The following is a 72,089-nucleotide window of genomic DNA, read 5'->3' as shown; positions in this document are numbered from 1 at the left end:
AAAATGCTATACCATCTGTGTTCCCAGTAGATGCTAAAAGGTTCTTTGGAGATAGTGACTTTATTGTGCCATTGACTCCACCTCTAGAAAAAGAAGAGCATGGATGTGAGCCCACCTCCCCCAGAACCCCCTTAGAGAACCATTTCAGGAGCCGAATGCACGTATTGTTTCTCCTCCCCTCCCACCCACCCTTCACCGTCCTGCCCCATCCCATCCTACTGCTATGCCTGAAGAAGTACCTGGCAGCGAACAAAAGGTACGCTTTACAAATGACACTGTGGATCTGCCATTGTCCCTGAGCTCATCAACCCCTGAGTGTATTCCTCTTCCATCATCACCCCCAACATCTAGTGAAGTTGAAGATCAACAAAGAGAATTGTTAAAGGAAGAATTAATAAGACACGGAGAAGATATGAAACGGACTTTGGCCCATTTGGAGGAACTGATGGAAAAGCCAAAAGCAACAGTTAATCAACTGTTGGAACAAATTAATAAATTAACTAAACCAGAGAATAAAATTTCACCCCCATAGGTGCTCAGAGACTCCTGGCCAGATGACTATGATTCGGCTAAGAAATGGAGAGGTCTCATATATGACGCAGTAATTGAAGGAGAATTTATTCCACAAGCCTTTCCAATAATAACAGCACATAAAAAACGACAATGGACACCTTTGGATTGGAAGTTGGTAAGGGAAGGCCAGAAAGCTGTGATACAATATGGCTTGACCAACACATATCTTCAAACATTATTAGATCATGTTTTCGCCAGTGGATTAATGACTCCATTTGACTGCCGGAAGCTAGCAGAAACTTTCCTGAAGCCCACTCAGGTATTACTATGGGAGTCTGAATGGGAAAAAAGAGTCAATGTGACAGTAGTAGAAAATATGGATTTACAGCAGGGAGATCCACGGCGAGTCGTCACAGAGGATATGATGTTAGGAAAAGGGCCGTTCGCAGACCCTCAGGTACAAGTCCAACTCCATGAAGCTATTTTGCAGCAAACACAGACACTGGCTCGTCAAGCATTTAAGATCATCCCTGACATGGGAGTGCCAGTTCCCTCATACACAACCAATATACAAAAACCCAATGAGCCTTTTATGACCTTTTTAGACTGTCTAAGAGCAACTCTGGATCATATACCAAACATGTCAGCTGAAGTAAAAGCTGAAATAGGGTTACACTTAGCAGTTGCTAACCGTGACTGCAAAAAGATCCTGCAGACTCTCCTGTGAATGGCAACTTTGGTCAACATGATAGAAGCCCGCTCTCGGGTAGGATCATCAGCACATTTAGCTGAATCTATGGCAACAGCATTGAAACCATTAGTTCAACCTCACAAAGGAAATCAGAGGCCAAAATGCTTTAACTGTGGAAAAATAGGACACGTGAAAAATCAATGTCGGTCCAGACTATTGGTATGGACAGACAGCTCCACCAGACCATCTGGGTCCAACGGCAGATTTAATGGTAATTGTTACACATGTGACAAGTTTGGACATAGAGCCACTGAGTGCCATTCTCAAGTGGCCAGACATACAACGCCTAAGGGAAATGGGTTAACGAGCACAAAAAGGGCGAGTGTGATAACACAAAAGCGCCTTTCAACACCAGTGGCTGCCTGGATGGCCTCAGATCAGCCACTGCAGGAAGCGCAGCAGTGGATGTGGAAACAGCATTAGATGTAACCATCCACAACACAGAGGTAATGGTTATCTCATCCAATGCTATTGGACCCCTTGACTATGGTTTAAGTACTCTGCTTTTAGGACGGTCATCGGCCTCTCAACAGGGTATTTTTGTGCTCCCCGGTGTTAATGATGCAGATTATGAAGGAAACATTGGAATAATGGTTAAATTTTGGCAGCCACCAGTTTATATACCTAAAGGAACTAAAATATCTCAATTAGTTCCTTTCAGGGCTAAAGTTCCATTTGCACGCAGTCGTAAGCGTCGAGATGATGGGTTTGGATCCACTGGAGTACCTGAGGTAAGACTGGCAATGCCACTTTCACAGGGAAAGCCCACTCAGATGGTTGTATTCCAACATCCAAATGGTGAACACATGGTAGGGTACAATACGTTACTGGATATGGGAGCAGATGTTACCATTGTTCCATTATCCTATTGGCCAAAAAGCTGGCCTTTAGAGAATTTAGACACCCCTGTTGTTGGAGTAGGAGGAACACAGATGAAAAAATTAGCAGAGACCTGATTTCGGTATGCATACAGGATGAAGAGAATAGATGTGTGCAAATTAGATCCTATGTAATGAACACTTCAGTTTGGCTTTTAGGTAGAGACGCCTTAAGCCAAATAGGCTTTCGTTTGTCAAATGAAAATTTTTAATGGCGGCCATTGATGGGCGACCAATCCTGAAGTTAACCTGGCTGACAGATAAACCAGTTTGGATTGATCAATGGCTGCTAAGCAAAGAAAAGCTTGCCCAGTTTCATGAATTATTAAATGAACAATTAGAAAAAGGTCATATTAAGCCATCCACTAGTCCATGGAATACACCAATTTTTACTATCCCTAAAAAAATCAGGGAAATGGAGGCTGTTACACGATCTAAGAGCTGTTAATGCAGTGATGCAGGACATGGGTGCTTTACAGTCAGGATTATCCTCTCCTGCAATGCTTCCAAAAGAATGGCCCCTGTTGGTGATTGACCTGAAGGACTGTTTTTTCACAATTCCCCTACATGAGGGTGACAGTGAGAAGTTTGCTTTTACAGTACCATCTATTAACAAACAAGAGCCAGCAAAAAGATATCAATGGACTGTTTTACCTCAGGGAATGAAGAACTCACCGACTATTTGTCTAACTTATGTTGCCTGGACGCTAGCACCTCTGCACAAAAAATACCTTCATGTTTTGTTTTACCATTATATGGATGATATCTTGATTGCAAGAAAAGACCTGGACCAGCATCGCATTCTACAATAAATGAAGTGACAGTTGAGCATCTCCGGGTTAGTGATCGCACCAGAGAAGGTACAAATGTACGCCTCTTAGAAATATTTAGGTAATATTATCACCGGTGTGCGCATTTATCCTCAGAAGGTGGCAATTAAAACAGAAATTGCTAATTTAACAGACATTCAAAAGCTAATAGGTGATATCCAATGGGTACGATCCATATGTGGTATCACGAATGAGAATCTTGCGCCACTAATGCCTTTGTTAAAGGGCTCAGTAGAGGCTGATAGTGCGCGAAAACTGTCCCAGCAGCAAATCCAAGCAATAGAAAAAATAGGAAACAAGATAGTCAATAACTACAGTCACCGATATGATCCTGACTTGTCTATTAACATTGCTGTGATAAGTCAAAACCAGCATGTAATGGCAGTCTTGATGCAATGGAATTTGGTAGCGGAAGACCCATTGAGGATCCTGGAGTGGATATTTTTGCCATATAATTTGCAAAAAACAATTACCATGAGGCTAGAGGCAATTGCGAAAATAATAGTTAAGGCCAGGAAACGTCTGCTGGAAATAGCGGGGATTGAGGCAGATGTCATTTTTCGTTCCTCTCACAGATGAGTTCTTGAACTAGGCACTGCAACAGTCTGGTGAATTACAGTGGGCCTTATTGTCATATCCAGGGACTATAAATAATCATTATCCGGCCCATAAATTGTTTTCTGTTAAATTTCAAATGGAAGAGCGGCCGTTGAGATCAGCAGTACCCGTTAAAGGCCTGACTGTTTTTACCGACGCAAGTAAGATTCAAGCCAAAGCAGGAGTGGTTTGGTGGAAGAATGGAAAACGACAAAACCTAACTGTTCACTCCCCAGGCAGTTCAGTTCAACTGCTGGAGCTGATGGCTGTAGTTAAAACTTTCAAGAAATGGCCAGATGTCCCATTAAACATCATCTCTGATTCCCTCTATGAGGTCGATGCCGTCACTCGATTAGAGTGAGTGTTGTTGAAAGAAATCTCTAATTAGAATCTGTATAAATTATTTCTGCGGCTCTGGCATCAGATAAATGAATGTCAATCTGCTTATTATACTGGACATATTCAAAGCCATTCAGACTTAAAAGATGGCCTATCAGTTGGCAACGAAATTGTTGACAAGATAGTGGCAGCTCCTTTATTGATACCTACAGGGCCAATAATTGACAAATTTTCACAAGCTCGAAGATCGTTCGATTTTTTTCACAAAAGTGCAAAAATGCTGGCAAAGCAGTTTGACCTGACCATATTGGATGCTCGGGGTATTGTTTCCACATGCTCTGCATGCCAGAATCAAATCAGCCTAGGAGTAGGAGTCAATCCCAGGGGTCTGGCACCATATGGCAATCGGATATCACTGTCTGTGTTCCCTTTGGATGATTTAAACGAATACATGTCAGCATTGATACTTATTTGGCCATGGTTTGGGCCACAGCCTTAACTAGTGACAGTTCACGAGATGTCATAAGGCATTGGAGGAGTTGCTTTGCAGTCCTTGCTGTTCCACGAGAGATAAAAACTGATAATGGCTCGGGATATATAGCCAGTAAAACACGTAAGTTTCTGAACTTATGGGATGTTAAACATACTACTGGAATCCCAGGAAATTCTACTGGTCAAGCCCTTATTGAACGTACACATCAAACCTTAAAAGGAGTGCTAGAAAAACAAAAAACGGGGGAAGAGGAGGTGAGCCCTCAAGATAGACTAATGAAAGCCCTTTATACATTGAATCATCTCAGAATTGTGGCAAACTGGAATGAACCACTGGCATTAAGAGACTTTGCCCAAATGAGTCAGGATTTGGATTTTACTGACAAACCTAAAATTTGGTATAAGAATCCCACTACTGGAGAGTGGCAAGGACCTGCAGATGTGGGGAAGAGGCGATGCTTGTGTCATTACAGATCAAGGTCCCCCGTGGATTCTGGCAAAATGGATCAAGCCACATCAACAGAAAGGACTTAATGACTGTAAGACCAATGGAAAAAACAATCTTGAGGAAAGAACCAAGTGATCCACCCTCAATCCATCACCCTATTAAAATGTAAACCCTCTCAATTGTGGCACCACGTATGCTGCTGTAAATTCCTCTAGCAATCTGTATTGCATTAAAAGAATTGAAGAACTTAACAAGATGGCCAATGGAAACTTGAAAGCAAAAATGGTGTGTTTTCTATGGATGAAGAGATACTTCCGTCTTACAGATAATGCTCACAGATCAGCATGCTAAAGAAGCTGAACAAAAGTCCAAAACTACATTCAGGAAACAGAAATATCAGTGGAGTTACAGAGAACTCATCCCTTCTTGCCACTATGCGTCCCTCCTAGCAATACATATCAGATTATGTTTATTTTGAGTTTATGGATTTCTGTATTATATTGTTCAGCGATGTAGCTGTTATTGACCTTTTGTTGTAAACTCATGGCCATGGGTAAAAATATTTATGTTTTCTTCATGTACCTTTAATTTTGAAACGTGTTGCTAAAGGCTGGCTGGTCCAAAAAAGAAAAAGGGGGGAATTGTAGGAACAGATGTGGCTTGGACCAGCCAGCTTGAATAAAGATGGTAGGGACAAGTTAATGCAGCTGGCAAGCTACTTCCAGTTATCAGAAACAGGTGCTGCAAGTTAATTAATTGGGCCCTGGGTGATCACATGGGCCAAAGCAGCATATAAGGAAGTAGCTAGCAAAGGAAGGGTGGTTTTGAGTCAACTGTGTTGTTTGTACAATGTTGTCTGTGTATGTCTCTGCATGTGCATTAACTAGATTCTCTACATCTTTGAATGAATATTGCTTGCACCACTACATCTTCCCTCACTTTCACCAATAGCTGTGGGTGAGCACAATCTTGGTAGGGACCACGGCCAGAACAGCTGACTAAGGAGATATTCCATACCATATGACATCAGCTCAGTAATATAAACTGGGGGAGAGGAGCAGGAAGAGGAGGCAAGATGCATTTCTGGCCTTCCAAAAGCAACTGCTCTGCGTACTGAAGCCCTGCTTCTCGGGAGGTGCCCGGACGTCGCTGCTGATGGGAAGTAGAGAGTAACAGCTTTATCTGCTTTTGCTTCGCTTCCCACGCCTGCAGCTTTGCTGTTACTTTATTAAACTGCTTTTATCTCAACCCACGAGACTCCCATGTTATTTTCTCCCCTTCCCTGGCTTGCTGAGGAGGTGGGGGATAGAGCGGTGTGGTGGGCACGTGATATCCAGCCAGGGTCAAACTACCACACCCTGAAGGACTGTTCTCCCAGTGGATGACCCACACTGGGGCAGTGTGTGAGGAACTGCCTCCATGGGAGGCCCAATGCCAGAGCAGTTCGTGAGGAGTTGCAGCCCATGGGAAGAACTCACGCTAGAGAAGTTTGTGAGGGACTGTATCCTGTGGGAGGGACCCCATAGTGTAGCAGTGAGAAGTGGGAGGAGGCCTCCCCCTGAGAAGAAGCAGCAGCAAAATCCATCTGTAATGAATTGACCATAACCCCTGTCACCTGTGCTGCTGGGGGGAGGGGGGGAAGGAAAGGGAGTCCTGGGAAGAGGAGGGGAAGTGTTTTAAGACAATTTTATTTCTCATCTCCCTGCTCTTATTTTTTCCTTAATAAATCAAACCTTTTTCTCTCTGAGTCTGTTTTGTCAGTGATGCTAAATACCAAGTGATCACTCTCAACTCACCAGCCGTTTGTTATATTTCTCTCTCTCTCTTCTGTCAAGTTTAGGAGGGGGAGTAGTTTTATGATTTGGTGGACATCGGGCTAAACCACCAGTCATTTTGGTGCCCAACATGGGGCTCAAACTCACGACTGAGATTGAGAGTCTCATGCTCTACCGACTGAACTAGCCAACACTGTGAGCTACGTGGGAAGTTTCTGGCAACTCTGTTTAAAGAAGCCACCTCTGTAGCCCGCCTGCTACCAAAAAAACTGGCCCAGGCAAAACCACTACAAGTAGTTTGTGAGGAGCTGCAGTCCTTGGGAAGGATTCACACCAGAGAGGTTCGTTAAGGACTGTACATTGGAGCAGGGGAAGAATGTGAGTAGTCCTCCTCTGAGGAGAAAGGATCGACATCTGTGGTGGACTGACCACAAGCCCCATTCCATGCTCCCCTACACCACTGAGGGGAAGTAGAGATATCAGGAGCAGGTAGCTGAGCCCAGGAAGAGGGGAGGAGTGGGGGAAAGGGGATCTTAAGGGGCTAGCTCTATTTTTCTCATCATCCTGCTCTGTTTTTGCTTTCTGTCTGTTCTGTTTCTGGTTGGTAGTGGATTAAATTGATCTTGTTTTCTTCCCTAATGTAGTGGTTTTGCCTGGGCCAAGTTTTTGGTAGTGGGGGTTGTGGTAGTTTGAGCCTGGCTGGATGCCAGGTGCCCACCACACCGCTTTACCCCCCACCTCCTCAGCAAGCCAGGGAAGGGGAGAAAATAAGATGGGAATCTCGTGGGTTGAGATAAAAGCAGTTTAATAAATAAGCAGCAAAGCCGCGCGCGCGGGAAGCAAAGCAGAAGCAGATAAGCTGTTACTCTCTACTTCCCATCAGCAGCGATGTCCGGCCACCTCCCGAGAAGCAGGGCTTCAGTACGCGTAGCGGTTGCTTTGGGAAGGCCAGAAATGAATCTCGCCTCCCCTTCCTGCTCCTTTCCCCCAGTTTATATTACTGAGCTGACGTCATATGGTATGGAATATCTCCTTGGTCAGCCTGGGTCAGCTGTCCTGGCCATAGTCCCTCCCAAGATCATGCCCACTCACAGCTATTGGTGAAGGTGGGGAAAGGAATGCTGGAGGGACAGCCCCGATGTTGTGCAAGCGGTAGTCATAATATTGATATCAACAGTAAGCACAGCACTGCAGGAGCTGCTGTGGAAAATCACTACCGTCCCAGACCCACTACAGTCTCCACCCCTTATTCCATACCATTTATGTCATGCTCAGACAAACCATCTTAACAATCCATATACATTCTTATATACTCTCATTAACCAGTACCCCCACTCTTCAACAGACAAACATCATTCTTGTATTCCCTCTTGCATCTTGCATCAAACAAACAAACAACATTCTTATATCTTTCATCCTCTGTAGATGTTCACTGGAGCAGACCATAACTTCTGTCTCATCCATCAAGATGAATATCCAGGTCAGGGGAAACAGTATGTTCAGTGTTGGGCACCAGCACCGGCTTGGTTTGTCCACTTGTCCGGTTTTTCTTGCAAAGTTCATCTACAACAGATAACTCACATAACAGGTTATTTTTCCCCCAAGGTTAAGTCTCCTTGAGGTACACATCGAGTTTCCCCATCCTTTCTCATCACCCACCAAGTACAGCCAGGCCCTTGAGCAAAGACAATCCCACGAATGGGTTTGCCTTTTCCCATGGGAGGTGCAACCCATACTGCCTTCCCCAGCCATTTCCCTGGGTGCACTACAGGGACCTTATCTCCTCCCACAGTATGTAGTGGTTTTGTTTGGGCAGGACCAGGGCAGTTAGTTGAACCTCTGCTATTGACCAGCCAAGTGGCTTCTGCTAAATTTTTATCCCACTGCTTCCATGCCCCATTGCCCAGTGCTCTCAACATGTTCTTTAGTAACCCATTATATCTCTCAATCTTTCCAGAGGCTTGAGGGTGATAGGGGATGTGGTATATCCACTCAATGCCATGTTTCTTTGCCCAGGAGTTTATGAGATTATTTCGAAAATGAGTTCCATTATCTGATTCAATTCTTTCTGGAGTGCCGTGTCGCCACAAAACTTGCCTTTCAAGACCCAAGACAGTATTTCGGGCAGTGGCGTGGTTTACAGAGTATGTTTCCAACCAACCAGTAGTTGCTTCCACCATGGTGAGTATATACCGCTTGCCTTGATGTGTTCGTGGTAGTGGTCCAACATAGTCAATTTGCCAGGCCTCACCATACTGAAAACCCAGCCATCGGCCTCTGTTCCAGGGAGACTTGATTCGTGTGGCTCGCTTGATTGCGGCACATGTTTCACATTCATGGGTGACCTGTGTGATGGCTTCCATGGTCAAGTCCACCCCTCGATCACGAGCCCATCTATATGTTGCATCTCTTCCCAGATGTCCTGATGTTTCATGGGCCCATCGAGCTATAAATAGCTCACCTTTACGCTCCCAGTCTAGATCTACCTGAGCTAGTTCAATTTTAGCAGCTTTATCTACCTGTTGGTTATTCCATTGTTCTTCATTGGCACGGCTTTTTGGCACATGAGCATCTACATGACGTACCTTCAGAGTCATATTTTCCACCCGAGCAGCAATGTCTTGACATAATGCAGCAGCCCAGATGGGTTTACCCTTGCACTGCCAGTTGGTCTTCTTCCATTGCTGTAGCCATCCCCATAGAGCATTAGCCACCATCCAGGAGTCAGTGTAAAGATAGAGTACTGGCCACTTCTCTCGTTCTGCAATCTTTAGAGCTAGTTGGATAGCTTTCACTTCAGCAAACTGACTTGACTCACCTTCTCCTTCAGTGGCCTCAACAACTCGTCGTGTGGGACTCCACACAGCAGCTTTCCACTTACGATGATTTCCTACCACGCAGCAGGATCCGTCAGTAAACAAAGCATAATGCCTCTCATCTTCTGATAGTTCATTATATGGTGGTGCCTCTTGGGCACGAGCTACTTCCTCAGGCAATGCTCCAAAATCTCTGCCTTCTGGCCAGTCCATGATTTCTTCCAGGATTCCTGGGCGATTAGATTTCCCCAGCCGAGATCGTTGTGTAATCAACGCCATCCACTTACTCCATGTAGCGCTGGTTGCATGATGTATAGAAGGGGTTTTCCCTTTGAACATCCAGTGTAACACAGGCAGACGTGGTGCCAAGAGGAGATGAGCTTCTGTGCCAATGACTTCTGAAGCAGCTCGAAGTCCCTCATATGCTGCTAGTATTTCTTTTTCAGTTGGGGTATAGTGGGCTTCCGATCCTCGATATCCTCGGCTCCAAAACCCTAATGGTCGACCTCGGGTTTCTCCAGATGTTTTCTGCCAGAGGCTCCAGGTGAGACCATGCTCTCCAGCAGCAGTGTAGAGGATATTCTGCACATCTGGTCCTTGCAATTGCAGACCTGAAGTCTCCTCATTGGCTTCGAAGGAAGTAGTTGCAGTTCTTCTATGTCTTGGAGATTGTTGATTGTCCTCTTTTGGTTTGGCAGCCACTCTGCTGACAGCTCTCCTGGGCGGTCCTTTTCTAACAGCTGTCTTCCCCCTTAGTTCACGTACACGCGCTTCTAGCTTAAAAGTGGGTTCACCATCCCACTTCCTCATATCCTCTCCTTGGCCACGCAAAAAGAGCCAGAGTTCATTTTGCGGTGTACTCCTGCGTCTGGGACTTCCCTTTCCCCTGGTCGGGACAGTGGATGACTGAGTTCTTGAGGCAGATCTAACAATCAGGCCATCATCCCACACTGATGAGGAGGTGCAGAGGCTCTCTTCATAGTTCTGTAACCAAGAAGATACCCTCTCCACTGTTGGTATGTCCATGTCTGGATGATACACCATTGCCAGGATATTAGAATATGTAGCTGGGGCACTCTGAATCACTTTTCTCAACATGGCCCGTGTACACTGGACATCATCTGGATCTGTGGAGGCCTCGACATTATCCAGATCACCATAGATGACTTCCAACACAGCTAATTCCCTTAGATATTGGATCCCTTCATCAGCTCTAGTCCACTTTCCTCGGGCATTTACAAGGTCTTCCTTGAATGGGTATCTTGCCCGTACACTTGAGAGGAGTCGTTTCCAGAGACTACAAACTGAGGTTTTCTTTCCAATGCCTTTATCAATTCCCCGGTCCCTAGCAAGAGATCCTAGCTGTTGGGCTTCTCTGCCTTCCAATTGTTGACTGTCAGCCCCGTTATCCCAGCATCGGAGCAGCCAGGCACCAATTCGCTCACCTGGCTGGCGACTGTAATCTTTTCGCATATCTCTAAGTTCTGTTGAGGTGAGGGACCGAGTAGTTTCCATTTCCTTTTCGATTTCTTTCACTTCTCCTGATCTCCTTACTGAAGGACCAGTTTCTTCTTCTAGCCTTTCCTCTTCCTCCTCTTCTGCCCTTACTAATCGATGATATGGACTTGACCTCCTTATCCACTGCTTCTTTTTCACTACTGGGCCAACCACTGTTGTTGTTGTTTGGTTCCCTGACTCAACCATGGTAGTCTCAGGTACAGTTTGAATTTCCACCTCGGCCATAGTTCTCTGAGAGGACTGGACTGCGACTGACTCAACTATGTTGGTCTCAGGTACCGTTTGAGTTTCCATTTCAATCACAGTTCTCTGAGAGGACTGGAATGCAGCTCGGTAGGCAGAGGCTAGGCCCCAGTATAGTGCCTGAACCTGATGGGCCTCATTAGGGTAGGTAAGACACCCTTCTATCAGGTAGCGTGTCAGTAAAGCAGGGTTTTTTATCTGTTCAGATGTAAAATCCCAGGTTACAGGAGGTAATAACCGTCCTAGGAATTTGTCCAAATTCATCCACATACCCTGCCACCCAGGGACTGGCCGCTTCAGGGGGCATTTTAACATGTTTCCATCACAAATTTGTACTCTCTGATACCCAGATGAGTCCAGATTCCACAAGATATATAATATACCAACCATGTTAATTAGTAATATTAAAACTCTCGTATAAGGGTGACTAAGGACCTGGGAAGTCTGTGTAACAGAATTGTCTAGATCAGTCCGAGCTGAGGAGAAAGAGGTGCTTTGCCCCATGGCCTCCACAAGATAGCTCCCACAGCACACTAAATTCATCAGTAACAGAATGAGACTTGCTATTATTATTTGGGCCATCATGTTCCCAGGCCCTTTCATCCTCTTCACAAAATTATATAGCCAGCTTAGCAAAGCTATTAAGGTTAAAGCACAGCCGAGAGTCAATGTTAGGAGCATCGTGTTCCCAAACATTAGAAAGTGTAAGATAAGCTGCATAGCAGCAAGGCTCCGTGACCAGCACAGGAACTTTGCTCTCATTGGTTTACTGTAATTGCAATGCAGTTAATGTAAATCTGCTATTATCTCGCCCCACGTTGGGCGCCAAAAGGGCTGTGGTAGTTTGAGCCTGGCTGGATGCCAGGTGCCCACCACACCGCTTTACCCCCCACCTCCTCAGCAAGCCAGGGAAGGGGAGAAAATAAGATGGGAATCTCGTGGGTTGAGATAAAAGCAGTTTAATAAATAAGCAGCAAAGCCGCGCGCACGGGAAGCAAAGCAGAAGCAGATAAGCTGTTACTCTCTACTTCCCATCAGCAGCGATGTTCGGCCACCTCCCGAGAAGCAGGGCTTCAGTACGCGTAGCGGTTGCTTTGGGAAGGCCAGAAATGAATCTCGCCTCCCCTTCCTGCTCCTTTCCCCCAGTTTATATTACTGAGCTGACGTCATATGGTATGGAATATCTCCTTGGTCAGCCTGGGTCAGCTGTCCTGGCCATAGTCCCTCCCAAGATCATGCCCACTCACAGCTATTGGTGAAGGTGGGGGAAGGAATGCTGGAGGGACAGCCCCGATGTTGTGCAAGCGGTAGTCATAATATTGATATCAACAGTAAGCACAGCACTGCAGGAGCTGCTGTGGAAAATCACTACCGTCCCAGACCCACTACAGGGGTCTACAGGGGTGGCTTCTTTAAAGAGAGCTGTCAGAAGCTTCTCCTGTAGCTGATAGGGCTAATACCAAACAATTCTAAGCAGGACCCTGCACCTGACCCAGGCCTAGCCAATTAGTGATGGAGGTAACACCTCTGTGAATAATGTATTTGAGAAGGGGATGAAGTTGCTGAGCAGTTGCAAAACTGCGGCAGTAACGGAGTGAGAATGTGAAAACATCTCTGCAGACACCAAGGTCAGTGGAGAAAGAGGGGGAGGAGGGTGCTCAGGCCCTGGAAGAAAGACTCCCCTGTGACCTGTGATGAAGACCATGATGAGGCAGGCTGTTCCCCATGCAGTCCATGGAGGACCATGAGGGAGCAGAGATCCTCTCGCAGCCTGTGGAGGACCCCACTCTGGAGAGGGTGGATGCCCAAAGGAGGCTGTGACTCCACGGGCAGCCTCTATTAGAACAAGTTCCGGGCAGGACCTCGCAGCCTGTGTGGAGAGAGGAGCCACGCCAGAGAGTAGGTTTTCTGTCAGGACTTGTGAACCTGTAAGGGTCTCACGCTGGAGCAGTCTGTTCCTGAAGAACTGTTCTCCCAGTGGATGACTCACGTTGGGGCAGTGTGTGAGGAGCTGCCCCCATGAGAGGCCCCATGCAAGAGCAGTTTGTAAAGAACTGTAGCCCATGGGAAGGACCCATGCTGGAGAAGTTTGTGAGGGACTGTCTCCCGTGGGAGGGACCTCACACTGTAGCAGTGGGAAGTGTGAGGAGGCCTCCTCCTGAGAAGAAGCAGTGGCAAAATCCATCTGTAATGAACTGATCATAACCCCCATCCCCAATCCTCTGCATTGCTGTGGGGGGAAGGAAGGAGAGTCCTGGGAAGAGGGAAGGATGGGGGGAGATGTTTTAAGACTTGGGTTTATTTCTCATCTCCCGGCTCCTAATGGGTTATTTAATATAGCCAACCTTTTGCTCCCCAAGTTGAGTTTGTTTTGCCTGTGATGCTAATTGCTGAGCAATCTCCCTGTCTTTATCTTGACTCACAAACCTCTTGTTATATTTCTCTCTCCCCTGTCCAATTTAGGAAGGGAAGTGATAGAATGACTTGGTGGGCATCTGACACCCAGCCAGGGCTAAACCACCTGTCCTGGTTTAGGCCCATCAGGGAACAAAGACCACTATTAACCAAAGAGGCTGAGAATTGCTCAAGGGCAGGGAGAGCTTAATTGCCGCTTAAGGTTCAGGACAAAACAGACCAGGCTACTCGGCTTGGGGAAGAAAACAGAAAAATAATTTAATGCAACATCAACTAAAACATACCCCCAAAAACCCAAAACATAACCAAAATGAAACAGCACAGAGTAATACATCAATGAAGAGTCCAACCAGCCTTTTTAAGAACACCTTCTTGCCACACCTCCCCTCTTCCCAGGCTCAGAGCCCTGATCCTGGTGTTTTTACCCTGTCCCCCCTGAACGGTTTGGGGGGGCGGGCAGTGGGGGTTTCAGTCTGTTCCCGATAGCTTCTGCTGTTTGTTCCTCCTCAGGACGGGTGAACTCCACACCAGTCCTCCCTGCAAGTCCGTGGGGTAACTCACATACACAACAGACCTGCACGGGCTGCTCCGACGTGCACTTATTCCAAAGGCTGCAGCTCCTCTTTGCCTCTCGTGTGGGACTGCTCTGCGACGTGCAGGCTCTCCAACACGGCCTGGGCCATGGCCGTCTCCCCACACAGTCCCTTGCCCGTCCGGGCTCACTCACATGGAGTTGCTGGTAACTCTCGGTCCTGCCATGGATCTCCATAGGTTGCATGGGCACAGCTTGCATTCTCGCCACGGCTTGCAGAGGAGTCTCTGGTCTATTGCTTCTCCTTCCTTCCTCCTTCTCTGGCTGAAGGGTCCGCATGGTCACCTCCATCTTGTATCACTCATACACCTCCCGCCAGAGGTGGGTGTGAACCCAGGAGCTGGGGGAGAGTCCACAAACTCTTTACCGGGTCTTCACTGCAACCCCCTCCCCCTGTTACTAAGCCAAAAGCTGCTCCTTGCTAAACCAGACCACCACCACACCCAAGTTAAGTAGTCAAGTCTGTTTTGCCTGGAACCATAATTGGCAAGTGAGCCCTCCCTGTCCTTTTCTTGAGCCACGAGGCCCTTGGTTATCTTTTCTGCTCCCATCTCACTGGGGCCTCTACCATCCTCCCGGAGGTGGATGTGCATGTGAGGCGAGCAAGTGGCTGTGTGATGCTTCATTGCTGACTGGGCTTAAATCATGGCAGTTGGAAGAGACCTTTAAAGATCATCTAGTCCAACATCTTTCACTAGACCAAGTAGATCAAAGCCCCATCCAACCTGTCCTTGAACACCTCCAATGATGGGGCATGCACAGCTTCTCTGGGCAACTTGTTCCAGTGTCTCACCACCCTCATCATAAATAATTTCTTCATTATATCCAATGTAAACCTACCCTCTTTCATCTTAAATCCATTGCTCCTTGTCCTGTCATTACAGGCCCTGGTAAAAAGTCTCTCTCCATTGTTCTTATAAGCCCCCTTTTATATATTGAAAGGCCACAATAAGGTCTCCTCAGAGCCTTCTCTTCTCTAGGCTAAATAACCCCAACTATCTCAGCCTGTCTTTATAGGAAAGATGTTCCAGCCCTCGGATCATTTTTGTGGCCCTTCTCTGGACCCTCTCTAACAGGTCTATGTCTTTCTTGAACTGGGATCCCCAGTGGGGTCTCCCAAGAGTGGAGGGGGAGAATCACCTCCCTCGACTCACCGGCCAAGCTTTTTTCTTTTAATGCAGTCCAGGATTCACACTGTGGTGCAAGAGGACTATAATTTTTTAGGTATTGATAAATTCTGGGATCTTGGTTAGCTAATATGCTGATGACACAAAACTGAGAGGAGTAGCTGATATGCCAGAGGGTTATGCTGCCATTCAGAGGGATATTGACAGACTGGAGAAATGAGCTGGTGGACACCAGACTGAACATGAGCCAGCAATGTGCCCTTGCAGCAAAGAATGGTATCCTGGGCTGCATTAGGAGGAGTGTTGCCAGCAGGTCGAGGTGATTCTTCCCCTCTACTCAGCACTGGTGAGGCCATACCTGGAGTCCCTGTGTCCAATTCTGGGCTCTTCCATACAAGCAAGACATGGACATACTGGAGGGAGTCTAACAAAGGGCCACAAAGATAATGAAAGGACTGGAGCATCTCACATATGAAGAAAGGCTGAGAGAGTTGGGACTGTTTAGCCTGGAGAAGGCTCAGGGGAGATCTCATCAATGTAGATAAATACCTGAAGGAGGGAGAGTGCAAAGAAGATGGTGACAGGCTCTTGTCAGTGGCACAAATTGAAACAGGAGGTTCTTGTCTGATCATAAGGAAAGACTTTTTTACTGTGAAGGTGACTGAGCACTGGAACAGGTTGCCCAGGGAGATATTAGAGTCTCCTTCCTTGGATATGTTCAAAAGCCATCTCTACATGTCCACAGGCAACTGGCCTAGGTGTCCCGGCTTGAGCAGGGGTGTTGGACCAGATGAACTCCACAGGTCCCTTCCGACCTCAACCAGTCTGTGATTTTGTGATGACTTCATCCCAGCCAGACCCAGTACAATTCTTATTAAAGACTGATCTTTCATTAATGGTTGGAAGTTCATCTAAGCCAGTATGTCATGTATGGAATCCTCCCCTTGAGAGGAAGAAGCAGCAGAGACAATGTGTGATGAACTGACTGTAACCCCCATTCCCCTATGTCACTGAGGGAGAGGAGGTGGAGATCTGGGAAGAAGGAAGGGGTGGGAGGAAGGTTTTTTAAAATTTAGTTTTTATGTCTCATTGCCATACTCCATTCTGATTGGTAATAAATTAAACTCATTTTCTCCAAGTTGAGTCTGTTTTGCCTGTGATGGTAATTACTGAGTGATCTCCCTGTCCATATGTCAACCCACGAGACTTTTGTTATATTTTTTTCTGTCATCTGGAGCATCTCCCCCCTCTCCTTTGACCTTGATGTCTGCAGGGTGATTTCTTTCACATTTTTTCTCATTCTTCCCTCTCACAGATGCTGCACAGCTTTTTTTTTTTTTTTTTTTTTTTTTTAACCCTTTCTTAAATGCCATTACAGAGGCACCACCAACTTCAGCATTGGGCTCAGCTTTGGCCAGCAGCAGGTCCATCTTGTAGTCATCTGAAACTGGTTTTGTCCAACATGTTCTCTTCCCACAGAAGCCACTCCTACATCCAATATCAAAACTTTGCCCTGTAAACCCAATAGATCCCTATTTCTCTGCATCTCTTGTCCCCCAAAGCTTTCTTTAGTCTGGCTTCACACCGTGGTTGTTGCATGTATGTATCAGGTAATCATACCTTAGTGGAGTGTGGGTTAATTTACTGAGAAATGTAGAATGGAACATGATCCATTGTTTCTTGTGACATGCCTGCCCAAGGTCACTGCCCAGTTCCAGAAACTTTAAAAAATCAAGTATACATTAACTGCCTAATTACAAAGTTTAATTATTAGCACTGATTAAATAGCAGACATTGACATTGGCTCATCTAGCTGATAACACTAATTACAACAAGTTCTCATTTCCTTGTGAACCAAAAAGTGAGAAATGTGTCATGATTTTTTTAATAGGTCTATACCTAATTTTAATTTGACTACAGACATTTCAGTCATCAATTTACAATGACAACTAATTCTGGATTGGCTTTTTGGTGTAACACACACATCCACAGTTTAACGTTTTATTTATTTTTTTGGGAAAACTTGATGGTAAAAAAAAAAATTAAAAATGCACAGTCCCACAGGCCATAACTTTAACTACATCCAATACCTTGCATAACTCAAAGGGAGCACATGTGTAGTATTGCCACTGCATAGGGTTACAGCACACATAACAAACATGACATTTAACATTACAGTTGGAGCATCTTTCTTATGAGGAAAGGCTGCGGGATCTGGAGCTGTTCAGCCTAGAGAAGAGGAGACTGAGAGGGGACCTCATTAATACTTACAAGTATTTAAAAAGTGTATGTCAAGAGGATAGGGTGACACTTTTTTCTGTAGTGCCCAGTGATAGGACTAGGGGTAATGGACAAATGCTGGAACACAAAAAGTTCCACTTAAACACAAGGAAAAATTTCTTTACTGTAAGGGTGACGAAGAACTGAAACAGGCTTCCCGGGGAGGTTGTGGAATCTCCTTCTCTGGAGGATTTCAAAACCTACCTGGACCCATTCCTGAGTGACCTGAGTGGACCTGCTTCAGCAGAGGGGGTGGACTAGATGATCTTTATAGGTACCCTTCCAACCAAATATAATGAGAGGTTTGTGAGTCGAGATAAGGACAGGGAGATCACTCAGCAATTACCATCATAGGCAAAACAGACTCAACTTGGGGAGAAAATGTTTGATTTATTAATGAACAATCAGAACAGAGCAGAGAAATGAGAAATAAACCCAAATCTTAAAAACACCTCCCCCCACTCCTCCTTCTTCTCAGAACTCTTCTTCATTCTCCCCCAGTGATGCAGGGTATGGGGGTTATGGTCAGTTCATTATAGATGGACTTTGCCACTGCTTCTTCTCAGGGGGAGGCCTCCTCACACTTCCCACTGCTACACTGTGGGGTCCTTCCCACAGGAGATAGTCCTCCACAAGCCTCTCCAACATGAGTCACTAATTGGCTTGGCCTTGGTCAGATGAGGGTCCATCTCAGAATTGATTTGCAATAGTCCTATCAGCTAGAGGGGAAACTTCTAGCAGCTCTTTGTTTAAAGAAGTGACCCCTGTAGCCCCCCACTACCAAAAGCTGGTCCAGGCAAAACCACCACAGTAAGATTCTACAAATCAGATCTAAATAGAATCATCCCCATATACAGTTGTACATGGATAATTATTTTTAACGTTGCCATGCAAATTTAGCCACTATGAAAATTAGAGAAGTGATCTCCCCTTGTGGTACCTTTGCTTTTAATGAATTCTTCGTAACTTTACAAGCAAAGAGCTTTTCTAATATATCCACTGATCAAATGCAGACTTATGCTTTTTTCAGACACAATAAAACTAAATAATTCATGAAAATACACAGTGATAGGAAAGCAGCTTTGTGAGATACTGCCAAGCAGTAATATTAAATTTCAAACCCTTATAACTAAAACCAAATTGGACATTTGCAAAAGTGAGTGCTTAAAAGGTTAGACACTCAGTGGTGAGGGTATGCAAATATTCTATTATGCCATTAAGTAAAACAAGTGTGATGTATATTTTATTATTAAAGACAATAAATTTTTACCCCTACTACAAACCTTGTTCCACCTACTGCTACTTTTAACAATTTAGATCTTCTCCAACAAAACCTAAATTCCTCCTGCACTAAAGGTGTCTCGGTGTTTTACCACTAAGTCACTAATTGTTATTGCTAATTGACAATAGTTACGTAGTTAAAATTAAATTGTACCTCAAGTAGTAAACTTAGCTCAACTATTTGTTGTATAGCTTAGGTTAAATTCTACTTTTTCTTAAATTCTAATAGAATTTGACTTCAAATATCGCATGTTTTTTTTTTACTTACATAGGTGAACTGGATCTTGACTCAAAAGAACATCAATAGAATTCGGATTCAGTGCTTTAGTATCTTAGCAATAACCATTGGCAAAAAATCATTCCCTTGCCTACTTCAGCTTTACCTTTTTGTCTCATTTAGACTCACCCAGGGTCAAAAGACCACGATCAGACTTAAGTACCCCAGACTTCGGAACTCCGGAAGGACAGGGAGGGGTTAATTGCCACTTATGGTCCCAGACAAAACTGTGAGGCTTTCTTGGGGAAGAAAACAAAACTTAATTTAATCCACCTCCAACCAAAACATAACAGAAAATATCCAATGGAAAAACAATAGAGTAGGGCGAATGATGGAAGTGTAACCAGCCCTTTAAGATCCCCTTTTTCCCCCACTGTCAACGTCCGGGAGACAGAAGAGGCAGGAATCAGACAGCAAATCAACATGATTTGTAACTTAGACGTTTATTCTCTCTATTTGATCACTTATATACTTTGCCAAGTGAAAGCACGCGGTTTACAAATGCAGGGGATTGGTTGAGCCTTGCATGCGTTCCAGCAAGTAATGATTGGTTAACAAAAATAGTATAGCATATTCTTGTAATCAGGACATCGACCTTCCAGATGTTCAAAGCCCTTGTTCTTGTGCATCCTTTTGAGATGTTTTATGGCTTTGTTTATGTTTCTTAAGCCCTCAAGGTTAGAGCGTCCGTCCTTGGGTCGCTGCACGTACTCCTAAGAGATTCTTTTGTACACTGGCTTTAACTCAAAGGCTCCTACTAAAGTCCCAACACCTCCCCCTCTTTTTTCAAAAACTGCTTCAGCTAAGCTAGTCATTCGTGATGATATAATACGTACAAAGCAGGGTCCTAATAGCAATATAACAAGAAGAATCAACAAGATTATCGCTGCAGTTTTGATTAACTCCTTAGCCCAAGCAGTAATTCCGCAAGACATCAGCCAGTCATCAAAAGGGTTGTGATTTTGTTATTTTAGAAGTGTGGTCTCGCAGCCATTTTAACTGCTGATGGATGGAAGGACTGTGGTCTGATAGATTGAAGCAACACATGCCCTCAACTTCTTCGCATCCCTTTCCCTGTGCTAAGAGCAGATAATCAACAGCAGCTTGGTTTTGTAACACTGCCTGACGAAGACCATCTGTATCTTGTGCTATCTGTGTTAATACTGCAGTAGTGACATTAGCTTGTTTAGCCGTCCAACACGTCTCTCGATAGTGGATAATGCATGAGCTGTTCCAAGCATAGGTATAAGAGAGCCAAAAAATCGAGCAGTATGACTCCATAAGGGTACTTCACCATTACACTCGGGGCCTAAGATGGATACATCTCTCCTTGATCGGGTATAATTAGCCTGTAATCCTTTTATAATCTGCATGCTTGGAGCTAGCATTGTTAAAGACCCTAAATAACAAGGTCCCCCTTGTGCATGTTTCGGGACACCTGGCCAGGCCCTGTCTCCACAAATGAGGTATACACCTGGCTTTTGCTATTGCTAAGCAAATGCTATTTATTAACATACAGCAGAATGCTTTTTTTGCTACTTTCACTTTATCTAAATAGTCTTCAGTATCATGTGACCCTTTCTCTCTGTCCCCTACATTATTGCTTGCTAATCTTAGCCCAAAGTCTGTAAATAGACCTAGAGTTAACACTGAAAGATCAGTTGTCTTGGATGCTGGATAATCACCAATTGCAAACACACCAAAACAAGATGCTTAAATACTTTTAATTCATTTATTATCTGTGCACAAGACATAACTACTAATAAAAACTTAAGAGATATGCAGAATTTTTTTTACACGGTGGTTAAAAGTAATTTAGAATATCACATGACAATGGTTGAAAGCAATATTTTCAATTACAAATCATAATATATGTTAGAATCTCAATGGAACAAGCCAAAACGCCTCAGAAACACTTTCAGAGCATAAGACAGTGCTCCTCTAATTTGCAAAAAGGTAATTTACACTTAATCTATAACAATGTTGCAATGAGACAATGTTACAGTGCAATTTTCTTTATGGCTAGCTATGAAGATATAACTAGAACAGCAATTCTAGTATATTTAAATGAATTTGCATAAGCATTTTTTCTGAGACGTTTACCAAAGATGTTGGAAGATTCTACACTAAAAAAAATGTCTTACTACTTATTTTTTTCCCTGGCCTTTTTTGGTTACTTAGAATGTAATTCTATTGCAATGTGTAAATTTATAGAAATAAACTGTCTCCATTGTATATGTTGTGTTTCTATTTCATACAAATAAAAGCAAAAATGGTAAATTACTCAAGTGGTATAGATTTTACAGAATTTTGCTAGCAAAAAAATACATGCCAAAATCACCATAAGCAGTATTGGTACCTACAAATTATAGCCTTCAATTGTTTTGGTTTTAATCTGTATCACAGAATCATAGAATCATAGAATGGTAGGGTTGGAAGAGACCTTTAGTGATCATCTAGTCCAACCTCCCTGCAGAAGCAGGTCAACCTAGATCAGGTCACATAGGAACATATCCAGGCGGGTCTTGAAGACCTTCAAGGAAGGAGACTCCACAACCCCTCTGGGCAGCCTGTTCCACTGCTCCGTCACTCTCACAGCAAAATAGTTTTTTCTTATATTTAAATGGAACTTTTTGTGTTCCAGCTTCATCCCATTACCCCTTGTCCTGTTGCTAGCTACACCAGAAAAAAGGGATGCCCCAACCTCCTGACATCTACCATTTAGATATTTGTAAATATTAATGAGATCCTCCCTCAATCTCCTCTTCTCTAGACTAAACAGCCCCAGTTCCCGTAGCCTTTCCTCATAAGGAAGATGCTCCAGTCCCCTGATCATCTTTGTGGCCCTGTGCTGGACTCCAGAAATTCCCTGTCTATCTTGAGCTGAGGAGCCCAGAACTGGACACAGTACTCCAGATGAGGCCTCACCAGGGCAGAGTAGAGGAGGAGGAGAACCTCCCTTGACCTGCAGGTCACACTCTTCTTGAGGCATCCCAGGATGCCATTGGCCCTCTTGGTCAAGAGGGCACATTGCTGGTTCATGTTTGGTTTATTATCAATCAGGAACGCCCAGGTCTCTCTCTGCAGAGCTGCTCTCCAGCAGGTCGATCCCCAGCCTGTACCATATCCTACATACATTACTACTGAAGGCTAATGGTTTAGTAGAAAATAAATTGGACAGTTTTAAGTCAGACAAAGTCTGCTCAACCAACTGTGAAAGTTGATATCATTTCCAAAAAATTAAGAAATAATGAAGAACAAAAGTGATGTGCATGCAACAACTGAGTGAAAATACATCAATTCCCCATTTGAAGAAAACAACTGCACTTGACCTTAAAACACGACTGATTTTAGTTATAATAAGACAATCCCAAGAGCCAGAATGAAATAAACTATTTTAACAATTTAAGAGCTGTTTTCAAAAAATAAATTACATTTTCAAGTTAAAGAAACACTGCTATGAAGGCTGAGCACCAAGCAGCCTTTCAATAGCTGCACTGATATCTCCTCCTGTTGCTATGAGAGCTTGTAAGTTTGCTTCATGGTTCAAAAAGCCCATTGCAGTCAGCTGCTCCAGTTGTTGCTGAAATCTAACTTCTGGATTTTGTAACTGCTAAGAAAAAAAATCTCAAGCTATAAAAGCATAATAAACATTTGTCTCTGAACCACTTCTTGTTTTTATCAATTTCCAAATAAAGCATTTTCAAATTTCATTCACATATGAATTATTGATCAAACAATTCAGATTAGCCTCAAATTTTAAGAGCATCTTCACTTACATGATGTTTTTGAACTACAAGAGTACCTGCATGTTTGATAAAAAAGGAACAGTTAAATCTAATAAGTGTCCCAAGAACAGTTTCTTGAAGATGTGCATGCAGATATTTTTCTTTTTTTTTTCTTTTTCCTTTTTTTTTTAAAAGAAAAGACTCTAATATAGTAATGTGGGACAGTAGAATTTTGAGAATTTCATTGTTGGCAACAGTGAATGTGGTAGGTTATTTTTTCCTTAACCTAAAAGTTGTCTGTTTAATGCTCCAAGTATTTGTTGACTAAATTTACCAAAATTCTAGTTACAAAAACTTCAGCCTAAGGCAAAGTGAAAGCTATACTTTATGAGCTCATCTTGCTTAAATGAATTGCTCATAAACTCATGGCAAAATTATCAATAATTTCAGTTGTATGATCTTCAACTCAGAGGAATTTTTGAAACAAAACAATCATATGAAAATAATACACTTCAGGTATATAGAGTCAGAGTAATATTGAGAAGTCACTTTTTGAAATGAGACAGTTTACATATCAACATATGATTTTTGCAGCTACTGCAATTTTTTTTTCCTAGTTAAAGTTTCAACCATTAAAAAAATCCTACCAGTATTTAAAAACTGTATATACTTCCAATCCAATAAAATGCAAATATACTGCCTGAAATGGAAACATTCTCCCCTCCCCCCGTTTTCTTCCTCTAAGTAAAACCAAACAGAATACTGAATTGGTAGCCTAAGACCTAGCAGGATAAAAATATCTATGGGTTTCTTATAGCTATGTATACAACCACTTTCTCATGGTCACATAAAATAATTTTTTTCTGTCAGATCAGCAAGCTGAACTACCTTAATCTGTGGCAAAAGAGGTGGCAAGAGCAGGACTTTCCCTTTTACCAGCAGTCTGCCATTACACTGGATATGTACCACAGTGTAATGGTGCTGTTTCATACAGCACTCCTGAGATACCTCTCCATTGTTCTATATGTGCCTCCTTTAAAGTCAGTCTTGCTCACCACCCTACATTTACCCGCAAAGCTACAATCTTTGCTTGACTTCTGGAGCTCTCCAGAAAGCCTCAATATCACTTTGTATGTTAATAAAATGTACACTGTGCAGTCTGGACCTGCAGGATGTCAAGGAACCATGCCACAAATTCAGGTAAAAATAACCTGAGCTGTCACAGCTACAGAGTAACAACCAGCAACACAAAGTACAGAGATAATGATGTTCAGTACACTTAAGTTGTTTTCTTGTCTGAACTCACATTTCACTTGCCAGGGATCCAGTCTTCTTCTACAGTGTTAAAAACACTGTAATCTGTTTCTTTCCAGGCATTTCAGAAACTCCAGGGTATGAAGATATGTGTACAACAACCAATTAGAGGATGCTTTTACTCAAATGTGATGTTTTTCCAGCACAGCTAGAACATCACTTTTAAGCTTCCTCTACTCTCCTTTGACAAAAAGCATTCTGGTGGTTTACACTGGGGTGGAGAGGCTGGATATTTAAAAATCCAAACAAACAAACTCCCCAACAACAATTTCCCCCCCGGAATACAGTGAACTACTTTACCTGAGCATTTGCACCAGCAAGTGCCTGTAACATTTGTTGAACAAACTGCTGGTGATCAGATTCAACACTCCCTGATGTTGGACTTGTATTTTCACTGAGAACAGAACTAGGTACAGTAGACCCTGTAAGAGCTCCAGTGCTTCCCAGTCCACCTAAATCAGGATTGAATCTGCACAAATGACAGAGGAATACATTGCTAACATAGAAAATGTCTTACTTGCAATGTCTCTTCCCATTATATATAATTGCTAACTAAAATTCTGTCAAGTAAAAAATGGATAACAACTTCAATAAAGCATCAAAACAAAGACCAGAGTCATCATTGCTTAAAAGTGTGTTGTAGACAAAAGTGCGACAGATTCTAAAACCATGTCTAGTGAAACTAAAAAATGCAAGAGGATCAGGTAGTAAAAACTGGATAAACCTCTATATCTTAAAAAGAAAGAGAAAAAGATAAAAAAAATATCCAAACACGATAAAAATTCTTGTATAAATTTGTATGACCAATTCTTACCCTGGTATAAGTCCCGGTGCTTCTGTTGCTAGTGTCTGCAAGCCCTGCTGAATCTGTAGCAAAGCCTGCATTGCTCTAGGGTTTGACATTGCTGATAATGTATCAGGATTCTGCATCTAAAAACAGGAGAGAAACTCATAGTTGAATAATATACAGACATTCAAAGTTGATCTTTATCACTAGATGTTTTATAGAATCTGATATCCTATCAGAACTTGTCATTTCTCAACTTCATATTTGAATGTTTACACAAAATCCTTCAGATTTATCTCAAAACTAAATTTTGAGAAAATTTCAAAGGAGGTCATCAATGAGCTCTCTAGATTCCTTTTAAAAAAGGAGAACCAAGGAAAAGTATTTCTCATTACTTCTTCTAGTAGACTTCATCATCTTCCAAAGCCATAGGAGGATATTAGTTCAACGCAATTCTAAATTAGTCGGAACAGCAACTGGTTCTGGCACAGCTGAGTTGACTGCAACATCCACTGCTGGAGTGAGAACAGCAAGTGGTTCTGAGTCCAGCAGTGGATGTAACAATAATGTCGTGGTTTGGCCCAGCTAGCACAGCAGCACCACGATGAGTCTCTCGCTCAGTGCCCCCATTCACCCCCCACTCTCGTTAGGATGGCGGAGGACCCAGCGAAATGGGAGTAAAAAGATAAGCAAGGTTGTTGTGGATTAAGACAAGGGCAGGGAGGGCTCACTGCCAATTACGGTTCCAGGCAAAACAGACTCCACTACTCGACTTAGAGAGGAAAGTAGAAAAGTTTATTCTACAAGAAACAGAATGCAATAAAAGCAAAAGGGGAGTAGGATGATGAGAAAATTACAACCAGCACTTTAAGATCTCCCTCCCTCATCCCTCCTTTCTTCCTGGGCCCAGCTCACTGCTCCCAATATCTCTACCTCCTCCCCTCTCAACGGCTCAGGGGTGCAGGGATTGGGGAACGTGGTCAGTCTCTCACAGATGGGCTCTGCCGCTTCTGTCTTCTCAGATGAGGACGACTCCTGGCATTCTCCCGTTGCTCCAACACGGGGTTCCTCCCCGGGGACACAGTCCTTAAGGAACTTCTCTGCTGTGGGTTGTTCCCAACAGCTGCAGCTTCTGCCAATACAGGGTCCCTCACACGGGACGCAGTTCTTGGTGAATATCTCTCGCGTGGATTCTTTGCCATGGTTGCAGTTTCTGCAGACAGAGGGTCCCTCCCTTGGGACAAGGCCTCTTCTGGGCATAAGTTTAATGAGCTGCTTTGTCATGGGTTCCTCCCCACAGTTACAGCTGTGGATATTGGGTCCCTTCCTCGGGACATGGCCTCTTCCAGCCATAGTCACTGTCCCTGGCTTGGGGGCTTTAATGAAGTGAATCGCTGCCCCTGGTCCGGAGCCAGCTTTATCAAAATGAGTCTCTACTGCTGATGCAGGGTCTTTAAAGAAATGAAAATAAATCTCAGCTTCACCAGTTCTCTCCACAGAATGCAGGGGAGTCTCTGCTACAGCACACCTCCTCCTCTCTTTCATCACTGACCTTGGAGTCCGCATGGCTGTTTCTCTCACTGTTCCTACTCCTTGCACCACCTCCAGTGAGAAGAAAAAGAAAAGGGCAGAAGAAGAAAGAAGATGGAGGAAGATGGAGGAAGAAACCTCCTCTTCCTGCTTCTTAAAAAGTGATCGTGGAGGCGTCTAATTGGCTCAGCCCCAGAAGTGGGTCTGGCTCAGAGCTGGGGAGAGTTGCAAGCAACTTCTTACAGGAGCCATCTTTACAGCCCCTTCCCCCTTACCAGAAAAGGCTGTCATGTCAAACCATGACAGTCTCCTATATCATACTACTGGTAAGCAACAAGGCTAAATACATTGAAACTTGACTAGTAGGTATCTAATATAGAAAGTTATAAAACATCTTTTTCTAGTTAAATGCAGAGTACAGCTATTCAGTCATGATAATTTGTGCATGTGTTCATATCTGTAGTGCCATCAACACCTATAAACATTCAAATACTCTACAAAACATACTAGCAAACATAACATTCAGGGATCCTCATTCTACTGCACCCACAGATAAAATATACTTTTGATTTCCAAAATTAAATGTCTAAAAAATGGACTATTTTAGATACAAAACCAAAACTAAATGACTTATGCTCACCTCTGCTTATAGATGGCACATATAAGTGAGAAGTTATTTGTTTCAGTTAGGAGTCTTGGTAGCCAGACCTACTTCAAATAGCAGACAGGCTGATTAATCTCAACAGCCTTCCCTTGGCAACTAGACCAAAGTCCTTCTAGTGCAAAAACATTTTTTGATTCAAAGAACTGCACAAATTAAAGTTAAGCTTCCTCTGGTGCAAAACAGAAGAAGAGAACAGGGCACAAAGATCAAGTGTTGATTCTGTCCTGAAATATGAGTGTGTAATGAGACTTGAGCACAGAAAATTTTTAAACACTCCCTTGTCATGAAGATTTGTATCTTCATGATAGCTGAAAGTCAGAGAATAACTAAATCTATAGCTGGTGAAGTTAATCCAAGTGATTAAAGGAGGAAGCTGCTGTGATTACTTTGTTTAAGAAAAGGACCTTTAAGCTATGACTTACTGTCTGATATATAGAGTTCTTTTAGAGAAAATTGACCCAATGTTCCTCTGAGCACTTAGGTGACTTGGATCTCTATTAATGTTTTTCATTCCAGCTGTAGAGTAGCAGCAATTCTGGGTAAATCTTATATAAAAGGAGTGGAAAGAATAGCTCGCAGATCTGATTTCCTAAATGTGCTGAGAAACTGGCCATTTATTCCAAGTGCTTTCCATTACAGAGTGGAACATTTCATAGTTTATGTCACTCAGTCCCATAATATAATGGCAACATATGAGTGAGGAAGTATGGTCTGTAATACTGTCAAAAGAATATCTAGATATTCCTCTAGTTTACTTTATCTGCTAATGTCATTGATCATTGCCCTGGTTTTGGTTGGGATACAGTTAAGTTTCTTCTGAGTAGCTGGCACAGGGCTAAGTGTTGGGTTTACCCTGAAGAGAATGTTGATAACATAAGAGTGTTTTAGTTATTGCTCAGCAGTGCTTGTGCAACATCAAGGCCTTTTCTGCTTCTCACTCTGCCCTGCCAGCAAGGAGGCTGGGGGGCGCAAGAAGCTGGGAAGAAGTATGGCCAGGTCAGCTGACCCGAACTAGCCAAAGGACTATTCCATACCATAGAACATCATACCCAGTATATAAATGGGGGAGCTGGTAAGGAGGGGCAGATCGTTGCTCAGGCATGGGTCAGTGGGTGATGAGCAATTGCATTATCTATCACTGGTCTTTTCTTGGATTTTGTTTCACTCTATTATTATTATATTTTATTGTTCTTATTATATTTTATTTATTACATTATTCTTATCTCAACCTACAAGATTTGTTTTCTTTTCCGATTCTCCTCCCCATTCTAGGGGATGTGGGGAGAGGAAAGAGTGAGCGAGTGGCTAGGTAGTTCTTAGTTACTGGCTGGGGTTAAACCACAACAATTATCTGATCTAACATGGAGAAGACAGCAGACAACCAGATGTGCAGATAAACCCCAAGGTGATGCTGATGGAAACAGATACATCTGGGTAAGGATTAGGGGGATGGATGTTATAGTGGGTGTCTACTATCGAATGTCCAGCCAGGATGCAAGCACTGATGAATTATTCTGTAGGCAATTCGAAGAAATCTCTGGATCAGTAGTCCTGGTCTTTAAGGGAGATTTCAACTTCCCAGGCATCAACCAGGAATACCATACTGCTGAGATAAGTCTGGGAAATTCTGAAAGTTTGTGGAAGATAATTTATCACAAGTATTCAGTGAGACAACTAGGAAAGATGTCCTCTGAGACTTCTTGTTTGTGAAAAGAGAAGGACTCATGGGAGATTTGATGGTAGGAGGAAGGACTTCCAGAGGAATTCAAATTAAAGGAGAATTTTTTTTTTTGGTTGATGAGGACTGTGTGAAGGATCAGTTGAGCAATGTGGATGAACATAAATCCAAGGGTACCGATGGGATGCACCTGCAAGTGCTGAGGGAGCTGGTGGAAGTCATTGCTAAACCACTCTCCATCATCTTCAGTAAGTCATGGAGAAGAGGAGAGGTCCCTCAGGATTGGAGGAAAGGCAAATGTCACTCCAGTCTTCAAAAAGGGCAAGAAGGAGGACCTGGGTAACTACAGACTGGTCAACCTCACCTCCATCCTTGGAAAGGTGATGGAACAACTTATCCTGGGTGCTGTCTCCAGGCATTTAAAGGACAAGAGGGTCATTAGGAGCAGCCAACATGCATTTACCAAGGGGAAGTCATGTTTGACCAACCTGATAACCTTTTATGAAGATGTAACCTGGTGGATAAATGGTGGTAGTGCAGGGGATGTGGTTTAGTTCCACTTAAGTAAAGCATTTCACACCATCTCCCATAGCATCCTTGTGGCAAAACTGAGAAAGTGCAAGCTGGATGATCAAGTAGTGAGGTGGATTGTTAACTGGGTGAAGGAAAGAAGGCAAGGTCTAGTTGGAGGCCTGTATCTAGTGGAGGCCCTCAGAGGTTGGTGCTGGGACCAGTACTGTTCAATATATTCATTCATTATCTCCATGAAGGAACACAGTTCACGGTCAGCAATTTTGCTGACAATACTAAACTGGGGGGAGTGGTTGACACACCAGAAGGCTGTGCTGCCATTCTATGCAACCTGGACAGGTTGGAGAGTTGGGCAGGGAGAAATCTAATGAAATTAAACAAGGGCAAGTGTAGAATCTTGCATCTAGATAATAATAACCCCATGTACTGGTACAGGTTGGGGAATGAACTCTTGGAGAGTAGTGTAGGGGAAAGGGACCTGAGAGTCTTGGTGGACAGCAGGATGACCATGACCCAGCATTAGCCAAGAAGGCCAATGGCATCCTGAGGTGTATTAGAAGGGCTGTGGTTAGCAGGCCGAGAGAGGTTCTCCTGCCTCCTCTACTCTGTCCTTGTAAGACCACATCTGCAATATTGTGTCCAGTTCTGGGCCCCTCAGTTCAAGGACAGGGAGCTGCTGGGAAGAGTTCAGTGCAGGGCCACCAAGATGATTAGGGGAGTGGAACATTTCCCTTATGATGAAAGGCTGAGGGAGCTGGGGCTCTTTAGCTTGGAGAAGAGGAGACTGAGGGGTGACCTCATTAATGTTTACAAATACATAAAAGGACGGGTGTCAGGAGGATGGAGCCTGTTCTCAGTGATGTCCAATGATAGGACATGGGGCAATAGGTATAAGTTGGAACATAGGGGTTCCAAAGAAACATAAGGAAGAATTTCTTCACTGTGAGGGTGACAGAGCAATGGAACAGGCTGCCCAGATGGGTTGTTGAGTCTCCTTCCCTGGAAATATTCAAAACCCACCTGGACGAATTTCTGTGTGACCTACTCTAGGTGGTCCTGCTCTGGCAGGGGGAGTTGACTAGATGATCTTTTGAGGTCCCTTCCAGTCCTTGAGATTCTGTGATTTAGGACTCAATGAATGCTGGTCAGTTTTTAAGAACCATTTTTTAAAAGCCCAGGAGCAGAAATACCATTGTGTCATAAATCAAGCAAGCAGGGCAGAAGACCAGCTTGGCTGAACAAGGAATTCCTTGTGGAACTCAGTAGAGAAAAGAAATTGTATGATCTCTTGAAGCAAGGCCAGGCTTCGCTGGAAGATTACAGAGCTGTGGTTCTTATATGCAAGGAGAAGACACAAAAGGCTCAACTAGAGTTGAAACTGCTGTGTTGTATCAGACAAGAAGAAAGGCTTTTTAAAGTACGTTAGTAGAAAGAGGAGATCTAAGGAAAACATTAGAGGAATTGTTAAAGATGGTCACCTAACAAACAGGGACCAAGAAAAAGCAGAGGCATCCAGTGGTTTGGTTTTTTTTTTGCCTCAGTCATTGATATGGATAGACCATGGGTTGCCCAGTCCTCTGAGTTGGAGGACCATGAGTGTGGGAACAGCGACTTTCCATTCGTAGACAGTGAAATTGTAAGGGACCAGCTGTATTAGCTGAATGTTCACAAGTCCATGTAGCCTGATAGGATTCATCCCAGAATACTGAAGAAAGTAGCAGATGTGTCGTGGTTTTGTATGACAGTCGTTTCTGTTAAGGGGGAAGGGGCTGTAAAGATGGCTCCTGTAAGAAGTTGCTCAAAACTCTCCCCAGCTCTGAGCCAGATCCACTTCTGGGGCTGAGCCAATTAGACGTCTCCATGATCACTTTTTAAGAAGCCAGAAGAGGAGGTTTCTTCCTGTTTCTGTTTCTTCTTTCTTCTGTAGCTGCTTCTTTTCTCGCTGGTGGTGGTGCAAGGAGTGGGAAGAGAGAGAGAAACAACCATGTGGACTCCAAGGTCATTGAGAGAAGAGAGGAGGAGGTGTGCTGGAGCAGAGACTTCCCTGCATCCTGCAGAGAGAACTAGTGAAGCAGAAATTTGTTTCCATTTTGCTAAAGACCCCGGACCAGGGGCAGTGATACTTTTCGTTAAAGACCCTGTGCCAGGGGCAGTGACTATGACCAGAGGAGGTCATGTCCCGAGGGAGGGACCCAATATTCACAGAAGCTATAACTGTGGGGAACAACCCATACCAAAGACATTCATTAAAATTATACCCAGAAGAGGTCGCGTCCCGAGGGAGTGACCCTGTATCTGCAGAAGCTGCAACTGTGGGGAACCCGTGTCAGAGATATTCATTAAGGACTGCATCCTGTGTGAGGGACCCTGTATCGGCAGAAGCCATAGCTGCTGGGAAGAACCCACACCAGAGAAGTTTGTTAAGGACTGTGTCCCATGGGAGGGACTCCATATCGGAGCAAGAGAACAATGCAAGTAGTCCTCCTGTGAGAAGAGAGAAGCGGCAGAGACCATCTGTGAGAGATTGACCACTTCTCCGATTCCCTATACCCCCCACCATTGAGGGGGGAGGAAGTAGAGATATCAGGAACCGTGAGCTGGGCCCAGGAAGAAGGGAAGTATGGGGGAGGGAGATCTTAAGTGCTGGTTGTAATTTTCTCTACTCCCTTTTTGCTTTTTGTTCTGTTCTGTTTCTTGTAGGTAGTAGAATAAACTTTCCTACTTTCCCGCACCAAGCGAAAGACTGTCGTGGTGCTTCTTTGCTAGTTGGGCCAAATCATGACAAGATGTTACACTGGTAGCCCTCTCAATTTAAAGGTGTCATGGTTTGACATGACAGCCTTTTCTGGTAAGGGGGAAGGGGCTGTAAAGATGGCTCCTGTAAGTAGTTGCTTGCAACTCTCCCAAGCTCTGAGCCAGATCCACTTCTGAGGCTGAGTCAATTAGACGCCTCCACAATCACTTTTTTAAGAAGCCAGAAGAGGAGACTTCTTCCTCCTTCTTCTGTTCCTTCTTCTTCTTCTGGCTGGTAGTGGTACAAGGAGTAGGAACAGTGAGAGAAACAACCATGTGGACTCCAAGGTCAGCAAGGAAAGAGAGGAGGAGGTTTGCTGTAGCAGAGACTCCCCTGCATTCTATGGAGAAGACTGGTGAAGCTGAGATTTATTTTCATTTCTTTAAAGACCCCACATCAGCGGTAGAGACTCATTTTGCTAAAGCTGACTCCAGACCAGGGGCAGCAATTCACTTCATTAAAGGCCCTGAGCCAGGGACAGTGACTATGGCCAGAGGAGGCTGTCCCCCATCGGAGGGACTCAATCACTTCACTACAGACCCCGAGCCAGGGGCAGTGATTTTCTTCGTTAAAACTATGGCTGCAGCAGGCCGTGCCCTGAGGGAGGGACCCAATATTCACAGAAACTGTAGCTGTGGGAAGGAACCCACAATGAAGAAGCTCATTAAACTTATGCCCAGAAGAGGCCTTGTCCCAAGGGAGGGACCCTCTGTCTGCAGAAACTGCAACCATGGCAAAGAATCCACGCGAGAGATATTCACCGTGTCCCATGTGAGGGACCCTGTATCGGCAGAAGCCGCAGCTGCTGGGAGCAACCCACACCAGAGAAGTTCGGTAAGGACTGTGTCCCAGGGGACAGACCCTGTGTTGGAGCAGGGGAAGAACGCAAGCTGTTGTCCTCCTCTGAGAGAAGTAGCAGAGACCATCTGTGAGAGACTGACCACATCCCCCATTCCCTGCTCCCTGGAGCCATTGAGGGGGAAGGAGGTAGAGATATTGGGAGCAGTGAGCTGGGCCTGGGAAGAAAAGAGGGATGGGGGAGGGAGATCTTAAAGTGCTGGTTGTAATTTTCTCATCATCCTACTCCCTTTTTGCTTTTATTGCGTTCTGTTTCTTGCAGAATAAACTTTCCTACTTTCCTCTCTAAGTTGAGTAGTGGAGTCTGTTTTGCCCGGAACCATAATTGGCAGCGAACCCTCCCTGCCCTTGTCTTAATCCACAACAACCTTACTTATCTTTTTACTCCCATTTCGCTGGGGTCTCTGCCATCCTAAGGAGGGTGTGGGTGAATGGGGGCACTGAGCGAGAGACTCAGTGGTGCTGCTGTGCTACCTGGGTCAAAGCATGACAAAAGGACAATGCAATTATCAGGCATAGTCACTGTGTGTTCACACAGGGAAAGTCCTATTTAACTGATTTGATATCTTTCTACAAGAAGGTCACCTGCCCTGTGGATGAAGGGAAGGTGGTAGATGTGGTTTTCCAGATTTTAGGAGGGCTTTTGCTACTGTCCCTCACAGTATCCTTCTGGACAATTTGTCCAACTGTGGGATGATGAGGTTCACAATGCACTGCCCTGGGTGAAGAACTGGCTGAAGGGCAGAGCTCAAAGGGTTGTAGTGAATGGGGCTACATCTGACTGGTGGCCAGTCACTAATGATGTTCTCCAGGGTTCAATTCTAGGGCCAGTTCTGTTTTTATCAATGATCTGGATGCAGGAGTTGGATGTACCGTTAGCAAGCTTGATGATATTAAACTGAGAGGTTCTGGTGACTCTCAAGGGACAAGAGGCCTTGCAGAGGGATATAGACAGATTGGAGCACTGTGCAGTCATCAATGGCACCAAATTCAACAAGAAGAGATACTGGGTTATGCACCTGGGATGGAGTAATGCCAGACACAAGCATAGATTGAGAGAGACAGGACTGGAGAGCAGCCCTGCAGAGAAGGAGTGCTGTCTGACAGGCTCGATGAGAGTCAGCAGTGTGCCCTGGCAGTCAAGAGGGCAAACTGTATCCTGGAGTGCATCAAGCACAGCAGAACCAGATGGTCAAAAGAGGGGATTATCCCACTGTATTTAGGGTTGTTGCGGCCTCACCTTAAGTACTGAGTGCAGTTCTGGGCTCCGTAATTTAAGGATATGAAGGTACTTGAATGCATCCAGAGGAAGACAACAAAGCTGGAGGGCATGTCCTATGAGGAACAGCTAAGGACTTTGGGCTTGTCTAGTTTGGAGAAAAGGAGGCTCAGGGGTGACGTCATTGCTCTCTACAGCTTCCCGCGGACGGGAAGTGGAGAGGGAGGTGCTGATCTTTTCTCCCTGGTATCCAGTGACAGAATGTGTGGGAACGGTTCAAAGCTGCACCAGGGGAAGTTCAGACTGGATATTAGGAAACACTTCTTTACTGAGAGGGTAGACAGATATTGGAACAGGCTTCCTAGAGAGGTGGTCGATGCTCCAAGCCATCAGTGCTTAAGAGGCATTTGGGCAACGCCCTTAACGATATGCTTTAACTTTTGGTCAGCCCTGAAATGGTCAGGCAGTTGGGCTAGATGATTGTTGTAGGTCCCTTCCAACTGAACTATTCTGTTCTATTGTACTGATGCCATCCAGCGTGACCACTTCCTGCTGCCCAGCTGTGTCTTTTTAGAACAGCCCAGTGGAGAAGTATGTGGACAGGGGGTCACAGCTGTAATTGAGAAGCATCTTTGAAGTTACAGTAGGGTTAGCTGTTGTTGCTCTGGCTTATCAGTTGGTGTCCCAGCATAACATTCAGCTGGCTGAAAATAGAGGCCAGTGGATAATTCACAAGGTCCACAGCCTCAGTGTCTCTGAGGTTGGGCCCATCAGCTTTTACAATCTTGCAGCAAAGGTACAGTAGGCTGTTGATCAGATTTATGTATTCTTCCCCATTCCCGGCTACAAAAAAGACCAGAGGTGAAGACTCTAGCTTGATTGGAGCATTGGGCAATCATTAATGGCAACAAATTCATGTTGTTATTTATTTTTTCCATAACACTGCCTACATGCAATTAGATGTTGGCAACACACATTTGTAGGGACTGCCTAATGATGGAACTCATGCATTGGATAAAATTTTGATTCCTAAAAATTTTTCTTAGTCCTATTTAAAGGACACATTCTTAGTATACACTGTGACAATTAAGATAAAGCAAACACAGAGGCTGCAACCACAATGGTGTAAGAGAGAAAGCTGGTGGTAAGGCAACATTTACAGGCAAATATCTTCAGAATCCACTCCACTTCTGAATTAGCTTAGGTCTTGCCTCTTTCAAGGCATGCAGTAAGGTCTCTCTACCCAAAATAATCAGGGCAGGGTGGAAGAGGTATGAGAGAAGCATTGTAAAAGCCTATCTTAGTAGCACAAAAAGTAATAAGATTTTTTTCTTTCATTTGCAAAAGAAGTCATGAAGGAAACGGGTTTTCTCTGGTTAGTGCACAGTAAGAACAAGTCATTTCTTCCAAGCAAAAACATGACAGCAAATCAAAGCAGTTGTGCTAGTCACAGACAACAACATCCACCAAAAGCCAGATTTAACTTTTAAAAGGGATGGAGAGATAAATCAAGCATTTAATTATCAAGGGATAATGTCTAAAGCTAATGAGAGTACATGTAACAGAATCTAGCTTTAAGTGAAATCAAAGAAAGGCATCAGTTTATTGCAAAAAATTGCTCACTGAATTTCAGATATTTGTTAGCAATACTTAGTATCTCATCTTACTTCTTGAAGAAAAGTAGGAAGCTGTTGTCTCGTTTGCTTCTGAAGTTGAGGATTTCCAGCAAATAAAAATTTTTGTCCTATAGATGATATTGCATAATCTTTTAACATCATAGATCAAGCTGTAGTGCCTTTAAGGTACTAGTGATATGCCTCAACATTGCTGACAGCATAATTAATCATCGAGACCACATTGCTCCAGCCATCAAGGACTCTACCCGTGGGAGACACTGTTGCTTTAGTGATATGTCCCGCTGGCCTAACGCCCCTGCGTATGCGCCTGGGTCCAAGGACTGCAATCCTCCTGGACTACTCCCAGATTTTTGGGAACTTTCCAAGGACTTTTTGAAACTTTTCAGGACCCTTCAGAGATGGCACTGGACATGCATCAACAAGAGGAGTGGGTATAAGAACGGGACTAGCAGAAGGGCTGGAGTTTCCATCCTCCTCACTGGACCAGAACGGATCATCGGACAGACAAGTGGACTGCTGGGGCTGCTGTAGACTCGTGGTGGTGACTATGGCACCTTTCTCTCTTTTCTTTCCTTCTCCCCCTTCTCTTTTCCTTGTTGATTTTTGATTGTAAAAATAAAGTAGTTTAGCACTTGACTCCATTTTGAGTCTTAATTCTGTTCCCAAGAATGCATGAAACCTAATCACGATAACCTGTTTGACTGGATATCACTCGAGTTAAGCCAAGCCATCCAGAATTGTCAGAGGTTGGTTGGAAAGCAAGGGAGTTTAACTTCTGTCAAATTAAACCCAACAGGGGATTGTGACAGTGCCCAAAAGTAAATAGTAGAGTGGATTTTAAGAGAACTATTTATCTTATTATCTAATTAATATGTGGTAACAATCTATGATAACCTCATATATATAACATAGTTCAAGATTTGGCTTTGGATATTATTGTTGTAAGTAAAATTGCAAAGCACTTCAAAATACCATTCATAAAACAGCAGTATCAGCACTTTTATTGTGAACAAGGATCACAGATGAGAAATGAAAACCAGAATAACAGCTAGATAAGGCACCAACTCCTTCCTCTCCACTTCTGTTCTCTCAAGCTACGGTATTTTTTTTAGTAGCATCTCTATCTTAATTTATAATCCAAACGTTTGCTTTGTTTAACTGGTTCTTATGCTAGGCCACAAAATTATAGGGCTGTATGAAACATACACAAGCTTACAAGTTGTTACAAGAGAATGCCTGACATGATGTCCAACTGCAAATTGAAGAAACTTACTGCAATAGATTGCTAAAGGTAGTTAGATAATAATTTCAATGTCAGGCATTAACATACTTTGAAAAATGGACCATTTACAACAGACAACTTACTATTAAGAAGCCGTCACAGTTCCTCTGTATTGAAAATATAACTTATCGTAATTTAAACTCCTTTTTTCACTTCAGCATACACAACACATCGCTACACCAAAAGCATTTACCTGTACTGCAAGATCAGGATTCTGGCTCAATGACTGCATCATGCTTCTCATATAGGGTGTAGACAGCATATTTTGCATAAGTTGTGGATTTTCTGTTATCTGCTGTAACAAGCTCTGCATTCCTGGTGTGTTGAACATACCAACTTTGAAAAAAGTAAAAGATGGCATTTGTAAAAATCTTACCTATAATCAAATTAATTAGACTGCCTAGAACTGGGATATAACTGTGTTGTTTTGGGTTTTTTTGCTTGTTTTTTTTCAATGAGCTTTAGCCTCTTAAATACACCTCAACATAGTTCTGCTTACACAGATGCATCTGCCCTAGAAACAAGTTAAGCCAGAGGTCATACCCAACAAGCAGTCCCACTAAGTATCTACACTGTTAGTTGTTTTCCTGTTTGTCTCCAAACAGAAAGAAAAATACTATCATTCATCTACAGGTTCCTTACTTTTGTTATTTTAAGGCAATATATAAGTATTAGTAGTCTTGGTTTACTTTTCATGTTTGTTTTTCTACAGGGGACTTTGATACCGGTCAAACATTCTATGGAAATAAACAGCAATAAAAACTTTTTATCAAAACATCTCTTTCTAATAACAGAATCATTTCAGCAAACTCCTGAATATTTGCAAACATATACAATTGTAATAACAGACACACCTCCTAGTCCAGGTTCCAAATTTGGTATAGTTGAGCTCTGTCCCATACTAGCAGAGGTGCTACTTCCAACATTACTGCCACCGCTCTCACCACTGGTGCTGGCACTTATGCAACTTTGAGAACTGGACTGAGGAGCCCAGGGATTTGGTAAAGGAGCTCTATTTTCTGTACGAGATGGTTGACTGTCCCCTCCCGATGATGCATTGCTTATTAAGGAAGCAAACAGGTTACCTCCAAACTACAGAAACAGAAAAAAAACATATATCATCTACTAGTCAACTATTTTTTAAGTCTGCTAGAAATGACAAGTTACCTTTCCAAAATTACACATGAAGATAAATGTTGATGGCTCTAAATTATAGTCATCGTTCTAAAATAAGCCATTGTAAATATTCTGAAAAGATACCAACACTGAAAGAGATATTATCTCAAGCAACAACAGCAAAAAAAAAAAGATAAGCTAATCACACCTCGTTTTAAACACAGTGTTTGCTACTATACTAGTACTTTGATCACAGCAAGATTACAGAACTACAGAATGGTAGGAGTTGGAAGGGATGTCTAGAGATCATCTAGTCCAACCTTTCTGCTAAAGCAGGTTCACCTCGACCAGGTTGCACACAAATGTGTCCAGGTGGGTTTTGAAAGTCTCCAGAGAAGAAGACTCCACAACCTCTCTGGGCAGCCTGTTCCAGTGCTCCCTCGCCCTCACAGAAAAGGTTTTCCTTGTGTTCAAGCAGAACTTCCTTTGTTCCAGCTTGTGTCTGTTACCCCTTGCCCTGTCACTGGGCGCTCCAAAAATAAAACACCATTGGCCTCATCCTCTTGACATCTGCCCTTTAGGTATTTAGAAACATTGATAAGGTCCCCCTCAGTCCTCTCTTCTCCAGGCTAAACAAGCCCCAGGTGTCTCAGCCTTTCCTCATCACAGAGATGTTCCAGTCTCCTGATCATCTTGGTAGCCCTCTGCTGGACTCTTTCCAGCAGCTCCCTGTCCCTCTTGAGCTGGGGAGCCCAGAACTGGACACAGTACTCCAGATGTGGCCTTACTAGGGCAGAGAAGAGGAGGATAACCTCCCTTGACATGTTGACCACGCTCTTCTTGATGCACCCCAGGATACCATTGGCCGCCTTGGCCACGAGAGCACATTGCTGGCTCATGTTTAATTTGCTGTCCACCAGAACTCCCAGGTCCTCTGTGGAGCTGCTTTCCAGCAGGTCAACCTCCAGCATTTACTGGTGCATATCTTGCATAGTGGTTTCAAACTTAGAAAAAAAATAAATCACATAATAATGGAATCTTAAGGGTTAGAAGGAACTTCAAGAGATCATCTAGTCCAACCCCTCTACCAGAGCAAGACCACCTAGAGTACGTCACACAGGAACTCGTCCAGGTGGGTTTTGAATGTCTCCAGAAAAGAAGACTCATCAACCCATCTGGACAGCCCGTTCCAGTGCTCTGTCACCCTTACAGTGAAGAAATCCTTCCTTGTATTTCTTTGGAACCTCTTCTGTTCCAGTTTGTACCCAATGCCCCTTGTCCTATCATTGGTCATCAATGAGAAGAGCCTAGTTCCATTCTCCTGTCACTCACCATTTACATATTTGTAAACATTAATTACCTCATCTCCAAGCTAAAGAGCCCCAGCTCCCTCAGCCTTTCATCATAAGGGAAATGCTCCACTCCCCTAATCATCTTGGTGGCCCTATGCTGAACTCTCTCCAGCAGCTCCCTATCCTTCTTGAACTGAGGGGCCCAGAACTGGACACAATATTCCAGATGTGGTCTCACAAAGGCAGAGTAGAGGGGCAGGAGAATCTCTCTCGACCTGCTAACCACAGTCCTTCTAATACACCTCAGGATGCCATTGGCCTTCTTGGCTAATGCTGGGTCATGGTCATCCTGCTGTCCACCAAGACCCCCAGGTCCCTTTCCCCTACACTGCTCTCTAACAGTTCATTCCCCAACCTGTACTGATACATGGGGTTATTCTTTCCCAGATGCAAGACTCTACACTTGCCCTTATTGAACTTCATTAGATTTCTCCCCACCCAATTCTCCAGCTTGTCCAGGTCTCATTGAGTGGCAGCACAGCCTTCTAGTGTGTCAGCCACTCCCCCCAGTTTAGTATTGTCAGTAAACTTGCTGACAGTGCCCTCTGTTCCCTCATCAAGGTCATTAATGAATATATTGAACAATACTGGTCCCTGAGGGACTCCAGTAGATACAGCCTCCAACTAGACACTGCCCCATTGATCACAACTCTCTGCCTTCTTCCCTTCAACCAGTTAACAATCTACCTCACTATCTGATCATCCAGCCCATACTTTCTCAGTTTTGCCATGAAGATGCTGTGGAAGACAGTGTCAAATGCTTTACTGAAATCAAAGCCTTTTTTCTTCCTATCTTGGGTTCCAATTTAATAAAGTTTTCATTTTTTCCTAGACCTGAGGAATTTTATAAGTACAAGAACTATAAATAGATTTAGAATACATACAACAAAAATTTCTTAACATTAAAATAGTTTCAGACAAAAAACAATATTTACCCTTTCAAGTTTTAAAGAGCATAGGAACAAGACACACATTGACTTCAAGAAATTTTGTTTTGTTAGGTACACATTTGAAAAATGATATTATTTATATTCTTTCATTTAAAAAAAAACCAAAACAAAAATGCCAAAAAAGCTTCCCCCCCAAAAAAACAAAAATCAAAATACAAAACAAAGAATCCCAAACATTTACTTTCAATGGCTCCTCCAGTCATTTCTCACCTGTTCCTGTGCTGCATTCAACATTGGCTCCTGAATATCTGTGTACATACGTCGCAAGGCATTGTAGCCACCTGGTATGCTTTCAAGATTGCTCAAGGCTCGGTCCTGGTTTCGCATAATTTCCTGCATCATTGCAGGGTTTCTAGCAAGTTCTAGAGTCTAATGAAATAGAACATTTAATTTGTATTGATAAAAATAATTCCATTCTAAAGTGAAAATATCAGCATTTAACAGTATCTCAGTTACTAATGTCTAACTCCAAATTAGGATTAAAGCCAAATCAAGATGTTATCTCAGTGGAAGGGGAGTCAATAGAATTTAATATTTAGTCAACATTCTAACATAACTGTTAGCATGCTGGCTGAGTCAGAAAGCATTGAATAAACAGAAGAAAAAAAAAACTTGAATGTACCATCCTGTTCTTTCTTGTCTCTTCTCAACACAATATATTTCTACCTTTTCTAACATCAGTACAGCATGTAGCTTATAACATGAACTTGAAAAATAAATACTTTAATTTTCCAAAGCCTTCATTTGTTTCTTGGGGCCTTCTGCCACATTAAGGCATACCTTACATAACACATAACTTATTTCTTTTAAAGAGGTACCCAATTACGTAAACTGGAAATCAACAGTATTTTGGAGAATTATTACTTCATAGTAAACTCACTGTTGACTAAACAACAGAAGATCTCAAGTGACATCCAACTCTAAACTCGGAAGATAAGATTATAGAGTCTTCAACATCTTTCAAAACTATGCTGCACTTTTTAAAAATTATCAGTTTATTTCAGACATCAGCAGCTAGAAATAAAAGCAACAGTTTCCTATAGCGACCTTTTAGAGATTGTCTAACAAGCCTAAATTCCTCAACAATATTTCAGCACTTATCCAAGCATGTCCAATTCGTGCTCTTTTGTTCACAGTTACAGTATAACCAAAGGTTATGAATTTAAAGATCTTTCTACATACCTGTCTCATTATATCTGGATTATTTAGCATGTGACCGATTTCTGGATTTCTCTGTATCAGTTGCTGCATTTGAGGGTTAGCCATAATTAACTGCCTCATCACGTCAGGATTTGAAAGCATGCTCTGAACAAATGGATTTTCCATTATCTGAACCATCATTTCTGGGTTGGACATAAGTTGTTGTTGCATCTGATTCTGTAACTCTGAAAAGTTTGATGCATTTAATCCCAGGCTACTCAGGCCTCCAAGGCCACCTTTAAGAGGAAAAAACAAACAAACAAACTTTCATCATTTAGTATATTTCTAAATACATCCAGGTTCTTTCTATGTACAAAATACATAAACATAACCCACTGTCGCATTAAAAGGGGACAGAGTGGTTTGGCAGAAAATAAATCTCTTTGTGTTCTAACTCTCCTCACCAAGGTGGGAGGTTAGGTGCGGCTAGTCCAGGTGCATTCATCTCTGTGAACTATCACGACTCTGGATTCACTGATAGTGGACTGCACCTTCAGTCCAGTCATGCTCATGAACTAGCATGGCCACACTCTAGGGTTTGATCACATTCAGTGAGAAACTGTGACGACTGGCTACTTAAACGGTGCAGTTTTATTCATGCAACAAATATACAGGTTCTTATGGATTGCCAGAGATAGTGACTGCAAAAGAAAGCACGTGCAAAAAAAATAGATATATAAACAATACAGTGTGTGAAGCTACAAAATACAGCCTGGTTATAAAAAGTTAAAGAGTAATTCTCTATAGAGATTTTTAAGTTTCCCACAGAAGTACTTAAAGTCTCACCCAAGGTGTCCCAAGGGGGGAGGAAGAGAGACTCAGTCTGTCAGCTGATCTCGGGAGTCAGAGACAGTTTGAGGGAGCTTCCCTGACTTGTTCGTGATGGTGTCTTCCCCCCAGTACCCCGCTTTTCTTTAACTCTTTTATAACTTTTTTTCACCTTCAAGGTGGAGTTTGAGTGACTTTAGTCATAAATACCTTTATTACGATTGGTGTAAAATTCTCTCGCCTCACATTTAAAGGTATAGCTTACAAACAATTCAGGTTGCAGATTCAAGGAGTGGTGGCACCTTGAAGGCAGGTAGCCTTTGGGATGGAGGTGTGTTTTAGTATTAAAATGACATTAAAATGAGCAAAGTTTGCTCTAGGACAGCATTTTGTCAAGATTTGACAGACCATTGGCTCAGGGTACCAAACGTGCTGCTTATCAGTTCTAGAGGACCATCTCGTTTCCATGTATCATCACAGAGTCTGGCCACTTAGCCTTCACTCTGCTCCACACTCCATGGTATTTGTAGGGAATTGCTGTGTTGTGGATTCCTCACATAGAAGCAGCAGCTGTATCCATCCTGTGAGCCTTCTTGATTTTTGTACCTTTCCTTAATTGGTGAACAATATTGGTTTTTATACCTTTCCTTAATTGGTGAACAATACTGATTTTTAATATAAGTTTTAATGCAAGTTTTAATTTCTAGGCCACTTAAGTAATAATGCCACACCCACACTTCAAAATAATGAAACCCAATAGAAATTCTATCTTTGCAAGGCTGTTAAGGAGTCATCTAATAGTTTGCTTCTTTACATAAGACACCTAGAAATGCAAATCACATCTGAAATATAACTTGTTACAATTCTAACAGCTTTTCTTCTACTTTACTATAGTTGAGGTACAAGGGATGTGTGAGTTTTGGGGTCTCAGGTTAATTCCCAACAGTTTCCAATAAATTTGTAGTAATCATTTATAGACAGACCACCACCATGATGAATCCCTAATACAATGCATAATCTCTATTGTAAACAAAAAGTAAAGCTCTTTTAGTTTTTGATGCATCAGCAAAAAGAAATGTTTTAAATTCTCCTCCTTTGCAGAGTTTAGCAAACAAAAGTTTCATATTTTTAGAAGGTACTAGTCAATCTAGATAACTGTTTACAACTAAAAACAATTGCTTAACATAGTTTTTTTCAGTTGTGTTGTTTTTTTTTTTAAAGAAAGCAAACAAGGAAAGAGTATGAATAGCAAAACCCAGTAACTAAGGAAAGAGATAATATTTTAAAATCAGTAGACTTCTGCCTCTATTCTTGAAAGACTGATAACGCAGCTTCAGAATCTGAGAAATATTGGTTTGTAGGATAGAAGTAACTTTGTTACTTCTCTTCTGAGTCATGATGTTATGGGTCCAACTTCAATACTCCCTTCAGGCCAATTCACATGTACCATTAAGGAAGAGGAGGAGACTGGAAGGAGTTTAAATACCTATAGTGCCAGAATACAAGATCAAGCAGCATCTTACTACTGAAGATGAAACAGCACAAGCCTGAAGTCCTGTACGTAAAAATTAAGGAAACAACTTACCTCCGATATCTTATTGATCAAAAGCTTATTGCAATCAATACCACAGATTTTTGTAATTAGTATTTTTTTTTAAGCCCCATTTACATTACAATAAAGCTCCACAGATACTTACCTCAAACCAAGATGCCCAATATACCCATCATGTTACTTAACAAATATTCTTACCCAAGCCAAAAGAGTTGCTATTTGTTGAAATTGGTGTTGAGATATTACTGCTTGATATTGATGTGGTATCAATACTGCCAGTGGTGTATGTTTGTTGACCTGGATGAACTTGTGACCTATAAAAAACAAGTTAAAAAAATTACTAGTTGAACAAGGTGTGGTAGGTTGACCTCAGTCAGTTAAGACCCCAGTCAGTTAAATCCTCATCCAGTTACATCATTTTCCCCAACCTCAGGCAGGACATGGGAGAGAATCAGAAGGGCAAAAGCAAAAAAACTCATGGGTTGTCATAAAGACAGTTTAATTGGTAAAGCAAAAGTAAAGAAAAAGAATCCCCCAAAACCAAACAGAAAAATGATGCAAAGTTAATTGCTCACCAACTCCCACCAGCAGACCAATGTCCAGCCAATCTCTGAGCAACAGCCACTTTGGAAAAGCTCCCCTGGTTTTACTGCTTAGCATGACATGATATGGTGTGCAATATCTTTGGTCAGCTTGATTCAGGTGTCCCAGCTGTGTCTCCTTCCCAACTCTAGCCTGGGCAGGAGGGAGGCACGGAGTGTCTTATCACACATCAGTATGTTGTCAACGCTGTTAAGTCTAAATACCACACCAAACAGGCTGTTATGAAGAACTCCATCTGAGCCAGACCCAGTACACAAGCTCTGGAATTTAATATAATCTAAGAAAAACATGGAATTGAATCTGGCCAGGGATGTCAAAGATAACAAGAAGGGCTTCTATAAGTATATAGGAGACAAAAAGAAGACTAAGGAAAATGTAGAACTGCTGCTTAACGAGACAGGAGACCTGGTTACTTGGGACATGAAAAAAGCTGAGGTACCGAATGCCACCTTTGCTTCAGTCTTTACTAGTAAAACAAGCCTTCAGGAATACCAGGCCTCTGAGACTAGGAGGAAAGGCTGGAACAAGGAAGATGTACCCTTGATGGAAGAGGGAATGCTTAAGAAAATTGGATGTATGCAAGTCCACGGGCCCTGATGGAATGCAACCACAAGTGCTGAGGAAGCCAGCAGATGTCATTGTAAGGCCACTCTCAATTATCTTTGATTGATCATGGTGACTAGGATAAGTGTCCAAAGACTGGAGGAAAGCAAGTGTTACTACTATCTTCAAGAAGGGCAAAAAGGAGGACCCAGGGAACTACAGGCCGATCAGCCTCTCCTCCATTCCTAGGAAGGTGATGGAGAAACTAATCCTGGAAATCATTTCCAGGCACAGAAAGGACAAGAAAGCCATCAGGAGTAGTCAGCATGGATTCATCATGGGGAAGTCATGTTTCATCAACACGATAACCTTATGTGATGAAATGACTGGCCACGTAGAAGAGGGGGAAGCAGTGGACTTTAGGAAGGCTTTCAACAGTGTCTCCCATTGCATTCTCATAGAGAAGCTAATGCAGTAGGGGTTGGATGAGAAAAATGGAAAACTGGCTCAGTGGCCAGATCCAGAGGGTGGTGATCAGTGGAATAAAGTCTAGTTGAAGGCCAGGAGCTAGCAGTGTACCCCAGGAGTCAATACAGGGACCAATTCTGTTTAACACCTTCATTAATGATTTGGATGATGGGGCAGAGTATACCCTCAGAAAGCTTGCTGATGACTCAGAACTAGGAAGAGTAGCTGATATGCCAGAGAGCTGTGCAGAAGGAACTTGACAGGTTGCAGAAATGGGCTGACAGGAATCTCATGAATTTCAACAAGAGAAAGTGGTGCAAAGTCCTGCACCTGGGAAGGAACAACCCCAAGCATCGATTCAGGATGGGAAAGCAGCTTGGCAGAAAAAGTCCTGGTGGTCACCAGGCTGAACATGAGCAGGGGTGTTGGACCAGATGACCTCCAGAGGTCGCTTCCAACTTCAACCATTTATAATCTCATCACTCCTTCAGAACAGCAGTTTCTACCATTAAGAAATTTGGATGGGCATCACTGCAACTGTTACCACCTTTTACATCCTATCCCTGGGATGCCTGTCAACAAATTGCTTCCTCAGTCCTAAACTTGCTTTAGTGATTCTGATGTACTATTTGAGGGAGTATGCATACTAATTCAATGTTCGGGGCTTAAAGAGAAGGATAGCAAGATCTAGAATACAGGATTTATTCCATACCTTTAGTAGGATGTCCCACTGAACATCAAATTAAGTTAAAAGTCTTATTTCATCATAAGACTAATATAATAATTTCAATATTCTTTAAGACTGTAGGAACATTATAACAATGTAGTTATACAACATTAAAGCCATCATAAACTAGAAAAAGCACTAAAGGCTGCTTGCCCAATACATATGCTTACCACACCTGTTTACTGTAGGGGCATAAGCATGAGTGCTACCATGCAGTGAAACAGATAAAAGGACTGTTCATATTGTCCTCAGACTGTTATTGTGTACCAACTGCAACTAAGAAGCTGATTCAAGTGATTTAACAGTAATGGCAAACTTTAGAAGATAACATTAACTTTTAAAAAATATATGTAAAATATATAGGGACGTAATCTTACAGAATTTGGGTTGCTTCTCTTGTTCAATAGCAGTAGTATTTGTACTGCTTTTGAATGCATTTTAGTCAAACTTAGATTTGTCCAAAAGAAAGCACTAAGAATAAAGAATAACAAAAACATTAGGAATTAAGAATATTTTTACTACTTAGAGGTAAAAAAAGATTGCTCATCAGTCAGGTTACCTGTTTTGCGTTTTGATGACCAGGTGAACAGTGAGTCCATCGTGAATCCCATGCTGAATCAAAGTATCTTGATCTTTTAAAATCTTTCCAGCAAATATCAAAACAAGCTGATCCGCACGGGACTTGAAATGCTTAGAGATTTCTTCCTTGAACTAAACAGAAGTTAATATTATATAGTTATATAATTGAATACAAAATTATTAATTTTTTTATAATTTAAGGAAGATCTATTTTGCTCACATTTATTATATTAATCCATTAGCATGATGTTTTCCTTTATATAACCTAGAAACACTTCACTCAGTTAACTTTCCAAAGGAAGATGGGAAATCAAGTAATTCTTTTTCCATACAATTAGTGTTTCATATCTAGATCACTAAGTATATAGTTGACAATAAGAAAAATTGGCTTCCACTTAAAGACTATACTGTCATTTCAGTCAGACATGTACCGATGCAATAAATTTATAGTAGTACAGTTGCCACTGAAACCATCCGTTGCTGACACGCTGAGGATGCAACAACATGTTATGTTAATTCTCAGTACACATTTGTGCAGACACTGAAAGGAGCAGTATCCTTTCTTCTTTCCTGTGAGTGAGCCCTGGAACAGGCTGCCCAAAGAAGTTGTGGAGTCTCCTTCTCTGAAGGTTTTCAAAACACGTCTAGACGTGTTCCTGGGCAACCTGACTGAGGTTAATCTGCTTTAGCAGGGGGTTGGACTAGCTATTCTCTATAGGTCCCTTCCAACTCCTACCATTCTGTGATTCTACCTTTCACATGTCAAAACTATCAATCCTTTTCATACAGTCAAAAACTATTTCTTAGGTGGCTCTGCACTGTCATCCAACTCTGACAACTACATGAAATGTTCTTCCAGTCCAGAGCATGGTGAATAGCCACATATTTCAGCTGACTGTGAAATCATACCTTTTTTAAAAAAACCGAACCTGGAAAAAACATTTTACATTTTCTTGCCTTCTTAACCAATAACAACCATATTGTGCTTTGACTGACCTGTGACTGAGATTCATTATTCTGTAGAAAAGTACTCTTGCAGAAAAAGCATTTATTTCACAAAATGTAAAAAGACAAATATCAGAAAAGCAAATCAATTTATTCAATGTGACTAGTCAGTAGACAAAACGTTTCTGAAAGGATCTTAGGCAGTTTGGAAGTCCTCCAGAAGTTTACAATATTTCCATGTTTTTTTAAGTAGGATAGTCAACTTGATTTTTAAAAGAATCCTATTCCATGCATCTTAGCAAACTCTCATACAGAAATCCCAAATACTAATCTTACAATGACTTGTTATTAAATATTTATATTTTATAAGAGGCAGAGCTAAAACCAAGAAAACTCCCCTGTATTATACCCTGAAGACAAGTTCCTAATTGTAAAGGTTTATAGTATAAATGAAGAGATAAAACACATCCCCCAAAAATGAGCCTGAGACACAACAGAGGCAAGAAAACTTTGTGCCTGGGTAGCAGGTAGCATTTGCTCAGTTAGAACTCTGCTTACACATAGTTGGTTCCAGTTCTTAGAGAAATATCTTTTAAGTCAACCTTTATACTGGTAATATTTAGACTTGCAAGCATTCTAGGAAGCCATTTAATCCATTTTTGCCAGATGTGGATTACTTACCTAAATTATTCAGACATTGTGGCGGGTTGAGCTTGGCTGGCCACCAGGTACCCACCAAGCTGCTCTATCACTCCCCTCCTCAACTGGACAGGGGAAAAGAGAAAATATGACGAAAGGCTCGTGGGTCAAGATAAGGACAGGGAGGTCACTCAGCAATTACCATCACAGGAAAAAAAAGACTTGACTTGGGCTAATTAATTTAATTTATTACAAATCAGAGTAGGATAATGAAATATAATAACAAATCTAAAAACTGTCTTCCTCTTACTCCTCCCTTCTTCCTGGGCTCAACTTCACTCATGAATTCTCTACCTATCCCCCTTGCTGGCATTGGCTCTATCAGACACGGGGGAACCTTCTAGCATCTTCTCACAGAAGTCCCCCCTGCAGCCCCCGCTCACTACCAAAACCTTGCCATGAAAACTCAACACAGACATGTTTATCCATCCTGTCCTCAGAGGTCCCCAGTGATAGAGACCCCATAGCTTGCTTAAAAAAAATCCATTTCAGTGCTTCACTATCCTATTCTTCATTGTCCTGTCCATGGATATGGCAAACAGATTGTTGTTCTCCTCATAATAAAGGATTCCAGTACAGCTAATCTTTCCTTGAGGGTTGTGTTTTTTAACCTAATCATTCCCACCACTCTCTGGATTTTCAAATCCAACAATATATTTCTGTAAGTGTAGGGTTCAAAATCAGTCATAATATTTCATATTCTTATCCATGCTTAGAACAAAAGGATAAATTCCACATCTTGCAAGCTACATTCTCATTTACAAGTTAGAAAAAACATACAGGAAAATATTCATTTAACAGTGTTGACTCATTTAATAGCTATAACCTCTAGACCCTTTTATGCAGAGGAATTATGTAGGCAGCTGCTTCTCACTCTGCATTTTTCTGATCAATTATTCTTAAGAATACTGTCATGGTTTAACACTAGCAGGCAAATAAGCACCACACAACCATTCACTCGCTCCCTCCACAATGGGATAGGAAAAGAATCAGAAGGGTAGAAGTGAGAAAATTCATGGGTTAAGATAAAGACAGTTTAATAGATAAAGCAAAAGCTGCACATGCAAGCAAAGCATAGGGAATTAATTAACTCCTTCCCATGGACAGGCAGGTGTTCAGCCATCTCCAGGAAAGTCGGGCTCCATCATGTGTAATGGTTACTTGGAAAGACAAACACCATCACTCCAAATATCCCCCCTTCCTCCCCACAGCTTTTATTACTGAACATGACATCATATGGTCTGGGATATCCCTTTGGTCAGTTGAGGTCAGCTGTCCCAGCTGTGTCCCTTCCAACTTCTTGTGAGAAGCAGAAAAAGTCTTGACACTATGTAAGCACTGCTCAGCAATAGCTAAAACATATCCCTGTGTTATCAACACTGATTTAATCACAAATCCAAAATACAGTCACATGAGTTACCCTGAAGAAATTTAACTCTATTCCAGTCAAAACCAGTACAAATACACATTCCATTGCAACAGAAAACCAGCATAAATTCTCATAATTTTGTACAAAGTAAATGCATAAGAATAAAGAACTACCATACTGTGCCAGACCAGAGTAATGTTTATCCAAACTCATTTACTGTCGTATTTTTCTACAACAGGTTGTTAGAGTGAATTCCACACCTTAGTTGTCTTCAGAACACTGATGCAACAGTACAATCAAAATTGGTTACTTTATCCTAAACCTTGCTACACATTTTTAGAAGCAGCTACTTATCCATGTGGTTAAGGAAACAAGACACTTACAGAGCTTAGTGAACCACACAGTATCTAATGTTGTCAGTATGCAGGTATCAAAGCATATACTCTTCCCTTTCTCTAGAAACATGCAGCCATGGTAATTAGATGATCTGTAAAAACAGCACTACAGTAAGAAATTGATACAACAGTCTGTGTACCAAGACCACTAAAGAACTCCTACAATAATGAATGTGGATGATCCACATATGCAAGGCATCTCTTTTCAGACAGTGTAAGACAATTCCAAGCCACATTTTGGTCCACCTGAAGCATATCTACATTAAAAGCCCAACAGAGAGACAAAAAAAGTGTCAGGTCTCTTCATCAGTATCACTTGTATTTAGTACAACCTCAAGACTTCTGAATTAGAAAGTATGAATAGAAGCAGTCCATCTGTTTGATGTTTTATTCACAACAGAAGACCATATAAAACCTAGGTTAACATCTAAGACATATAGCAAATAAAACTCCTGATTACTGTTAGCAAAAATACCATCAATAACAGACTAGACCGGCAGGTCAAGGGAGGTTCTTCTCCCCATCTACTCTGCCCTGGTGAGGCCTCATGTGGAGTACTGTGTCCAGTTCTGGGCTCCTCGGCTCAGTCAGGAGGCTGAGGCATCCCTTTTTTCTGTTGTATCAAGTGATAGGACAAGGGGCAATGGAAAAAAGTTGGAACAGAAAAAGTTCCATTCAAATATCCTTATGTAAACTATTTTACTGTGAGGGTGACAGAGCACTGGAACAGGCTACGTAGGGAGATTTTACTCAGTCAGTTTTACTCTCTGTCCTGGTTTGGGCTAGGATAGAGTTAATTCCTGTGAGGAACCAGGAAGGGGTACAGCCTGGGCAGCTGACCCATGCTGGCCAGCAGGTGTTCGAAACCATACTGACTTCATGTCCAGTATATAGGTGGGGAACTAGCCAGAAGGAGTGCTCTTCCAGGGTTGCAGTTTTCGGCTGCCAGTCTGGAGCAGTCGGTTAGGTTGGGTCCCAACCTTCTTTATAATATTCCCTCATTATTGTTATAATTGTTCCTTTCCAACTTGTTTTGAACTTTATTCTATTAAACTGTTCTTATTTCAACTTATATGGGCTCTTTTCCCTTCTCTCCGATCCCTTCTGCTGGGAGAGGGAGGAGTCATGATTTTTTTTTTTTCCTTGGTGAATCCATGTTGACTCCCCCTGATAATCATCTTTTCCTTTGTGTGTTTATAAATGACATCCAGGATAAGCTGTTCTACCACAGGTCTTTAATTCTCCAGGCCATCTCACTATCTTCCAGGAATTGGGCTTCCTTTTTCCCCTGTCCAGTTTAGGAGGGGGAGTGATAGAGGGACTTGATGGGCACCTGGCATTCAGCAAGGGCTAAAGTACTATGCTATGGAAACCTATGTTTCTCACTGTAGAAAGTTTGACTACAAATAAAAATAGAAAAAAAATATTTTAAACTGTTTTCAATCATTATATGAACTAAACTTGGTTACACCAACTTCTCCAAACAGTCATTACACTGAAATTTTCAGATAATCATAGCAGTGACAATAATTCTCTGCAAGAACTGCAGGCTTTTAAAATTAATAGCACCCATTCATTACACTTGAACTCTGTTAGCCTAATAATTGAAAATATAAAGCAATCAATGTTCTTCTCTAAATGTTCACAAAATGTATAATTTGGTATCTTAAAATCTTTATACATGCTGGTTGATAGTAACTCTAAATCAATTATAATAATGTCTTGAACTTTGCCAATGTTTTGGTGTTGGCATTCCAAGAAGGCTTACAGGGTAAATAGACTAAATAAAGAAAGTAAAATTGATTTTAATTGAACTAGTTCCAACACTTCTTCACTAAAACAATTCAAGTCATTCACTAAGGAGAGACAGTAATGCAAGATTAGTCTGGAACATGACTGCTCACTGTATTAGCCCTAATAACTCAAATATTTTAGATAAAAGTCTTTTGGTTTTGTTTTGTCTGTATTCTGAACTGACTGTAAACAAAAGTTTACAGGACAAAGGGTAATGGAATGAAGCTGGAACACAAAAAGTTCCATTTAAATTTAAGAAAAAACTATTTTACCATGAGGGTGACAGAGCACTGGAACAGGCTGCCCAGGAAGGTTGTGGAGTCTCCTTCCTTGGAAAAGGAGACATTCCTTTATGACCTGATCTAGGTAGACCTGCTTCTGCAGGGGGGTTAGACTAGATGATCTCTAAAGGTCCCTACCATTCTATGATTCTATGAAAACCAAATCACTATGTCATAATATTAGCTATAGGAACACACAGCAAAATAAAAGCTATTCAGTTGTACAAGTTTAGGCCTTTGCCACTTCCTCCTCCCCACCGATAGGGCAGATATTGCTGGCTTGCCTATAGCAACAACCCACTTGCTGATCCCATATATTTGAACAGATACTCAATTTGTTTATTTGAGACTAACCTACTTTCAGGGCTGGTTCTAAAATTATTACATGTATTGTTATTCTGCTATATAATGCTTATTATTAACAACCTGTTTTACAGTTTAAGAAAAAAAGCCAATACTAGTCACACTAGCATCATGCATATTTTTTTGCTAGCTGCAACTTTGTCCAGGAATCAAAGCAAATGGCAGACCCACAGGGGAAGCAGCAGTCTTACTTCACAGGAAGATTTGACTGCAAATCTAATTTGTTAATATCATCTCAAAGGGATACCAAGATAATATTTAAAGTTTAAGATATCTATAGACAATGAAAATGTTTTAAAGCAATAGGTTCTATTAATCACATTTTTATTACTGTTTTCAGTAAAAATGTATGGTTTTGTTAGCTTGTATAACTATTTCAGTTTTTAAGAGAACCGTCTACTAGAAAAATCTGATATTCCCATTGGGACTCACATTTGAAATCACATTAAAGTTAGATATATTACAAGTTCATATCTTAAATGAGTTTGTTTATAACTCTTGAAGTCCCCAATATTATTGCAATCAAATTGCTTTTCAGGACAAAGGTGATCCTTAAATTAGAACCAACATGTTTTATAAAAAACAAAACGCAACTACAAAGAGTTTTAGAACAAGGTGATGCAAGAGTCTGTAAAATGTATAGAGCTGGCACCCTGTCTAGAAGATCGCTCAGAGCTTTATAATTCACATTTTGCATATATCAGTTGCGCTTTTACATACCTAACCAACTTTTTGATGAGGTTTGCAGTTACAAAAAAGAAAATTATGTCAAGTTGCATATATAAAATTTCAGAGCAATTTTATAGAAAATTAAGTAAGCTCTAAATCTCCTTCAGGGAACTGCACCTTTCTGAGTATTTTAAGCATACCAATATCTACATCCTTCACAAGTAGGAAAGACTAGTTTTATAGATATTTGCCTTATGCTTTGACCACACATTTCCTATGATTTGTAGTCTCCTAATCTAAACAAATTAAATTCTGGTAAATACTCACACGGAAGGCCTCCAAAAAAACTGAAGTGCTGCAGAAACCAGTGTCAATGATTCAGTAGATGCCACTGTTTCTCTTGAACCAAAGGCACAATGAGATACTAACTTTCATTAAAATTTAGAACAAAGACTAACAATCCAGAGTTATCAGACATTAGTACACAGAAGCACAGCAGAAGCTGTGCTTTATTTGTAATGAAAGTTCTTTTCAGTCTAAAGACATGACTGTTCCAAAATTAAGAGATCTTTTCCATAGCCTACTCAATGTTTCTAAAGACAGTTTTAGATCAAGATAATTATTGGCTCTATAGCACTGCCACTGATTGCATATTTTTTTTTCTACAGTTGTACTAGTTGGCCAGACTGAATCAGCTCGGCAGGACAAGTCAGAATTACGACCTATGTCCACCTCGCGGGCCGGCTCTCAGCATCGCAACAGAAGGTAGCCGTGGAGGAGAGAACGCAGAACTTCACCACTCCCGATAGCCTGTTAACAGCGGCTTTCCACGAGGCCGAGATAGCCCCGATACTCACCCGACAGCGCCGAGAACAGCTCGGATAAGCAGAAGCTGTTTTGTCATCGCGAAGGGCCCTCACCCGCCAGCGTGGGAGGCAAAAAACACAGTCTAAGGCTGCTCTCCCTGGCTGCGCTCCCCATCCCCCACTCCTAATCCCTCACCTGCTGGATGCTGCTGGTCTCGGGCACAGAGAACTCTTCCTTCTCCTTAGGAGTCTTAACCGTAATTTTAACGATCCGCTGCTCAGCAGCAGCAAAGCCCTGAACGGAGGACTCAGAAGAGCTATGAGCCCCCGCGGAACTCTCCGCGCTCTCCGACATGGCGGGTGAGGCCGCACCACAACCTCACTCCCAAAGCAGAGGACAGAAAAAACCCAACTCGCCCTCGGCGCACACTGATGACGCCCGAAACGGGGAAGTTACTAAAAAGAGGGAGCTGGCTCTCTGGGCGTGGATTTTCCTCCGGCGCGCTTACGCACTAGGGGCGGTAATTTAAAAATTTTAAATCTTAAAAACAGAGAGTGAAAAATAGTTCGTTAAAATTCCATATGGAAAATTAAAAATTATTTTCGTATATAGTCATGCGACTTCAGTACTCTGAAGTTCCAAGTAAATACATTAAAATGTTATTATGAGTTTTACAATAATAAAGTGTTGATGTTTTACAGATAATTACACTATTACTTGCATATAATATAATGCATAGTGATATTGTATGAAGTAACCAAGCTGTGCCCTGACCTGTATGACTTTCACATTAAAAAGAGAGGGGGAAAAAAATATATACAGCTTCTGAACCTATGTAAAGAGAGATCATGAAATTCCCTTTTGCTTCTAGGTTACTTCTTTAACATCAACTTAAAAGTTGCCGCGAAGTTTTCGGCTCTTGGCCTGAAAAACCAGACTCGAAGTCTGCAACCCAGACTCTAAGTCTGAAAAACCCAGGCTCGAAGCCTGAAACCCAGGCTCGAAGCCTGAAACCAGACTCTAAGTCTGAAACCAGGCTCAAAGCCTGAAACACCCAGGCTCGAAGCCTGAACAACCAGCTCCAAGCCTACTTCATGCGGCGATCAACCCAGGGTCCGATTCTCAGCTGGGTGGGAAGAAATCAGTCCTACTCAATGTGAGTGATAGCAGAAATCTTCTCCTTTATTGAGAGCAGGCTCTAACTTATATACACAGCAGCTTCAAAGCTAGCTCAGCAACAGCAGCTAATAGATTACATTCTTGTGTTCATCCTACTTGCGGTTTCTGCGATAAGCAAGCTCCCTCACATTTTCCCATCTTGTTTTTCTCCACAGTTGTTTTCCACCTTGAGCTGTTAGCTCGTTAGCTGAAAACAGCCCGACCTTGAAGGAAGAGAAAGCGGCCTGCTGTCTGCGTGACAGCAACTGCTTTAACCATGGCTCTGACTCTGGTCTTGATTGTGCATTAAATTCATATAACTAGAACTCAGATTGCCTTGCCCCATCAGGCCTAACATTATACCCTGGGATCCATGTCCATTCTCCCTTAACCACTCCTCCACAAATCCCCCGTTTTGTTTTTGCACAGTCAAGACTGAGTCAGTCAATGTATGTACTGCCTTCATAATACAACTATATACTATTCTAAACATTACAAGCAAAAGCAAAATAACCAAAATCCATCTTAACCCTTCTTTGATTAACATAGTCAACCAAGGTGACAACCCCCCAAAAGCTGATTGAAGCCAATTATCAAAAGGGTTATAACCCACCATAATATTCTTAGCAGGAACCTTTAAATATGCCAAAGCTTTGTGAATAGATTCACTATGATCAGAAAGATTAAAACAACACATGCCTTCAAAGTCTTGGCATCCATGCCCTTGTGCCAATAGCAAAAAAATCAATAGCTGCACGATCTTGTAATAAGGCATGTCTAAGGCTTTTTTGGTCTGCTAACAATTTTTCAATAACATCAGTAGTAACATTAGCTTGCTGTTCCGACCAACACACTAGTTTTTAACTGCCGTAAGGCCTGGGCTGCGGCCAACCCAGGTACAAATGCTGAAGCAAATACATTCGCCGTAATGGACCACAATTGTACTTTACCATCACAATCTCCTTTTAAGTTGTGGGTGTTTCTTATTTTCCGTAACTTGGTAATTTTTAACCAGTCCTGCTGTCGAGGAGCAAACAAAGTTAGTTTCCCTAAATATCATGGTTTCTAGATCTTTCTCTTGATCTACAGTAAATGCCTCCTCCTGAGCAATGAGGATATCATCCATAAAATGATACACAAGTGCATGTCTAATACTACTTACATCACTAATCAAGCCTTCTAATGTCATTGAGGTTTGGTTACTTTGTTTGCTAAGCCAGCATCCTAATTTGCATAGCTGAGTTAATAAAGCAGATACTCTTACACCTGGAGCAAATATACTAGTTGCTATTATTGCTGAGGAAGACCAAAGGTAACATGGTCATCACATTCGCCAGTAAATGCATGCACAAATTGTTTTGGACAATGATGTTTCTAAATCATTGTGTGATTAGGCATCAAGATCGTCAGTTGTCCCACACTGCGTGGTCCCCCCTGTAATCTCGAGGGTATTCCAGGCCATGTCTGGTCCCCACAGACCAGAAAAATTCCCTTTGGTAACTGTACAGGCACAAGACTAGACCTGGGTCTTTTTGGTGAAGTATAATTGCACCGAGATGTTGCGTTCTTATACACGCCCAGGATGGGATCCACATTCTGTCCCAAATGTTTTGGTATTGCTGGTAAAATTAAACATAACACAAAAATCCATCTTTATAGATCTCAATAATTCTAACTCCTGTGGCTCTGTTGTCATTATTGGCAACCATGAAATGATCAAATCCCAGCTGTCAACTTTGCCATTACCCTTAACTAAGGGATTTGTTTTTAATGCATTTGATACAGGCCATTGTGCCACATCTGATGGAACTCCCACCAAAGAGGTAGAAAAAGGATTATCTGGAGTGGCCATTGATAAACATATTGTAGACTGATTGATTGCTTTGGCCAGTGTAACCCACATGTTTTGCTTGGTTTGTTGAAATTGCCTAAAACCATTTACCACAATCATTTGAAGCATCAACAGTATGACAAAATCCTTTTTTTTTACTTCTGATAAAAAAAATCCTTCACCAATGAGTCTAAAACACAAACCACCTTTTAGCTTCTCAATGTCAAAATGTTCTGTTCCTGACACCTAAAACACCTTAGAAAGTTTCCACTGTAAGAAAACCAATATTCATCATCACATTTACAGCAAAATGCATAACATCACGACCAACAGTTTTTACACTCTTTGAGGCAAGGGATTGAGGATGGAAAGGATGAGCCCAGCGGTCCATGAGGGCTGGGGCCGGTGGTGTCGGTGCGCGGTGTGTGTGTGGGGGGGCTCCGGAGACACCGACCGGGCGCGCGAAGCGGCTGCGCGGCGGCGGCTGCGGATGGAAGGGGCGGGGGGGGTCTGGCTCACTCCGTGCCGTCCCCGGCGCCGGCGGCGCAGTCGGTATTAGTCTCTCCTGTGTTTTCTTTGTCTCCCCTCGCATGCCCGATGGTGCCCAGTCTAACACGGGGTCGCGCTCCCCCACTCTCCTCTGATCGTCCTGCGCTGCACCCCCGCCCGACTCTGCACACTTGGCATTCCCCTGCGAGTCGTCCCAGGGGTAACTCGGCGGATTGGGCTCTGAATGGGAAGCAGCTCTCCCGCGGGGGCTCTGCTCCGAAGCCCCTTCGCCTCTCTGAGTTTGCAAAAACTCTTGTGTAGAGAAGAACTTTTTTTTTTTTTCTTTTTTTTTTTTTTTTTTTTTTCTCAGCACGCCCCGCTCAGCGACGGGCCGCGCACCGGGCTGGCTTTCAGTGGCGACAGGCTGTGTTTCCATGGTCTCTTGTCGCTCCAGTTTCTTTAATATGAGGAACCTGTCCGTTCCCTTGTCTGTCTCCTTCAGCCTCGGCGCAACAGTCAGCGCCAGGGCTGCAGGTATGGCCATTCGCTGCTCTGCTTGCATTTCTTTTAAAGTATTTAGCACGTCTCTCCAAACGAGACCTAGATCTTTACTGATCCTACTATTGTCCTTATCACCACTAATAGTGGCTTCCCAGAGAAGGTTTCCAATTTCTCGCCACTCACCAGAAAAGGGAGGTGAGACATAATTAGTCCCGAAACCAAACAGTCCAGCTGTTGGCTCGGCTACAGTCTCGGGCATATCAAGCCGCTGAGTTACAGCAGCGACCAAATCCTTTTCCAACTTATACTTTTTCAAACAGTTAATTACTTCTCTCCATGGTTTCATCAGTTTCCGAGCAGTCTTATCTTCATCTATAACCAAGTCCCAAAGACAAGTCCCATATGCTCTCCACTCCTTCTCCTCAAAATATTTCTCAGAGTCTTTAAAAAAGCCTTTACAATTACTATATACAAGTAGACCAGATAAATCGGTCAGTTTTAAGTCCACTCCCCGCTTTTCTAAAAAGCGATGTAAAAGTGAGAGTGCTACCTCCTTATCCATGTTGTCAGATCCTTGTCTCACCGCAACCTGTAGTCACTCCCCCGGGTACAGCAACCTCTGCTTGGGATCCGGCAGACTTCCTCCGACGACTGCCTCTGCCTCCAGATTTTCAAGTCTCAGCTCCCCGCAGGCAGGCTCCTTACCCGGTAACACCCAGTGATGGTCCCTGTTCGGGCGCCATATGCCGCGAAGTTTTCAGCTCTTGGCCTGAAAAACCAGACTCGAAGTCTGCAACCCAGACTCTAAGTCTGAAAAACCCAGGCTCGAAGCCTGAAACCCAGACTCGAAGCCTGAAACCAGACTCTAAGTCTGAAACCAGACTCTAAGTCTGAAACACCCAGGCTCAAAGCCTGAAACACCCAGACTCGAAGCCTGAAAAACCCAGGCTCGAAGCCTGAACAACCAGCTCCAAGCCTACTTCATGCGGCGATCAACCCAGGGTCCGATTCTCAGCTGAGTGGGAAGAAATCAGTCCTACTCAATGTGAGTGATAGCAGAAATCTTCTCCTTTATTGAGAGCAGGCTCTAACTTATATACACAGCAGCTTCAAAGCTAGCTCAGCAACAGCAGCTAATAGATTACATTCTTGTGTTCATCCTACTTGCGGTTTCTGCGATAAGCAAGCTCCCTCACATTTTCCCATCTTGTTTTTCTCCGCAGTTGTTTTCCACCTTGAGCTGTTAGCTCGTTAGCTGAAAACAGCCCGACCTTGAAGGAAGAGAAAGCGGCCTGCTGTCTGCGTGACAGCAACTGCTTTAACCATGGCTCTGACTCTGGTCTTGATTGTGCATTACATTCATATAACTAGAACTCAGATTGCCTTGCCCCATCAGGCCTAACATTATACCCTGGGATCCATGTCCATTCTCCCTTAACCACTCCTCCACAAAAGTAAACTATAATATTTCAATTAAAACCTTTTACTACTTTAAAAATAGAATTACTATGTGTCATGGTTTTGTGTGGAGCTGTTTTTGGTAATGGGGAAGGGGCTGTAAAGATGGCTCCTGTAAGTAGTTGCTTGAAACTTTCCCCAGCTCTGAGTCAGACTCACTTCTGGGACTGAACCAATTAGGCGCCTCAACGGTCACTTTTTAAGAAGAAGAAGCCAGAAGAGGAGAGTTCTTCCTGTTCCTTCTTGCTTTTCTTCCTTTTTTTCTATCTGGTGGTGATGCAAGGAATCGGAAGAGAGAGAAGCAACCATGTGGACCCCAAGGTCAGTGAGGGAAGAGAGGAGGAGGTGTGCTGGAGCAGAGACTCCCCCTGCATCCTGTGGAGAGGAATGGTGAAGCTGAGATTTGTTTGCACTTCATAAAAGACCCCATGCCAGAGGTAATCACTGCCCAGAGGAGGCTATGTCCCATGGAACAGACCCCATATTTGCAGAAGCCATAGCTGTTGGGAAGTATCCCCGCCAGAGAAGTTCATTAAGGACTGTGTCCCGTGGGAGGGACCCTGTATTAGCAGAAGCCGTAGCTGTTGGGAAGAACCCATACCCGAGAAGTTCGTCAAGGATTGTGTCCCATGGAAGGGACACAGGGGGAGCAGGGGAAGAGTGCAAGGAGTCGTCCTCCTCTGAGAAGAGAGAAGTGGCAGAGCCCATCTGTGAGAGACTGACCACATCCCCCCATTCCCTACCCACCCTGTGCTGCTGAGGGGGGAGGAGGTAAATATACAGCTTTTACTGCAGCACTTTAGCTTCATAATGTACAAATGAAAAACTTATTTACAAAGTATTTCTTTGCACTTTATGTACAAAGTGCTTATTAATAATCAGATCAAGGCTCAAGCAAGACAGAAATCTTGCACAAGTCTCCCTCCAGTATGATCTCTAAACTTCATCAGCCAGGTTAGACCACTACTGTGAACTCTAATATGTGTTGTAAATATTTATTAGAAGGAAAATTCTGAGCGTTCTTCCATATAATTTAAAATACTTTATATTCCAAATAATTCCAAGTAATGTAATGTTCAAAATTATTTCCTTTAATTGTTTCTTGTTAATAAGTATTCAAGAAGAAAATCTTGCCTTCTAATAGATCTGATTTACTTTGATTCAGGCATCTTAAGTGTTGAGACCTGAGCAAGAGGCCCCTAACCAAAGTTGACCTCTAGATGAACCTCCCAACCAAACATTATATAAAAGCAGTAGCTGACCTCCCAATTTCCAGGAGAGGCTCTCCAAATCCTCACTGCAACCAGGGCTCCCCAGTGACTGTGGGTCTGGATGATGGTAAAGTATTAGGGCAATTGGTGACCTATCTTTCCTAATCACTATTGCTATTCTCATGTAGTAATGATTAGGTGCATTGCTTTGCTTATGCTCTTTGCTGCTTAGAAATAAGAGTGTCATGAGCTCGTTGTAACTGAATGCATTATCTTATTTTCTGTAATATTTTAAAGTAGACAGTAAAGTAAAATGAATCCTTTCATTGGTGTCTTTGTCCTTTCCTCTTAGAGAGTAGTGTAGGGGAAAGGGACCTGGGGGTCTTGGTGGACAGCAGGATGACCGTGACCCAGCAATGTGCCCTCCTGGCCAAGAAGGCCAATGGCATCCTGGGGTGTATTGGAAGGGCTGTGGTTAGTAGGTCGAGAGGTTCTCTTCCCCCTCTACTCTGCCCTTGAGAGACTGTATCTGGAATATTGTGTCCAGTTCTGGGCCCCTCAGTTCAAGAAGGATAGGAGCTGCTGGAAAGAGTTCAGCGCAGGGCCACCAAGATGATTAAAGGAGTGAAGCATCTCCCTTATGATGAAAGGCTGAGGGAGCTGGGGCTCTTTAGCTTGGAGGAGACTGAGGGGTGACCTCATTAATGTTTACAAATATGTAAATGGTGAGTGACAGGAAGATGGAGCCAGACTGTTCTCAGTGATATCCAATGGGTATAAGCTGGAACATAAGAGGTTCCAAAGAAACACAAGGAAGAATTTCTTCACTATGAGGGTGACGGGGCACTTGAACAGGCTGCCCAGATGGACTGTTGAGTCTCCTTCTCTGGGAACATTCAAAACCCACCTGGATGAGTTCCTGTGTGGCCTGCTCTGGCAGGGGGATTGGACTAGATGATCTTTCGAGATCCCTTCCAACCCTTAAGATTCTGTGATTTCTGCCGCCCCCCCTGTCATTTGGCAAAACAACATCTTATTAGTTTACATTTCACCTTAATTCCCAACTCTGATTAGACATCTCCTGTTTAAGATTTTTTTTTTCTACAGGTAGTTGATTTAATCAAATATAGCCACTGAAATTTGAAAAAAACCCCTCACAAACAAAAACCCCATACCCCACACCTGATGGAAAATGAATTTGCAGTGACCAGAGACTATTTTGCATCAAAATCAAATTACTGGCTCAGTCCAAGTTGAACCAAGTTGAGAATATCAGTACAAGGTTTTGAATCATTTTAACGAAATCAGTTTAAAGTTATACCTTGAGTTAAAATGATGCAGTTCTGAGTTTAGACAGGGCCTCAGACGGTATAATTACATGAAAACTTACAACCAAGATCTGCAAAGTTTTGCTATAAACTTGACGTAACATATTTCTCAGGATCGTTGGCCCTCATGAGGGACTTCAATGTACCAGATGTCTGCTGGGAATACAACACAGCAGAGAGGAGACAGTCCAGGAGGTTCCTGGAGTGTGTGTAAGATAATTTCCTCACTCAGCTGGTGAGGGAGCCAATGAGAGAAGGCACCTTGCTAGTCCTGGTCTTTCAGGGAACGTGATGCTTGAAGGCCGCCTAGGGCACACTGAATATGAAATGATCGAGTTCTCAATCCCCAGAGAAGTAAGGAAGTGTATCAACAGAACTGCCACCTTAGATTTCTGGAGGGCAGACTTAGACATGTTTAGGAAGTTGATTGGCACAGTCCCTGGGAAGGCAGTCCTGAAGGGCAAAGGAGTCCAGAAAGGCTGGCCATCCTTCAAACTGTTTCCATGTGCAAGAAGATGAGTCAGCAGGGCAGAAGACCATCCTGGCTAAACAGAGAGCTTCTGCTGGAGCTTAGGAGGAAAAGGAGAATCTATGATCTCTGGAAGAATGGTCAGGCAGCTCAAGAGGGCTGCAAGGCTGTGGTGAGGTCATGTAGAGAGAAAATAAGAAGGGCTGATGCCGTGAAGAAGCCAGTCAGGACTCAATAGCCAATGTGACTATTAAGCAGGTATTCTTTATTGCAGAGCTGGGGAACACGGGGCATTTCTCCACCAAGCGTGCCCACCTCAGCCTTTGGATTTTCAGCTTATATTTACAACAAACATGAATATTCATCACATTTCCAGGAAAGGGCCCACTCATAGTCCTGTCTTGGTCCACCCAAGTTATGCCTCTGTCATGTTTCTTTCAGTGTCCTCTTGCTTCCTTCAAGTGGTCATTAGGGATCATTGTTGGATTAAGATCCAAACTTTCCTTGCGATGTATCTTTACTCCTGGGTCCTTGGACAGGATGAAAACTGGCCTAAAACCTCTGCCATCCCAGATAACAGGTTTTTTTAGGGCTAGACAGGCCTTGTAACTATCAGTGGTGTACAATCTCCAAATGTTCAAGTGTAGAACTAACGTAATAGCTTCGCCATAATAATTTTGTTTAGGTACATACCAGTCTTGAAACTATCAGGGCTAAGCAATAATAACTTCGTTTAGGTACATACCAGCCTTGAAACTATCAGAGCTAAGCAATAGTTATGTTACAAGAAATAGCTGTGTCTTTCTAATAGCTCTGTTTGTGGGCTTAGAAGACTAGCAGTTTCATAAAACTATATGTGCGATTTTCTAACTAATATTGTAAGTTTTAATAAGCAAGCTTCCATAACCTAAACTTAGCTATCTACCTATGAAGTGATTGGATCCCTCCCAAGGGACACGGCCTCCTCCAGCCATAGTCACTGTCCCTGGCTCGGGGCCTTTAATAAAGTGAATCGCTGCCCCTGGTCCGGGACCAACTGTAGCAAAATGGGTCTCTACCGCTGATGCGGGGTCTTTAAAGAAATGAAAATAAGTCTTAGATTCACCAGTCCTCTCTGTAGAATGCAGGGTAGTCTCTGCTACAGCACACCTCCTCCTCTCTTTCATCACTGACCTTGGAGTCCGCATGGTTGTTTCTCTCACTGTTCCTACTCCTTGCACCACCACCAGCCAGAAGAAGAAGAAGGGCGGAAGAAGGAAGAAACAGGAAGAAAATGGAGGAAGAAACCTCCTCTTCCGACTTCTTAAAAAGTGATTGTGGAGGCGTCTAATTGGCTCAGTCCCAGAAGTGGGTTTGGCTCAGAGCTGGGGAGAGTTGCAAGCAACTTCTTACAGCCCCTTCCTCCTTACCAGAAATGGCTGTCATGTCAAACTATGACATGTTACAAGAAATAGCTGTGTCTTTCTAATAGCTCTGTTTGTGAGCTTACAAGACTAGCAGTTTCATAAAACTATATGTGCGATTTTCTAACTAATCATAGAATCATAGAATGGTAGGGGTTGGAAGGGACCTTTAGAGATCATCTACTCCCCCTGCAGAAGCAGGTTGAATAATATTGTAAGTTTTAATAAGCAAGCTTCCATAACCTAAACTTACCAATCTACCTATGAATCAGGGTCAAGGCTCAACTAGAACGTAAGCTGGTCACTACTGTAAAAGACAATAAGAAAAGTTTCTATAAATATATCAGCATCAAAATGATGACTAAAGGGAATCTTCATCCTTTAATGGATGAAGGGGGAAACTTAGTGACCAAGGATGAGGAAAAGACTGAGGTACTTAATGCCTTGTTTACCTCAGTCTTCAATACTAAAAACAGATAAATACAAAAATAAGAGGGATACTTTTCCAAATCCTCTCAACCTTGGTTTAATAAGACACATTTTAAAAGAAAAAACATTACATTAACAGTCCTAAACAGGCCTCAAGGAAATAAGGAGTTAAATCCATTTGGTGGCCAGTCACTAGTGGTGTTCCCCAGTACTCGATGCTGGGGCCTGTTTTGTTTAACATCTTTATCAATGATCTGGATGTGGGGATCGAGTGCACCCTCAGTAAATTTGCAGATGGCACCAAGCTGGATGCCTATGTAGACCTGCTTGAGGGTAGGAAGGCTCTTCAGAGGGACCTGGACAGGGTTGATAGATGGACTGAGGCCAATTGCATGAGGTCCAACAAGGCCAAATTCCAGGTTCTGCACTTGGGCCACAACAACCCCATGCAACACTACAGTCTTGGGACAGAGTGGCTTGTGAGCTGTCTTGCAGAAAAGGACCTGGGGATGTTAATTGACAGTCATCTGAATATGAGCAGCCCAGGTTGATAAGACCAATGGCATCCTAGCTTATATCAGAAATAATGTGGCCAGCAGGACCAAGGAAGTGATTGTCCCCTTGTACTCGGTGCTGGTGAGGCCACACCTTGAATACTGTGTCTAATTCTGGGCCCCTCACTACAAGAAGGACATTGAGGTGCTGGACTGTGTCCAGAGATGGACAACAAAACTGGTGAAGAGTCTAGAGAACAAGTCTTATGAGGAGCATCTGAGACAGTAGGGATTATTTAGCCTGGGGAAGAGGAGGCTGAGAGGAGATACGATCACTCTCTACAACTACCTGAAGGGGAGCTGTAGTGAGATCAATCTCTTCTATCCAGTATTGAATGATAGGACATGAGGAAATGGTTTCAAGTTGTGTCAGAGGAGATTTAGATTGGACAACAGGAAGAGCTTTTTCACCAAGAGGGTTATTAAGCATTGGAACGGGTTGCCCAGGGGTATGGTGGAGTCACCATCCCTGCAGATTTTTAGAAGACACATAGATGAGGTGCTGAGGGACATGGTTTGGTGATGGGCTTGGCAGTGTGAGGTTACTGGTTAAACTCAGTGATCTTAAAGGTCTTTTCCAACCGTAATGATTCTATGATTCTGCAGGGAGATCTCTGTTCCACCATGGACTTCCATAGGCTGTCTCTTCCATTCCTCATAATTTACATTGGTCCACTTACGACACCATAGAAAATACTGCATCATTACACAAGTAATCAAAACTAAAATGCTCATCATGATTATAAATGCAAAAAGTTGCTTAAGGCAGGCAAAGTTTGGGAGCCAAGAAGTAAGCTTTTCCCAGAGGCCTTTAAATTCAAAAGATGTGTCATCTTGAGACACTTGGTGTAAAATTTGCATTTGCTTCCACATCGATTCCAAATGTACTTTAATTCGTTTTTCCCAACAGTTAGAAGATTAAATTTTTGTCCTGTTCTTTGTGTCAGTTGTACATATGCATTTTGTTCCCATGCATCTATAATGCTTGCAAGACCCATTATTGAAACCAAACCACATATATCTTCCATCTTATTGCTGTTGTAGCTTGAATTTCAAAGATTCTTCAGGCTCTGAAGTCCAATATTTTCCTGGCGCTTTTTTTACTCGGGAGTAATGGATCCAAGTTGGTTACTCTTCAGTTTTGACTGCTGTAAAGGTAGTCAATAGTACTTGAAATGGTCCATTCCACTTCTCTTCCAGTGGGTCACCTGGAAAATTCTTAATATAAATCCAATCTCTAGGGTTAAAAGGGTGGATAGGGTGATCCAAACCCTTAGCTCTGGTTCCCAATACATTTTTACTGATTTGTTCAAATTGTTTTCCTAAGGAGAAATTACAATTCTGCAGATAAGAGTCTCCTAACTGATTTAAATCTTCTCCTTTATTTTCAGTTTGATATGGTCTCCCATATAATATTTCAAAAGGCCTTAGATTTTCTTTAGCCCTTGGTTTTATACGTATCCTGAGCAAAGATATGGGCAATGCTTGATACCGGTACAAATTTGCCTCTTGGCATGTTTTGGCTATCTGTTGTTTTATCAAATGGTTCATCTTTTCTACTTGTCCCCTCGCTTGTGGCCTATAGGGAGTATGTAATTGCCAATTAATTCCCAATAGCTTGCTCACCTGTTGCACTACTTGTGCACAAAAATGTGATCTTCTATCTGATGAAATGACTGTAGGCACCTCGAATCAGGGTATTATTTCATTTAATAATACCTTTGTTACTTCTCTTGCCTTATTTGTCCTGCAAGGGAAAGCCTCTGACCATCCAGAAAAAAAGTATCTGTAAGCACTATAAGTATTTATAACCTCCTTTTATTGGGAGTTCAGAAAAATAAATTTGCCAATAATCTCCAGGAATATTTTCCTTTCTTCATCCTTTAATGGATGAAGGGGGAAACTTAGTGACCAAGGATGAGGATAAGGCTGAGATACTTAATGCTTTCTTTGCCTCAGTCTTTAATACTAAAACCATCTGTTCTCTGGGCATCCATCCACCAGAGCCGGAAGACAGGGAGGGAGGACAGAATGAGACCTCCTTAGCCCAAGGGGAAATGGTGTGCCACCTGCTGCTCCACCTTGATGCATAGAAGTTGATGGGACTAGATGGAATCCATCTGAGGGTGCTGACAGAGCTGGTGGAAGTGCTCACCAAACCACTCTCCATCATCTACCAGAAGTCCTGGCTCACTGGGGAGGTCCCAGCGGACTGGAGGATGGCTAATGTGACTCCCATCTACAAGAAGGGTTGGAAGGAGGATCCTGAGAACTACAGGCCTGTCAGCCTGACCTCGGTGCTGGGGAAGGCTATGGAACAGATCGTCCTGTGCACCATCCTGAGATACATACAGGGCAACCAAGGGTTCAAGCCCAGTCAACATGGCTTTATGAAGGGCAGATCCTGTTTGACCAATCTGCCCTCCTTCTATGACAAGGTGACCTGCTTAGTGGGTGAGGGAAAGGTTGGTTAGGCCACACCTCGAATACTGTGATCAGTTTTGGGCCCCTCACTATAAGGACATTGAGGTGCTGGAGCATGTCCAGAGAAGGGCAGCAAAGCTGGTGAAGGGTCTAGAGAACAGGCCTTAGGAGGAGCAGCTGAGGGAGTTGGGGATATTTAGCCTAGGAAAGAGGAGACTGAGAAGAGACATGATCACTCTTTACAAATTCCTGAAAGGGTGCTGTAGTGAGGTGGGGATCAATCTCTTCTCTCCAGAAAAAAGAAAAAAAAAATATTACCTTTTACTTTCATACATCTAAAAGGAAAAAATAAAATAAAAATAAAAAAAAGAACATTGCCCCCAAGATGTTTAATAAGTTTCCCTTCTCTCTACCCCTACTTATTTTTGTTGTTTTATTAATATTATTATCTCAGTAAATAGAAATCTTTCTCGTCCTTCTCTCTATTCAGGATTTCTGTCACCTCACCTTTGGTCTTCAAATTCTGGTAATTTTTATTTTATTTTTTTAAAAGGCATAAGCTTTATTTGCTGAGTTTTCCCATATATATTTCTACTTACATGATTTAGAGCTTATTTCAAAGCAACTAGGACAAATACAGAATACTATTGAAGATTTGTACTGGAAATCAGAAGAATGATGAAGCTGGTTATCAGAAAGTGTAGTGATTTTGTCTAGGCCTGATTTGGGTAGCGGGGGTGCTACAGGGGTGGTTTCTTTAAACAGAGAGCTGCCAGAAGCTTCCCCTGTAGCTGATAGGGCTAATGCCAATAAATTTTAAGATGGAACCACCACTGACCAAGACCTGGCCAATTAGTGATTGAGGTAACGCCTCTGGGAATAACGTATGTGAGAAGGGGAAGAAGTTGTTGTGCAGATGCTAAACTGCAGCAGCAGAAGGGAGTGAGAATGTGAAAATATCTCTGCAGACACCAAGGTCAGTAGAGAAGGAGGGGGAAGAGGGTGCTCAGGCCCTGGAAGAAAGACTCCCCTGTGACCTGTGGTGAAGACCATGATGAGGCAGGCTGTCCCCATGCAGTCCATGGAGGTCCATGGGGGAGCAGAGATCCACCAACAGCCCATGGAGGACTTTAGATCGGAGCTGGTGGATGCCTGAAGGAGGCTGAGACTCTTTGGGAAGCCCACGCTGGAGCAAGTTCCTGGCAGGACCTAGAAACCTATGGGAAGAGAGGAGCCCATGCCAGAGAGAAGGTTTGCTGTCAGGACTTGTGGTAATTGCTGAGAGATCTCCCTGTCCTTATCTCGACTCACAAACCTCTCATTATATTTCTCTCTTCCTTGTCCAGTTTAGGAGGGGGAGTGATAGAACAACTTGGTGGGCATATGGCACTCAGCCAGTGCTAAAATAACCACAGTAAGTTATATGCACTATCTAAAATTACTCAGATTATGGGAATATTGCAAGCGAATTGCTAAATTTTCAGAAGAAAGCATTCTGAGAGTGTGTATGTGTCTCTCTCCTTCCTCCCACTCCCTCTCCCCTGAAACAGGCTACAACTATAAAATAAGCTTTTTCTTTATGAATATTCAGTTATTATAAAAGTAAAAGGAACGAGATATAAAAAATAGCATTCCTGCAATCATACACAATCATACAATCCAACAATCATACACAACTAACTTCTAATAAGGCTGACATAATGGAGAACAAATCAGCTGAATAAAGAATTTCCTTGTAATTTATATTGGACTGCTTGGCTAATATATCAAGTAGTGAACTGGGAAAGAAGGAATGACATTAATTGTTGAACAAGAGCTGTATTCAGCATTGCCTAAATTAGAAGTGTGTGTATTTCTTTAGCACTTAAAAACAATAAGCTTTTTATGAGGAGATGAACATGCACTTTTAGGATAAAATTTCTTTCTCCTTTTAATAGAATTCTTAATCAACAAGCATTATACAAGCTAATTTATGTTAAACTTAATAAGACAAGAAAAAATAGTGTTCCACAGTGCTGGGGGGGTGTTATAAGCGTCCGGAAGATCTCGGGTTGTAACGCGAGAGGTGGAGGGTACAGAAGAGGTGGGCACGGGGTGGAGTGAAAGGAGGTGCTTGTGTTAGCAGATAAAAGCACATGGTGTAAACAATTAATTGGAATAAAGCATCATCCATACTGTGTATGTAATGATCTTGTCCCCTCAGCGGGGGTGAGCTGAGTGATCCATGCGGGCAGCCTGGTGATGTTGCCGGTAGCGGAAAAATATGGTGACCCCGACGTGATCGGCGGAACGCAGGACGTCAGCAGTGCTTTTTTTTTTTTCAGTGTATAAAATGAAGCTTACCAGGCATGAGTTGCTCAAAAAGAAAAAGGGGGAATGATGGAGGAATTTCTGTGTGAAAGAGGCCATGGCCTGGTAACAGTGGACAACCCATGCTTTGAGAACTAATGTGCGGATTGTCCTTGAGCCGCTCTCTGACTGTGAGAAAAGAAAAAGAAAGAATGCCTACATGATAACAAGCTCGAGCAAGGAGGAGGCTGAAGCAGTATGTGAAACCACAAGGCTTATCGCAGAAAGCACACCTGGATTTTAGAGAAAGGACCAATTAGAAGTAGTATAAACATGGTAACTTTGCTGCTGATTATAAAACTCTGATGCTTGTTAGTAAAATTTGAGTTATGACCTAAAAAAAAAAAACCAAAAAATAATTAAAGAAAAAAGTTTTGCAGTGGGCCCACATTCCACCTAATCTTTCTTTTACTGCTGATATATTTGTAAAACCCTTTCTTATTTCCCTTTACTCTCCTGGCTAGGTTTAATTCTAAAAGGACTTTAGCCTTCCTAGTTTCACCCCTGCATGCTCTGGCAATGTTCCTATACTCTTCCCAAGAAACCAGGCCTTTTTTCCACCTCTTATAGATGTCTGCTTTTTCCCTGAGTTGTCCTAGCAGATCTTTTTTTCATACATGGAGGCCTCATGCCTCCTATTCCTGCTTTTCTACTTGTGGGGACACACTTATCCTAGGCTTGGAGGAAGTGACACTTGAAGATCGACCAGCTCTCTTGGGTACTTCTACCATCTAGGATCCTATCCCATGAGATTCCTTCAAGCAGATCTTTGAAGAGGCCAAATTCAACTCACCTAAGTCCAGGGTCCCAATCCTGCTTGGATCCACTGGTTAAAATAAAGCTAGGGAACCAGGAAGAGGAGGTGGAGGTTCCTCTTTCCATTTTGAATCAAGGACTGATTCCCATAAGTGAAGATTTTGTTCATATAGTAGGAGCCACTGGCCAACAGAAGAAAGCATTTTTCTCTGAACTTCTCAAATTTAATTTTGGAAAACAAATTTGAATGCATAAATTTCTATATTTGCCAGAATTCCCCAAGCCCTTATTGGGATGAGATCTTTTAGAACTATTAGGAGCAATAATAGAGTTTAAACAAGGGATTATGGGACTAAAAGTAAAGGAAGATCAACTAATTGACATTTTAAGTCTAGCCATGATAAAACCTGAAAAACCTTTGGAGTCAGTGCCAGAATTTGAAGAAATTATTAATCAAATATACTTGGGAGTATGGGCTTCAGGAATTCCAGGTAAGGTAAAAAATGCTGTTCCAATATTAATAGAACTTAAAGGGGCAAACCCTGTCCATCAGAAGCAGTATCCTCTGAGGTTGGAGGATTGTAAAGGAATAGAAAGCCCAATTAATAACTTTATACAACACAGGTTGTTGGTGGAGTGTGAGTCAGAATACAACACTCCTGTCTTACTAGTTATCTGATGGGATGAATTGGATAGTACAAGATCTCAGAGCAATAAATAATATTGTTAAAGATTTGCACCCAGTAGTGGCAAACCCATATACACTGCTTGCAAAGTTAAAGGACAGTCAGGTCTGGTTCACAGTCTTAGGTTTAAAGGATGCCTTTTTCTGTCTGCTGTTACCCAAAGAAAGTAAAAAATTGTTTGCATTTGAGTGTGAAAGCGCCAACACTGGGAGAAAGACCCAGCTTACCTGGACAGTGTTACCCTAAGGATTTAAAAATAGTCCATCAATCTTTGGAAATCAGCTAGCATGAGAATTAGAAACATGGGAACCCCCTTCTAAGGATGGAACCCTCTTGCAATTTGTAGATGGCTTTCTAATAGTAACTGAAACAAAATCTGAATGTATTTGATGGACTGTAAGTTTGTTGAATTTCCTTGGACTAAACGGATATCGAGTCTCTCAACAGAAAGCTCAGATAGTACAGCCGCAAGTAACCTACCTGGGATACGAGATTTCTGGAGGACAGTGAGAATTGGGAACCAAACAGAAGGAAGCTATTTGCAAGATCCCACCTCCTCAAACAGTAAAAGAACTAAGAACCTTTTTGGGAATGACAGGCTGGTGCTGATTGTAGATTTATAACTATGGAATAATACTAAAGCCCCTTTATAAACTTTTGAAAAACAAT

At 42.5% G+C, this 72,089-nt stretch overlaps 1 protein-coding gene across 7 annotated transcripts; it reads right to left on the bottom strand.

Moving 5' to 3' along the window:
* Positions 1-13,907: 13,907 nt before the first annotated feature.
* On the bottom strand, positions 13,908-54,776 carry LOC133628557 (ubiquilin-1-like). 7 transcript variants are annotated; one of them, XR_009820744.1, is made up of 11 exons: positions 54,570-54,776; positions 47,033-47,184; positions 44,331-44,446; positions 41,795-42,048; positions 40,823-40,981; positions 38,049-38,286; positions 37,388-37,530; positions 25,029-25,144; positions 24,515-24,683; positions 19,302-19,411; positions 14,529-14,547 (listed from the first exon to the last, which is right to left on the bottom strand). XR_009820744.1 is itself a non-coding variant. In XM_062016912.1 (10 exons), exons 1-10 carry the CDS (start codon positions 54,726-54,728, stop codon positions 14,509-14,511), a joined length of 1,545 nt encoding a protein of 514 aa, XP_061872896.1. In that variant the 5' UTR covers positions 54,729-54,776; the 3' UTR covers positions 13,908-14,508. The 7 variants fall into 7 exon arrangements, 6 of the variants coding, with proteins under 6 accessions (XP_061872896.1, XP_061872897.1, XP_061872894.1 ...); XM_062016912.1 differs by lacking the exon at positions 19,302-19,411 and having other exon boundaries at positions 13,908-14,547; XM_062016913.1 differs by lacking the exon at positions 14,529-14,547 and having other exon boundaries at positions 19,135-19,411.
* Positions 54,777-72,089: the final 17,313 nt, after the last annotated feature.

The sequence above is a fragment of the Colius striatus genome, chromosome W (assembly GCF_028858725.1).
Source record: "Colius striatus isolate bColStr4 chromosome W, bColStr4.1.hap1, whole genome shotgun sequence".
NCBI classification, from domain to species: Eukaryota; Metazoa; Chordata; class Aves; order Coliiformes; family Coliidae; genus Colius; species Colius striatus.
This window is presented reverse-complemented; position numbering and strand designations above follow the sequence as displayed.

Coding starts and splice junctions, on each gene's coding strand:
- LOC133628557 (XM_062016910.1), bottom strand. CDS start 54,728: ATGTCGGAGAGCGCGGAGAGTTCCGCGGGGGCTCATAGCTCTTCTGAG. Junction 47,185..54,569: donor AGACCAGCAGCATCCAGCAG/GTGAGGGATTAG, acceptor ACTTCTGTTTAG/TTCAAGGAAGAAATCTCTAA. Junction 40,982..41,794: donor ATCCAGATATAATGAGACAG/GTATGTAGAAAG, acceptor CTATTTCATTAG/ACTCTAGAACTTGCTAGAAA.